Here is a 51,010-nt window from a genome sequence, read left to right on the forward strand (position 1 = left end):
TTTTTATACCTTGGGTCATCCTTTTCACAATGCATTGGTCTAACAATATAAAACCTTTTTTTTTTAAGGAATAGAAAATTGTAACACTTTTATTCTTACCTCCTGTTTCTTGAATTCTAGGATGGGTGTTAAATGTAGTATTGGATAAAGTCACAGATTTCATGTGTTGCATATTTATCATCTCTTGGATCATCTTTAAAAAACACACACACCCAAACCATAGAATTCTTTCTTCTAGGCATTCTACAAAGAAAAATCATACTCACCTAGAGAATTAATAATAAGCACAGACACCTGTTTTTATCAATTAGAAGCAGTTTTGGGTTTGCTTAAAATGCTGAACATTGAATCTCTCACTCTAAGGTTTGCATTTTGCTGTTTTTCTCCTCCTCTTTCCTTGTTTGTGTTTCTTAGCCCAGAAAGTAGGGTTTCGTTTCTAAAAAGAAAAATGTAGGCTTTCGGGCTCGTTTTTTGGAAGTCCTACCCCCTTTACTCTGAAAGCATTTCCGTAGCAGAGGCATATTGGGCCTGATAGTGATTATTCTGTGGTAAAGGAATTACACTTGGCTCATATTCAGTAGTAAGAGTTTTTTTTTTATTTACTTCATTTATAGCCTGCCCAAAGTAGCTTATGTCATTCTTCTCCATTTTATCCTCACAATAATCTTGTGTGACTGGTAAGGTTGTGTGTGTGAGACTGGTAAGGTTGCCAGATCCAGAGTAGAAAATACCTGGATATTTTGGGGGTAGAGACTGAGGACAGCAGGGTTTGAGGAGCGGAGGGACTTCAGTGGGGTATAATGCCATAGAGTTCACCTTCCAAAGCAGCCATTTTCTCCAGGTGAACTGATCTTTGTCACCTGGAGATCAATTGTAATAGCAGGAGTTCTCCAGCTACCACTTGGAGGTGGCAACCCTAGTCCAAGGTTACCCAGCACATTTTCATGGCAGACTGGGGATTTGAACCTTGGTCTTCCAGGACCTCAATCTGACACTCTAACCAATACACCACACTGGTTCTCTAAGACTACTCATGGCTGACTGGGATGTGATTGCTGAAGTAACTGGTATCTCCCAAAGGTAAAGGTAGTCCCCTGTGCAAGCACCGGGTCACTGTCTCATGGGGTGACGTCACATCACGATGTCTACTAGGCAGACTATGTTTACGGGGTGGTTTGCCATTGCCTTCCCCAGTCATCTACACTTTACCCCCAGCAAGCTGGGTACTCATTTTACTAACCTCAGAAGGATGAAAGGCTGAGTCAACCTTGAGCCAGCTACCTGAAACTGACTTCCATCGGGATCAGTACTGCAACTTACCGCTCTGCACCTTGGGGCTCCCAAAAGATCTTCCAAATTTCAGAGGCTGCTAATGCACTCATACCGTATCTTTCATTGACTCTACATACCTAAAGATCCCTTCACCTACTCCATGAGACCTCTGCCTGTAGACACAACCCTTGACAGAGTTAGATGAGGCCTCTGTGTTCACAGGCAGTATATCTCTGAATACTAGATGCTAGCAACAAACAATTGAAAACACCATTGTCTTTATGACTGGTTTATTGTGTCGCAGAAGCATTTGGCTGTCCGCTGAGGGCAACAGTGCGCTTTCTGTTGGAGAGAAGTGACTTGCCCAGTTCCACAAACTGAATACAAGGCAGAAATGCAGCTGAAGCCCAAACACCAAACCATTTCTTTTTTACCACATTTACTTAATACATTTGTATACCACACTGTTAAAGAGTTCTCACAATTGTTGTCAGGGAATACAACACAATACAAGACCAACAAAACCAACAGCAGCATTAAAATCAAACTAAAAATGAGACCTTAAAAAAAAGAGTTCTAAACCATACTGTGTGTGTGTAAAGTGCCGTCAGGTCACAGCAGACTCATGGCGACCCCTTTTTGGGGTTTTCATGGCAAGAGACTAACAGAGGTGGGTTTGCCAGTGCTTTCCTCTGCACAGCCACCCTGGTCTTCCTTGGTGGTCTCCCATCCAAATACTAACCAGGGCTGACCCTGCTTAGCTTCTGAGATCTGACGAGATCAGGCTAGCCTGAGCCATCCAGGTCAGGGCTAGCATCAGCAATTAAAGCCAACTGGATAATCAGAAAAGGCCCAAACAGCACAGGGACACCCATTAGGCAAAAGCAGCACATAAACAGTTTGCAAGAACCTAGGCAAGCAAGGAGCTCGGCCTTGAAAACCAGTAAATATGGCACCAAGGAGATGGCTGGTTGCAGGTGGGGCAATCCATAGGTGAAATGCCACAACAGAGAAGGCCGTGTCCTTAGTGGTCACCAATCCTCATTTCTGACTAGTGGAGCTCTTTCACCAGTTGCAGGATATGTTCCTTCAAATAAGTGTCATTTTGAAGTTTCCAAACTGTCTTCAGAGGAGCCCAATGTAGAGTGCGTTGTTGTAGTTTAAGGTGTAGTGGAAGTAAGCAGAACATGTATAACAGAGGCCAAATCATACTCTCAAGGCATGGCCACAGCAGATGTACCAGCCAAAGCAGGCTAAAGAAGGCACTAGACTCCTTGAAACATTGATAACATTGATTGCCAAGCTGCAAATTTGCTCCTTTAAGAAATTTTGAGCCACATCCAAAGGAGGCGGAATTTCAATTTTATGGTTAGCAACATTATCAGCCAACAGCCCTTCAGTCTTATTCAGGTTCAGATTCTATTTATTGGCCTTCATCAAGTTCATTGGTGCCTCCAGAAACTTTAAATCTGCTGAACAGGGCTTCATGGTCATTAACATACTAATGTCACTTAAATTATATAGATGACCCATTCTAATAGTTTCATACAGGTGTTAAAAAGGAAAGTGGGATTCTCTAGCAAGTAAAGACAAAAACTAACACATTCAATATATACAAACATGTACAACTGCGATGTACAATCTTTCATCGACCAATATGAGATCCAAAAAGGACCAGATGCGTTTTGGCCTGGAAAGGCCTTCCTCAGTGGTCAGTATAAAATTATAACTTATCACACATCCTAATAATACAATCATATCATAATGGGCAGTAAGAAATATCTAAAAGCCCTTCTAGTACAGTGAAACTCCCTGTAAATTTCTTTACTTCTTATATGTTAAAACCTGGCTTCACTGTCTCACCTTCTGTTGTATGCCGGGCTCTTAAGGATGTGGATACATCAATCAGGATGTGGATATATCAGTTATTTGACCTAATACACTGCTTGATGTATCCACATCTTTAAGTGGGATTCTCTAGCAAGTACCATGAAGTCCCTCAGCGCCATTTTCGGGAGTCATTTAGCTGGCCCACAAAAACCACCAGGGTTCGGTGTCCCTGATACCCTGTTCAAGTGTCTCTGGTCCAGAGTACTGGTACTGAAATCTGCCAAGAGTTTCAGGAGAATCAATACTTCCTTTGTCTCTTTTCCTCTGGTGAAGGTCATCCATCAGGCAACCAAAACTGAGCCCAGCCTTCTCCCTCTAAATGACCTTCGGAAATTACTTAATTACGGTAAGTAAATATCTGATTGGAATGAAAACAATGTTCCATATATAAATAATTGCCTCAGATAAAATCAACAGAAGTTATAATAATACCCTGTATAGTATTCTTCTACTCAAGAAGCCGCAGAAGAGTAGTCTTACCACTCTTATAAAATGTCTTATTTTTTTTCCTGTTTGTTTTTCTGAAGCTGCGTCTTATTTTCGGTCCCTTACTCAAAAAGGAAGACACAGAAACCAACACTGGATTAAACTAAGGCCCAGTTAATTATTTAAAAGGCCAAATAGGTAAACTATTTGTCCTATTAAAGTGGGCCTCCTAAGAGGCTACCGAGTGGGTTTGCCAGCATTTGGGCACTCTCGCCCTGGATCCAAGCCCAGAGCAGTACATAGAGGCTCTTTGTCCTTGTCCGCACATCAAACCGCACCAAGAGATACTGCTGATCAAGGCCATTCCCTTCTGCCAGCCGGTGCAAACATTTAAGGGGTTAATCAGCAGCAGTTCCCTCTCTAGAACTTGTAACAGACAACCCAAATTGGTGACGTCTCCCTACCCTAAGATACCTTGGGGTGCCTGCCAATCTAGTCAATCATTACAATGACCCCACGCTAAACCTGCCACCGTAGTTAGGGTTTTACTAATCTAATCTGACCTGGCCTATTTGATTCAAATCTTCTCCTCACCATCGGTAGGAAACAGGTGAAAAAGGCTAATTAAAGACAGGAAAAATCCCTGCTCAGCCCAGAAGCAACCAGGGAATCCCATGCTGCAGGGAGGGCGGGTGGGTCAGCTCCTCCAATGAAAGAGCAGGGAGGTGAGAGAACAGCTTTGAACAGCCAGCCCCAAGTGCTCCCTGATTGGCTGGGTAACATGCTGCCTTGCCCACCCAGAAGTCTGACGCCGTCCCTTGAGGTAGGCACCAAAATGACTCCTAGTGAATGTAGGATCCGATCCTACCATCCTAATTAGAGCCCTGCTATTGTGTCAGCGGTTTGGCTATTTAGCACCTATAGCATCTCTTGAAAAGAGGTAACATTTAGGGTTCCGGGAACAAATTCTAAAATAATACGTACCAAGTGCTATTTTCTACTGGACAACAACAGTTTCGGACACAAATGCCACAATCCCACAAAGATTTACCGGCCTGCTTAAATCTGCTGGCCTCGGTAAGTTTATTTGCTTCATAGTCTCAGAAGGATTGCAGACCACAGCATTTCCAAGGCCCAAGTTCCCTTGTTTGTTTGCTCCCTAATCTTTCCATTTCCCCAAAGTGCAGCTTCCATTGTATTATCTAAACCACTGGTTCCCAACCAGGGGTCCATGGACCCCCAGGGGTCCGCGAGAACTAAATTAAGGTCCACGAAACAAAGTTATAAACCCATAATAAATTAATATTTTCAATTAAAAGTTCTCTATTATAAAAATATATATATTCAAATATTATTCTAAGCTTAATGTTTAACTAACAGTTATGATTAAAGTTTATTTTCAAATTCTCGGAATTTTTATTTTGAACCTTGGGGTCCCTGCACCGAACAAAAAAGTCCTATTGGTCCCTGGTCAAAAAAAGGTTGGGAACCACTGATCTAAACCATTTCTAGGCAAGAAAGAATAAACACTGTGCCTGAAAGGTCCCTATGACCTTTGTGAGCTAGTTGTTCAGTGGGACAGAACCTCTTACAGGCAAAGCTGACCTTTTGGCCTTGGCAGCGGTAAATGAGAAGGGAGAGGCAGTAGGACTAAAACCAAAGCCTCCTTTGCACAGAGCAGCAGTTTAACTACATACCAGAGAATGGCTACATAAGGGGCCACCTGTCCACCTGAGGCTTAGTTGGTGGCACAGCTATTTCTTTCCTCTCTCGCCTCTCCTGTAGCTGGTTTTAAAGGAGATGGGTGTGCCACAGCATGATTGTTTTGGTGTACTCTGGCCAAGAGGCTACTGTTAGGACAGATTACGGAGAAACAGAATGGTTTCCACTTGGCAAAGGTGTTAGACAAGGATATATTTTATCTCCCTGTCTCTTCACTCTATATGCGGAACATATCATAAGGAAAACTGGATTAGATTTAGACGAAGATGGAGTGAAAATTGGGGGGAGGAACATCAACAATTTGAGATATGCCGATGATACCACATTATTGGTAGGAAGTAACAAAGACTTGAAACAACTACTTATGAAAGTTAAAGGAGAAAATGCCAAAGCAGGACTAGAGCTGAACATCAAGAAGGCAAAAGTAATGACTACTGGGGAATTACTCAACTTTAAGGTTGACAATGAGGTGCTTGAAATTGTTCAAGACTTTCTATTCCTCGGCTTCATCATCAACCAAAAGGGAGACTGCAGCCAAGAAATCAGAAGGAGATTGAGACTGGGAAGGGCAGCCATGAAGGAGCTAGAAAAGATTCTGAAGTGTAAGGATGTGTCGCTGGCAACCAAGATCAAATTAATTCATGCCATCGTATTCTCCATTACTATGTATGTTTGTGAAAGTTGCACAATGAAGAAAGCTGACAGGAAGAAAGTAGATACCTTTGAAATGGGGTTTTGGAGGAGAGTATTATGGATACTGTGGACCACTAAAAAGACAAATAAGTGGGTTCTCTATCAAATGGGGAGAAGTGTCCTATCCACTCACAGAAGAGCCATAACATCTGTCTTTAAAGAGATGGCGCCTCTAATAATAGATTTTAAACTGTTAATTTAACTTATTTAGAGTATTAATATACCCCACATTTCCTCCAACATAATCAGGACTCAGATAAGCAGAAGCAATCTGAAGAGTATATATTCATATTTATGCAAAACAGCTCGGTGTTGCTGAGTTCATCTTCCACAGACCACAATAAGCAATGTTCATAACCCTATTGTGGTTAGACAGCAATATTTGTCATCCCATTCTGCTCTCTCTCTTCTCATTAGGGCAAATGGAAGAAGCGCATCTCCCTGGCAATGGTATTTTGTAGTACACTGAGAAGCAAATGGTGGCAGCGACACTCTCAAAGAGAACCAGAACCAGCACCTATGAGGAACATGTGATCAGATGCCCAGCCATGGGGTGTGGCACTTCTGTTACAGGTAGCCGGATAAAAAAATCAGAGAGAGGTAAGGCCTGATCACATGTTGGTCATTCTGAGAACAAATATAATGTCGTGGGTAGAGTGTCTTATGGTTACCAACCTCCAGGTGAGGCCTGGAGTTCTCCCAGACTTACAACTGATCTCCAGAGCTCAGTTCCCCTGAAGGAAATGGCAGCTTGGGAGGGTGGCATCTATGGCATCTTATACTTGCTGAGCTCCTCCTCTTTCCAAACTCTGCCCTCCCCTAGCACCACCTCCAATACAAACAGTATTGCTTCTTTTCCCCCCTCCCCCCGTGTCATGTTTGGCTCCCACTCTGTCCCTGCCCTCTTTAACTCCTCTTGCAACCAGAGAGAGAGAGAGAGAAGTTCTCCAAAGTGGTGTCGCTTCCCCTCCCTTAAAAGATACCTCAGAAGAGGAACACAGATTCAGACAACATGACAAACCTCTCTGTTCATGAGAGGCACAAGGACAGCTTGTTGCTGTGCTCATACACCCATCCTACCCCATCTTCTAGCATGCAGAGTGCCATTTAGGGATTTGCAAATTGCAATTTATCAAGATAGCTGAATGTCGGTGCCTGAGCATACTGGAGTTTCTCTCTTCCCCACTAACTGGGATGGGGAGGAAACAAACCCCAGTTTTCCCAGGGTCTCATATTCAGACACCATGGCAAACTGGTTTGGTTGAAGGGTTCCAAAACCAGAATCCTTCAAGGGCGCTCTGCGTGCACGGGGAGAAGAAGGGTGAGATGGAAGGGAAGTGAGCAAATACAAGCCACGTTCTTGGTAGTCATGAATAGATGTTTGTTGATGACATCTGAATACAGCCTAAGACTCCACTGGTTTCAGCAGAAATGATATGGGAGTACTCTGGAGTGAGAGTACTTTTCTAAAGTGTGTGCCAACTGCCTTAAGATCTATCTAACCATCACATACTTGGAAGGGAGACAAATATTTTTTTAAAGGAAAGACCAATGAGCAGGGCATTGAAACTGAAATACTAACAGCTAATTTGACTTCCTTTGTCTACAATCATAAAAACTGTTTATATATATAGGTTCTGTCAAGTCGCAACTGATTTATGGTGATCCCATCAAGGAAATTTCAAGGCCAGTGAGAAGAAGAGAAGGTTTCCCATTGCTTTCCTCTCCAGACTCTTCTTTGGTGGTCTCCCGTACAAGTACTGGCCTTGCTTAGCTTTGAATATCTGAGGAGATCAGGCTATACCATGCCGCCTTTCCTTCCTTAAGAACACTTTACTGGGACTTTATGAATAAAATGGAACATATTGACTTGCTTAGGATTGCTCGCTTTGATTTGAACTGTTTCAAACAAGTAAAAGTCCTACATGACTTAATTGTAGCTGGGATAAATCTTTCCGTTTCGATGTACTGTATCTGCTTTATGGGTCTAACCACTGTTCCAGTTCCCTTCTATACTTCATTACAAGCAAAGAGCCACAAAGTATACGGGCGTATTGGTTTGCACTCTGTGGGAGCTGTTAGAGATCATTCATGGCTTTCTCATTCGTTTTCCCTTTCGTGCCTGCTCATTTAGACTGTAGGCTTTGTTTTTTTACTCAGTTATTATTCTGGGTTTTATAGTGCACAGTCCTTTTTTGTTTTGGATTTCTAAGAAATGATCCTCAGTTCTAGAAATAATACTTGTAGCACACTATTTATTAGTTATACTTGTTACCAAGCTAACCAAAGGCATTCCAGGTGTTTAGGTAAAGAATATCCGGCACCCCCAATCTCTTGAAGTTAGTTGAGTACCCAAAAAGCACTGAGGAGAGCAGGAGAGGGAGGTCAAAGCTGAATTTTCCTGTACCTCCTCAGTGTATTTACTATTAGTCCTGCTCTCAGCTGTGATTCTCTGCTATAAAACTTAATTATGTCACTGCCTTTGGGACAGAGGGGATGTGCCTTTCAAGCCTTCATTTAGGTGTGGCTTGAACACATTTAGATCTGAATCAGGCTGTGTATTCAGAATGAGAAACTATAATTTAAAACTGTCCCATCATAGGGGCTTTGTTGCTGATTCCCTGCGTAATCCAGTTGCCTGCAGTTCTCATTCTGGGCTGCCAGTATAATTTGTTCTTGTTCCACCCCCATTCAGGCTGGGAGTTCCTCATTTTGCATAGCAATCTTTCAGAATTCACCAGGAGTAAGATTTATGTATTGTGTGTATAAATACAAATAGGGTCTTGTAGAAAAGCGAAAGAGTGATGCATGTCATGGATTACTGCTGAAAACCTTGCTCTTCTGTATGCAAAAGTAGATGAGCCACAGAGTATGTTGGATACTTGGGGCTGGATCCAGAGAATCAATGTGGTGCAGTGGCTAGAATCTAAGAACAAGATTCAGGAAACTTGGATTTAAATCCCCCCTTAGCTATGAAGCTCACTAGTTGACCTTGAGCCAGACACACACTCTCGGCCAGATTTACTTCACAGGATTCCCTCCTCCCAAGGATAAAATGCAGGTGGGGAGAGAACCACGTACACTAAACCTAAGCTTTTTACAAGAACGGTAGGTTTTAAAGCAGATGCTGGATGGCCACCTGACAGTAATGCTGATTCTGTGAACTTAGGCAGATCATGAGAGGGAGGGCAGGAAGGCTTGCGTCAGTGCTTGGCTCTCGTGGCCCTTTCTTACATGCCCAGGGAAATGCCGATCGCCACTTTGGGGTCAGAAAGGAATTTCCTCCAGGCCAGATTGGCCAGGAATCCTGGAGGGGGGTTTCGCCATCTTCTGGGCATGGAGTAGGGGTCACTGGGGGTGAGGGGGAAGTAGTTGTGAATTTCCTGTATTGTGCAGGGAATTGGACTAGTTGACCTTGGAGGTCCCTTCCAACTCTATGTTTTTATGAATCTATTGTTATCCATCTTGATGAGGTAGGATATAAATATGTTTTTAAAAGAAAGAAAGTATTTTTTATATACTGGGCAATTTTCTTCTATCACTTCTGAATCTTCCATTGGCTTCTGCCAGCTTAGTCACACAGATCCTGGCATTGTTGGCTTTTCTCAGAAACAGTGTTGGTTGAGGTCATTGACCCATGTCTCTTGTGTCTTAATTAATTGTCTTAATGCCAAAGCTGCATTTCTGCTGTACCTGAGCGAGCACTGGAATAATGAAATCAAATGCAATGCTAGTGATGTTCCAAGGGAACCACACTCTTCGGTGGAGATAACCATCCTAAAGGCATGTCATTACTTGTTTAATAACTTAAGAGCTGTGTACTTCTTGACATCCTGTACAACAGCCATTCTCTAGAGGTTTTCTCCAGAGTTTTCTGAAATACTAATATGTGCTCTGACTTAGTGGTGGTGGAGGAGGAAAATACAGCCAAGTCACAGGCGACTTATGGCGACCCCTTTTTGGGGTTTTCAAGGCAAGAGACTAACAGAGGTGGTTTGCCAGTGCCTTCCTCTGTATAGCAAGCCTGATATTCCTTGGTGGTCTCCCATCCAAATACTAACCAGGGCTGACCCTGCTTAGCTTCTGAGATCTGGCAAGATCAGGCTAGACTGCGCCATCCACCCCTCTATAAATCAGTAATAGCCACTGGATACAGAGGGTAGTTTGTTTATTGGTAGCCCACATTGTAAAGTATTGCAAAGCTAAAAATATTTTTCTTTATAAAATCTTCCTCGTCACCAATCACTCTGTATGTTTGCAACCAAGTGTCATATTGATACCGAAAGATCATATTTTTCTTTGTCTTTTGTATGTCAAGATTTTCAACATCCCTTGCTGTTTGTGATCAGGGTATTCTCATTTTTGGGGAGCAACGTTTTGTGACCCAGATAGTTGGAATATAGCAACAGTGGTAGTTCAGAAATAAATGCCAAGGTACATAGAGCGATGCTGTAGTCTATCAGAATGCTAAAGCTGTGCTCATTTATATCAAATGGGAGGGGATTTTGACTATGTGAACTTTTTTTAAAAAAAGTTCAACCTATTGGCCTGGGAGTTTCTAATGGATCATAGGTTTAGAGATTTTGGGAGGAAAGTGTGGACTACTGTGTGTGGGCTTTGGGGTAAAAACATCCTTATATCCTAGTCTTTTATCTTCTCCTAAATCAGTCTGCCCCTAGTCTGTCACATCCATGTAGTGTTAATGAAGGGGTGCATTTTCCAGGAGTGGATGAGTTGCTGGAAATTCTTATCTGTGACTGATTAGCTGTGACTAATTCATGACCCCATTAGAAAACCAACCCTGTAGTGTTCTCTGTACGGTCCCAGTGTTTTGTCCATCAAAATAATAGGAGAACCAGTATGGTGTAGTGGTTAAGAGTGGTAGACTCTGATCTGGAGAACCGGGTTTGATTCCCCACTCCTCCACATGAGCAGCGGAGGCTAATCTGGTGAACTGGATTTGTTTCCCCACTCCTACACACGAAGCCAGCTGGGTGACCTTGGGCAAGTCACAGCTCTCTTAGAGCTCTCTCAACCCCACCTACCTCACAGGGTGTCTGTTGTGGGGAGGTGAAGGGAAGGTGATTTGAGTCTCCCTTAAGTGGTAGAGAAAGTCGGCATATAAAAACCAACTCCTCCTCCTCCTCCTTCTTCTTCTTCTTCCTCTTCACCTACACGTGATCTCCATTTCAACTCATGTCTGATTAAGGGAGCTTTGACTCTTGAAAACTTATACTCTGGAACTCTTGTTGGTCTTTAAGATGTTACCAGAGTCAACCTCCTGCCGGTGGCGAAGAGGGACCTCGCAACACTAAACATAGGCAAATACACAGAATCAGATCTAAAACCTAGCACTGGATCCTGAGAACTGTACAACTGACTGTATGCAATTAACCTTCTCTTTCTGGCCACTTCATGTTTTGGCAGCCATTAAAGCAGCTATTCTAATTCAGCGGTGGTATCGGTCTTATGTGGCCCGGCTGGAGATGAGGCGGCGATATGCTTTGAGCATTTTTCAGTCCATTGAATATGCAGAAGAACAAGCTCAGATGCAGGTTTGTACTCTGTGGAATTTTTTCAGCACAAACAGCTAGGGAGGTAGAACATGCTGAGTTTTCAGATGTCTTATGTAGTTTGTAATTGTATTTTTATATTCATGGTCAGTGTTTAAAATGTGCACTTGGCAATATACTAAATGCCAAGTAGTTGGCAGCTAGTAGCTGGTTGGAAGTATCAGAAGAATCTACAAAAATCTTTGGTTTTTTTTTAAATCAGGCTTTGTTACTAGGCTATTTTGTATGTTCTAAAAACTCAATGTGCTTTATCTGGTGATGATGAAATAGGCTATTAAGAAGTTTTATGTTTGTTAAAAAATTAAAAATTTGCAGAGGCGAAGTCTTACCTTGATCCATTGCTCTTAATCAAGTCTAGAATAAATGTAATGTTAGGGACTCTATAGAGACGGTCACTAGTCAAAGTGCTGGCTAGTTATGGAGTAATTAGAGAGCACCGTTCTCTGGCACCCTGAGCCCACTGCTGACCTTCCAGCTCCTCCGCTCTTTAAGATCTGATAGCTGTTTACTGGACATGTGGCTGGGGACAAACGGTCATGTTCTCAGTTGTAATTAAAAAAAAAAAAATCACCACATGCTACCAGTAACATAAGAAGCACAATGTCTATGCCTTGTGTTTCACTAGAGACTTGGATGTGTAATGAATGGTCTCCCAGAAGGCCGTCTGTGGCTGGAGGAGGGTAGGAAGAAGAGAATCTGACATGTGCTGTCAAAAAGTATTGTGTAATGCTCCACTTTCCTCCAATCCAGCTTTATATAGGTTAGCAAGGGTGAAAAGAAGAGTGGTAATGTCTTCTGATCTTGGTTGATTCAAGCCAGGATATTACAGAAGGTTGTGAATTTAGGTCCTGATACCATCTCAGTTTGTTAGGGTTGTGCTGCATATGATTCCCTATTTTAACAAGGAAGGGTGCTGGGTGACCTTGAGCCAATCACACCCTCTGCCTAACCTACCGCACAGGATTGTTGTTTAGGTAAAATGAAGGAGAGGAGAATGATGTAAGCTGATTTTGGGTCCCCATTAGGGAGAAATGTGGGGGGGGTTATAAATGAAGCAAATGACAATAAAATTAAACTGTTTCATTACTGGAGCCTTTCATCTATGGCATGCAGGTACTGTATGTTATCTCTCTGGTCCAAGACAACAGCCTCTGCTGTGAGGGGGGGCGGGGAAGATGGATTTTAGCTTTGGTAGAAAAGGAGATGGCTCCTTTTCTACCAAAATGTCTGGGGCCTGGTACAACTGTTCCAAATTAGACAGGCAATAGCAATGTAAAGAGGAAATAACTGTGGACCTTTCAGCACATGTAACGTAAGAGCAGGAATAAGGATGCTGTCCCTGCACATTTGCCTGAGTGTGATCAAACTACCCTTGTACATACAAACTATACGGACATGGGTTTCTTCTTCATGATACAAAATGTACAAAGCTGTACATTTTGATCATGGGGATGGAACCGGCAGAAGCCGCCGGAAGAAGCCGCCGCTTCTGCTGCTGTCTGGCCGGCCAGTGGCTTCTTGCCATGGGGACTCAGCCCGGATGCCTAAACGCTCCGGGAAGCTCCCGTGGTTGCTGTACCACTTATGTTAAAATCGCAACAAAACAGGAATCAAAAGGCACGAGGAAGTCCCAGAAGTGGCAGCAACCACGTGTACATCAAAAGTGCATAGCTTGTGGTCAGATCCAGTGCACATAATGATCAGTAGGGGGTGGGGCCTACACACTTGTTCCTGCTCCCCTGCCCACATGTTGCCAATGGTTAGCATTTTAAGGTGATTATTGAGCATTCAGTGTTTCACACAGATTAGTTTAGTAATCCTCATAACCCTGCTAGGTAGACTAATATTATCACCCCTAGACTGACATTGGAGGACAGAGACTGAGAGATAGCAGAATGCCTAACCATGCCCATTGACTTCAATGGTCTCAAGAAGGGTGTAACTATGTTTAGGATGGCATTGTAAATCCACTCTGCAAGTTCACAGATGTGGTGAAGCTTGGACCAAGGACTTTCTGGCTCACATTCTTAGATCTTAATTTATTTTTCTGTGGCTAGATGTCTGCATTCACCCTACCATTGTTACTTTTAATGAAAGAATATAGGAAATGATCAGGAAAGTTGATTTTCATCTTGAATATTTTAATGCAGTGATGTCCCCTTTCCAGTAAGGAGAAAAGAGTTATATGCAACTCTTTCTAGAGGAGAATCATCAAGGCCTGACTCAACATCAGGGGCAGACTGGCCATTTAGCTTAAAGGGAAATTTCCCAGTGGGCCACTGACCTCAAGGGCTACTGATGGCCAGGGATAAGCACAGCCATTCCCTAGCAGCTCTGCCAGAGGCCACTTGGCTCAGATTATTGGCAAGAGTAATCAGTGTCAGCTCATCCATTGTCTCCTGTACTGCTGTCAGTTTGCAGGGAGAAGCAATGAATGAGCTAGTGGCCGTTGCTGAGGCTGCTGAGCTGAGTAGCTGCTGCCGCACTGGCTTGTCGGGCCACCAGGGCTGCTCAGCATGGCTTGTTCCAGGACCATTTTTCTTCCCAGTGTGCTCCTGACTTCAGTGTACACAAGGAGTTCTGTGCAGAGAAGGCACACATGCAGGCAGAAGATGCCCCCTGTTCAATTCTATGAGTGGAGAACTGCTTCATCCCTGTGGTGGACTAACTTCATGCATGTGTGCAAAACTTCCCTTCTGATTAAAAAGAAAGGAAAATCCCAGCATTTCTAGAACTTGGGATTTTGCATAATGGATCTAAGATAACTTTACAAATGTGGAACAGAGAGATGAAGAAAATCAATAGCATTTTAACATTTAAACTAATCAATATGTTTTCTTGTTTTCAGCTTTCCAGCTTTTTCACATTTATGCTGGACCATTTTACTCATCCCAATGCGCCTGATCCAGCTGAAGAAAAATGCAAAAGTAAGAACATATTTAATTGAATGGTAGCATTAAACCGATTACTTTAATATGTTAGCCCAGCAATAAGGGGCTGATTGGGCCGAAACAACAGCCCTGCCCCTCAGGCCATTGGCCTACTGGGAATTTTCCCAGTTGCCTTAATAGCCAGTCTTCTCCTGCCAGCAATTCCATGTGAGTGTCCTGTATATGCTCTTATTCAGCTAGGGTTGTATGAATGCAGAAATACCTTTTAATATGAAATCTGAATGCAGGCATCATGGTTTAATCAAAATCTGGTGCTTCAGCAAGCCTCTGCTTCTCCCTGTAGTTTGCTTTTCATTCATTTGTTTTAAAGCCTAGTTTTAAAGCCAGTGTGGTGTAGTGGTTAAGAGTGGTGGTTTGGAGCACCAGTGGACTCTGATCTGGTGAACCGGGTTTGATTCCTCACTCCTCCGCATTAGCAGTGGAGGCTAATCTGGTGAACTGGGTTGGTTTCCCCACTCCTACACATGAAACCAGCTGGGTGACCTTGGACTAGTCACAGCTCTCTTAGAGCTCTCTCAACCCCACTTACCTCACAGGGTGTCTGTTGTGGGGAGGGGAAGGTGATTGTAAGCCGGTTTGATTCTTCTTTAAATGGTAGAGAAAGTCGGCATATAAAAACCAACTCCTCTTCTTCTTCCTCTTCTTTTTCTCTCTACCCTGACTATGCTATTAGTGAATCAACTGTTAATTGTCAGTTTTTGTTTAGCATTGGGTGGCCTGTGTACTACTTCTCTCTGTGTGGGCACTGTGTAGGCAAAGCCACTGCTTGTTGAGTTTTATTTTATTTTTCATTATCATAATTTCATAATAGCACAGTAATGATAAAACATTAATGGGAGTGCTTTGACTGTCCACACGTAACTAACTAGTGTTGCAATTGTGTTTTTAAGTGTTTTTTTAAATTACCACAAATCAGATTTGAAAAAAGATTGGAGGACACAGGGAAAATATTGGAATGCAGTGGTTTTCCAGTGACATCATCTGGATTCATCATTAAAACTAAGTGAATAAGTCATGGCAATTCCAGACTAAATGGCTATTGTGGAATTGATCAAACTAATAATTACAAATTATAAGTAGTTGAGGGTTTTTTTCATTGATAAGTATGCTTTTTCGGAACTGTATAAAGTACTTAATGAATTTTGCATAGATCTGAGTAGTTCAAAGCTTTCTGAAAGAATTAAAAGCATTCAAAATGCTTTTTAAGTGTATCGTTTTATATAGTATCAAATTTCACTACAGACTCACTTAGATGTTCTCACAGATAAACAGAAATTGACTACTTGAATCTACTGGGTTGGATCTACATGGTGGGGTTGCCAGTGGGGTTGCACCAGGCTGGCAACCAGTGCGGGGAGAGACTCATCAGTGGGGGGCTTCTTCTCACGGGTGACACACTGATTTCATTGGATCACTGGCAAAGCTCTAGCATTCATCCAAAACTCCATGGTTTAGCCATAGAGTTTTGGATGAATGCTAGAGCTTTGCTGGCGATGCAATGACATCTCTTTCTGTTTTGCTGCAAGTGACGTCATCGCTTTACTAGGGATGGCAATTGTTTCAATTTCTCCTCCATTTTTCTCCCAGCACCCAGCTGAGTGGTGGCAGGAAGTGCCATGGAGGGAGGAGCAGGAGGTCTCCTACTCAAATGGGAGACCTGACATTCCTGCCACATGCACTTGGGTTCTTGTCTAAGGGGAAGTATGAAAAAAACTTTATGCTAGCCCCTTGTATCAAGTGAAACATAATGTATCCCAAACTGCTTTTTGTTTCTGCAAGACATCGGGCAAGCAATTTCTGTGCCCTAAAAGATATAGGGAGGAAAGTGCTGGGTATTGTACAAAATCTTGTGCTAACAGAATGGTGCTAAGTCAGTTTACATTTCTGCTTGCTTTGGCAAACCCATCTATTACCTATAGCTCTTTTATGATTATGGGTTATTTTTTACTTATTTGTTTTTTGGCTAAATATTATCAAATTAGACTTATTTCTTTTTTGCCATGTTAACTGAGAAGTCATGTAATTTCATACAAAGATCTTCATGTAATCAAGGTAAGCTTAGAGAAATGAGGAAGGAAGGTGACCAGCATTACAAGTAAATACTTACTGGAGGGTAGGGCTGTCAAAAAAAAAAAATTCGGTACAGTTCGGATTCGGCCGAATTTGGCCCTTGTGGCTTCGGTACGTGCCGAAGTCCGAACTCCCCCACTTCGGATCCGTTCAATTCGGCGGGAATTCAAAGTTCGGAAAAAAAATTCGGCCGAATAAAGCCATTAAAAACACAACCGCGCCTTTCCGCGGCTCTGGGGGGGGCATTTTTGGGCTTAGAGGTCCCAAACTTTCAGCAGAGCTTCAAAGGACGTATATTGAAAGACTCCCCAAGTTTTGTAAAGATTGGGTCAGGGGGGGCTGAGATATGGGCCCTGAAATGGGTCCCCCCCCACCCTTAATGTGTATCTCTCCGCAGAGCTTGCCGCCCACGCACAAAGCTCCCGGCCCGACAAACAGCTGATGAGAGCAAGGGCGGGGCAGGTGCTAAGAACTTTGCAAAGCAACACAACGGCAGAGCAACCCCTTTGCAAACATGCAAAGGGCGGGGCAGGTGTGAAGAATTTTGCAAAACAATACAACTGCAAAGCAACACAAGCACGCAATGCAACACCTTTGCAACAGTGCATAGCAACACCTGATGCCTGGGAGTTTGCATACCATGGAAAGGGACAGAGGCAGCTAGCTATGCATAATGAGCAGGAGGGGGTGGAATTTCTCCTTTTGCATTGGACTTGGGACCAGGCAGATGCATTCTTTAAGTCACCATTTGAAAACCAGTTTTGAGCAAGCATCAAAATAACCTAACTGATCTTATGAATGAGGAAAAACCTGAAGAATAAAAATGAATATCCCCTGAAAGTTTGGGGTCAGTACCCCAAAAAATGCGCCCCCTGCAGCCACGGAAAGGAGCGAATGTGCACAAGCACCCCCTCACACACACATGAGGATTTCCCTCTCTCTCTCTCTTTCCCCGGCCGGCCGCACATCAGCTGATTCCTCCAGTACTCAATCCTGACTGATTGGCCAGAAGAAGACCCAGCTTGGCCACCGATTGGCCGGGGGAGGAGAATGCTGCTTACTGAAGGTTATGCTGCTTACTGACGGCCCTGAATTGGCCGAATTTATTCGTGAACTCCCGAACTCGCTGAATTCGGCCCCCCCGGTTGCCCGCCAGTTTTCAGTTCGGTTCGTCCCGAACTAAAAACCGCCGAATCAAGGGAAATTCGGCTGATTTTCAGTTCGGGCCGAACCGAATTGACAGCCCTACTGGAGGGGATGTGGGAAGAAAAAACCCAAACCTGCAAGCTGTAAAAGGGCACAGAATAGCTAAGCAACCATAACCCTCCATTTCTCTGTACAGCATACAATTTGTTGATTTCAATGGGGTTTGTTTCCTCATCCTACTTTTTGCAATAGCCACAATAAAAGCAATGAAGAGCTACTGGGAATTCTGTGCTGGTTTTAATATACTGTAATCTAGGGCTGTTGAAAAAAAAAATTCGGTATAGTTCAGATTTGGCCGAATTCGGCCTGTCTGGATTCGGGATATGCCGAAGTCCGAACTCCCCCGTTTCGGGTCCATGCAATTCGACGTGAATTCAAAGTTCGGGAAAATTTTTTGGCCGAATAAAGCCATTAAAAACACAACCGCGCCTTTCCGCGGCTCCGGGGGGGCATTTTTGGGGGTAGAGGTCCCAAACTTTCAGCAGAGCTTCAAAGGACCCTTCTTGCAAGACCCCCCAAGTTTTGTAAAGATTGGGTCAGGGGGGGCTGAGATATGTGCATCTCTGAGCAGAGCTTGCCGTCCACGCACAAAGCTCCCAGCCCCGACAAACAGCTGAGCTGCGGGGAGCAAGGGCCGGGCAGGTGCGAAGAAGTTTGCAAAGCAACACAACTGCAAAGCAACACAACTGCAAAGCAATACGTTTGCAACCATGCAAAGCAACACCTGACACCTGGGAGTTTGCAAACCATGGAAAGGGACAGAGGCAGCTAGCTATGCATAATGAGCAGGAGGGGGTGGAATTTTCCCTTTTGCATCGGACTGGAGTCAGGACCAGGCAAATGCATTCTTTAAGTCACCATTTGAAAACCAGTTTTGAGCAAGCATCAAAATAGATCTAACCAATCTTATGAATGAGGGAAAACCTGAGGACACACAACTGAAGCCCCCCCTCAAACCAGGGAGAGAGAGACTCGAGGGGGCACACACACCCCAGGCAGAACGGGAGAAAGCCCCCTTTGGCTTCCCCCACCCACCCACAGAAACTGTTCCCTCCCCACACACACACAGACTCTGCTTCCCCCCCCCACACACACACAGGAGAAAAAATATAGATTAAAGCCCCCAAAGGGGTCTTACTGTGGCTGTCTTCTGTTCCATCAGGAGGGGCTGGGAGGACTGGGTAATCCAATAAGATTCTATTTAAGCATGGGAGGTTTTGCCTTGGATTTGCTGCTCTGGAGATGCATATAGGATCGGGTGATCCATTCATCCCAATAGGGAAAAGGGGAAAGCCTATATCTCGGGACCCCCTGACCCAATGTTTACAAAAGTTGGGGGGGTCTCTTAAGAAGGCTCGTCTGAAGCTATGCTGAAAGTTTGGGGGCTGCACCCCCAAAAAAGCGCCCCCTGCAGCCACGGAAATGGAAAAGTGTATACCCAGAAGTGACATTAATCAGCTGGCCTGCCTCTGCCTGGCCTGCCTCTGCCTGCTGGCCTGCTGAGTGGTGGCAGGGAACCCTCTTAATTGCCGGGCAATTGCCTGCCATTAATTGGTATCTGGCAACCCTAACTGGTATCTGGCAACCCTAACCCTAAAGTGTGTATTTATGTTTCTTTTCTGCTTTTTTTATAGGCACGAACTCTCACTTTGTCTCCAGTACAACTGATAATAGTATACCTGATTCAGATCTGATGATGGAAGAATATGAAAGGACAATAGAAATACCGGACTCCTACTATGGGCCTCATCTCTCTTTCCCACTCACTGTTGCTGACACTAGTGCCCTTCTTCAGGCTTTCAAGTATCGACAGGCAAGTTGAGCTAATGATAGTTTATATATTTATATATCAATATATATAATTCTCAACATGGTCAAATGAACAAACAAGAAAGATCTTTCTACAAACTTGAGCAGAGCCCACGGTTTGCAGAGAAGCTGATTTTCCTTCTCTCAGATACTGACTTACTTGTTTCATATAGAGTGTCGTTATTTGCCTTGCCTGCCAAGAATATACGAGTGAAAGCTGTATCTGAAGGATGAAATTTTTAACATGATGTACTTTTAGATTTGGTTATTTTAATAATGTTATTTAGGGTTTATGTTTTATCTTCTTTCTGATTAATTGTGATGGCATTTGGCTATATGCAACAAATTCTATTGTACTGTGTCATAGGAAAATCTAAAAACAAATACAACAGGGAGGGGGTGTTAAACACCCCCCAAATAGTAGAAGCAGCACCTGTAGCTTTAAGAGATGGATGCCCTCAGTTGCTGTTGCTAAGCAACCATACAGTATTACTTGCCTTCAAGGCTTGGTTTTTGTTAATAAAAGGTGGGGGAGGGGGCAGGGCCCTTTGCAGAGCTGTTTTGGCCTTCGAGGGAGGGCTTATCAGGGCTGTGCCCATTAGCAACCACAACTGACTTGCATGACTGAGCCAGGCCTGGCTGCTTGCTACTGTTCAAAAGCAGCCACCTCACAAAAAGCCAGTGGTAGTGTTTCAAACTAGGTTAGAGTTTCAGAGTAGGATTTGGAGACCCAGGTTCAAATTACCACGCTGTTATGGTAGCTGTCTGGGTGACATTGGACCAGTTACACATTTTCAGCTTTATTTACCTCACAGGGTAGTTGTGAGGATAAAATGGAAGAGAGGAGAATGATGTAATCTGCTTTGGGGGTCCATTAGGGAGAATGATGAGGAATAACATATTAAATATAGTTAAAGATGGGGGGACAGATAAAAGGTAGGGATATCTAGGTTCAAATCTCCACTCTGCCATGGAATCTTGCTGAGTGACCTTTGGCTAGTCACACACACTCAGCCTAAACTACCTCACAGGGTTGTTGTGAAGATAAAATAGAAGATAAAGGTTTAAGCTTTTTTTTTTTTTTGGGAGTCCCATGGTTAGGGTTGCCAACCTCAAGGTGATGGCTGGATTGTCCTGGGATTACAACTGATTTCCAAGTGACAGAGATCAGTTCACCTGGGGAAAATGGGCACTTTGGAAGGTGGACTCTATGACATTATACCCCATTAGGTCCCTCCCCTCCCAAGACACTGCCCTCCTCAGGATCCACCCCCAAAATCTCCAGGTATTTCCCAACCCAGAGCTGGCAACCCTACCCATGGTTAGAAAATGTTGAGGTATAAATGAAATAAATAAATAATAAATATAAAAAAAGGTAAAGGTAGTCCCCTGTGCAAGCACTGGGTCATTCCTGACCCATGGGGTGACGTCACATCCCGACGTTTACTAGGCAGACTATGTTGACGGGGTGGTTTGCCAGTGCTTTCCCCAGTCATCTTCCCTTTACCCCCAGCAAGCTGGGTACTCATTTGACCGACCTCAGAAGGATGGAAGGCTGAGTCAACCTTGAGCCGGCTATCCTGAAACTGACTCCCTTTGGGATTGAACTCAGGTCGTGAGCAGAGCTTTTGACTGCAGTACTGCAGCTTAACACTCTGCGTCACGGGGCTCAATAATAAATATAGTCAAAGATAAAAGGTAGGTTGGTGGATAGGTGGAAAGGAGAGAAAGGTGGGGATATGGTTGTTGCCAGAAGGAAGGAAAGAGGAAATAGTGTGCGCAGGGCAATACAGGGGAAAGTGAGGTGACCCCTGCCAGTCCTTGGAGTTGCCCCACCACACAACTGGGACTGGCATCCAACACCACACAGCTCAGCCATAATTTTCCAAGAGAGAGGCTGCCAGAGGAAGGGAAGGATGGAAAGCTGAAGAAAGGGGGCAGATAAAGATTGGTTGGCTATTGGGTGGGAAAGGAGAGAAAGAGATAGAGAAAAAGAGGTAGGAACAGGGGAGTGGCTATGGAGGCTTTCATGGAAGGGAAAGAAGAAATGGGGGGGATGGGGAAAATAGGGTTGCCAGCTCTGGTTTGGGAAATACCTGGAGATTTTGGGGGTGGAGCCTGGAGAGGATGGGATTTAGGGAGGGGAGGGAAGAGATGGGACATCAGCAGCGTATAATGCCATATAGGCTACCTTCTAAAGCAGCCATTTTCTCCAGAGGAGTTGACATCTGTCATCTGGAGACCAGTTGTAATTCCACCCGAGGGATGGCAACGCTAAAAATGAAATGTGTGCGTGTATAAAATCTTAGGCGCCATTAACCCAGCATGACATATAAGAGAAAAGTGCTTGAGATGGAAAGTGGTTTTTAATTGCTATGCATATCTTCAGGGAAGTAAATTAGTGTATCTTGAAGGCGGTTTTGTTTATCTTAAATATATTTGTCAGAGAAGAAACGTGACTGCTAAATGGAGCACTTAGCTTGAAGAGTCTGTTCTGTTTGTCCCCTTCCACTTTCCTGTTTTTAGCAGTGACATAGTCACTGTTGGCATACTGGGCTCTCAACATAACTGGCGTTTAAAACTTGCAGCTCTATCCTGTCCCCTCCTTAACTCTTTTGTGGTGTGTAGCTTTACCTACAAACAATAAGTGCACAGTTGAACATGGCATTCAAAAGTGCTCTTCATTTGATCTAGTATTGACCTCGAAGGTAAAGACAAGGTTGAGCTATGCCAGGCATATGCTCTTTTTGGCTGCACCTCCAGCTGGGCTGGCATTGTTAATTAATTATTCTGCAACAGATTGGCCTTGTTTTGGTGTTTTTTCTTTCTTTATCTTATCTAGTTATTTCGATTCTGCCTTTTTGCTTAAAAAAAGAGCACGCTAGATCGCTTACAAATCTGAAGATGGGCTCTTTTCACATGGATGTTTAGCTCTGCCTTGGCTTCCTTACTGCAGCATCCACAGGGCATTTGCCATCTATTCATCCTGTTACTGTGTTTTCCCCTCCTTTGCTGTGAACTCGCCCAGTTCTGGTTTGATATGATCTTTTTGGAAAGATTGCAGTCAAAGCATCTTTGCATGCCATGGGGATGGGAAAGTGGTGTTTTTCAGGTCCCTCCCTTATCTGCCCCATTTTTTTTTACTTCAGTCACTTCAATTACTATTTCTCCCCACACATACATCTCAGATGGCCTTTTCAGGATTAATAAATGTAATATCTGTATCATTACAGTATTATAATGTTATAATTGCCAATTGCAACAATGTACTAGTTCCCAGTTTTCAGTAGGAAAAAGGTAAGTCTCTAGTCTCTTGCTTGAGAACTTATAAAGGGAAAGGTACTGACTGCACATTTCTTCTTATAATTCTGCAAGAGGTTTGCCATATTTACCAAAGAGTTTTGCCCATATACCAGAGCGTCCCCACAGTCATCTGCAACACAATGATGTCACTTCTGGAAGTGACGTCAATGCATTGACACTGGCCTCAGTTAGCAGCTAGTGAGTCCCCCTGCCGGCCAGCTGAATGGCGCCGGGGGAGAGAGCTCCGAGCAGGGAATCCCCATCCCGGGGGTGGTGGTGGTGGTAACCCTACTCTGCAACCAAAAGGGCTAGAGACTTTTAAAAAATAATAAAGCTGAGGCGTAGTACAATGGTGAAATACATCGATATAACTCTTAGCTAATACCTTTTAAAAAAAAAGCCTTTAAAAAGCACTCCAGAGGTGTGGAGGGCTGAGGCGAATAAACTGCAGGGAAATCTTCTGCATGGATGTTTTGTTGCCACTGTACATACCTCTGCATTTGCAGCAGCAAGGAGAGCTACAGGAAGAATTATCTCCATGTGGAAGCACTCCCGGTAAAAATTATATCAAATATAAAACAATGGATGCCCATTCATAGAAACAGTTTTCAAAAAGGAGCTGTCGCCTTCAAATCAGGTAATATCAAATGCAAAGGTAAATAGGATTGGATTTATTTTTAGGGTTGCCAACCTCCAGGTACTAACTAAAGATCTCCTGCTATTACAACTGATCTCCAGCCGACAGAGATCAGTTTACCTGGGGAAAATGGCTGCTTTGGCAATTGGACTCTATGGCATTGAAGTCCCTCCTCTCCCCAAACCCTGCCCTTCTCAGGCTCTGCCCCAAAAACCTCTCGCCGATGGCGAAGAGGGACCTGGCAACCCTGTTTATTTTGTGCTTAACAAATAATAAATAGGTCCCAGGCAAACTTTACCATGGAGGAAGTTCTGTATATAGCCAGCCGCAGAAAATGCTGTCTCTTTGGAAGAGCCCTTTAAACTTGCCTAACAGATCACATAACTGACACTCCTTTTACAACATTACAATACAGTATAGTTCATAGTGCTGGTAACGTATAACTTTGCTCAGCTCCTTGAAGATTGGTTGGCTTCAACACAACCAATCCATACATTTTCGCCACTGCTGACTCAGGCCTAATCAACCTTGTTTCAGAAACATAAATGTTGAGATGATGGGGATGCTGAGATAAGTTTTAATTTCAGGTGGCGGCCATGTCAGTTGATATCCTTTATTCCTATTTATTAATTTTAAACATTTGCAGACCTGCCTTTCTCCCAGAAAACTGGGTCCCAAGTCAGGTAATAATAAAACCTGTATGTCATTAAAATATTTAAAAATAACTATTAAAATCCTCTGCTGTAACAAATTTAAACAGCATCCAGTTTCCCTTCTTACCCAGCATGTTAAAAACATCTAGATGAGCTAAAAGAGATTTTTCACCCGAAGTAAAGATTTCTGAAACTGCGTCCCAATGGAAAAATAATGCTCCTCATGCAGCCAAGGACTGCCGGTGCATGAAGCGCTCATAAGTCTGCAATGGACTTCTGCCAATAATATATTATTTTTGTCTTCTTTCCCAACTTGACACAGCAACTTCATGCTCGATATGTACTTCAGCTGTTGCATGAGACCAAGAAAGTTCTTCAGCAGATGCCAAACATCACTCACCTGTCAACCTCCTATGTCAAGGAAATAACAATCTGTGGTATGTTACCAAAACCTAAAGAAGCATAAAAGCATGGCGATGTCACACCTTTATAGTGAAGCAGCATCTGGCATGTAGGATTGTGTAGCATTTGTCTATGGTCGCCATTGGGATGCCATGTCATTTTCCTCCACACTACAGTTCCTCCCCATCTTCCCTTTTATTATGGAAAATCAGACTGGTGACTCACGCCTCTGGCATGTATTTTAAGTAAGCCAAACACTTCCTCCCACTTTTTTTCTGTCAGATGTTACTGGGTGAGTCAGTGATTAAACCGAGCAAACTTTAAGAAATGAGCTACTTTTCCATCTGTAAAATGCTATTTTGTGTGGTAAATAATTTCTTTCACCTTTGGCCTTCCCCCAATTATTTCAACAAGCAGTTCCTAAAATGGTGATGGTGTAAGAAATGCCTTTTCAATGTTCTGATTTTAAAAAACCCCAAAAACCCCGAGATCCATAATAAGAAGGAGCAAATCAATTGGAACTTGATGCAATTTTCCAATCTGTGAAATAACAACTCAGTGCTATGATGCCTTTGCCTTGTTTTTTCCCCCTGTGAAGTCCAGGTGGAGATGTAGCATTAAAGTGAGGAATCTCTCTCACACAACTTTTGAAAATAACTTTCCCTTTCCTTAGAAAATTGTTTTCTTAGGTAAAACTGCAGGAGAAATAGTTGTAATACCTTGAGTATAATATGGTTGATCTGATTCCCTCTAATCCGACCTACTATATTATACTGAAGGTGTATCATAAACAATATTATCATATTCAAAGGGGCAGATAAATTGTTTTGTGTACATGTTTTTGCCCCGGCTACTCATTGTCCATCTTGTGGTGTATATTGTAACCTGACCAGTAAAGTGGTCTAAATATTCAATAAATAAGTAGAAATGTATTTCTGTTCATGACAGAGAATTGCAACATTGGACTCAATCAGCAGTGATTTGTTCCTGATTATGCTGTCATAAATTATGGATGACAGGCTGCTACTTCCCAGCTTGGTTGAAAGGGTTTGGCTGCAAAATGGAATAATTATTATTCTGGTATTTAGTACTATATTTTCAAGTAAGGGGACTACATCGAAAACAGAATTAAATGATGTAGAAAAGGGCAAGTGTTCTAATAAAAGCTGTTTATTGAATGCATTTTTATGCCGCCCTTCCTCTGGGGTGCCCAGGCAGTGTGCACTAGTGTGTCCTTGTTGATCAATGTGCCCATACCTCCTCCTAATGGTGTCCTCATTTGCACAATTGAAAGAGCATCTGAGAGGGATTTTAAGTGGTCCTTCAAACAATAATTGTCTTCTCAGCCAAAAACATGATTGATGACAGATGAAAGTGTAATTTTTACTGATGTTGACGCCAGAATGGTGATTACCTCAAAACAAGATATACCTCCGTTCCGGCAAATCCTTTTAAACTGTGCTTTGAAAGGTGCTTAAATATTCATCTGAAATGTGTGAGGCCTAACTAAAACTCTATTGAATTCAGTTAAAACATTTCATTTTTTTAAATTTTGGTTGAAGAATTTAATTTACTCTGTATTAAGAGGTTAATTTTGTCTCTCCCATTCCCAGAAATGTCCAAAATTGTTAAAATGGAGGGGGGGGGGAAAGTTTGCTCATTTAAGTTTGATTTTCTATCTCCTTAGAGCCTTTGATGTGTTAATGTATCAGTTCTTCTTATATATTAAGAACTCTTGATCTCTTCCCCCTATTGTTCTTGAATCATAGCTGCCAGGAGAAGAGCTTTGTGGAAGTTTAGAAGGTTACACTGTTCTTGCACATTCACCGCAAATTTATACAATATGTCATCTTACCAGCTGGGTAGGAGGACGCAATCCGGCCGTCTTCAGGCCTCATCAGAAAGTATGCTATTTAAAGTTGCTTTTAAAGGACAGTGCAAAGCCTTTTTGTGTAGAAGTGAAGTTTATACCCTGAGTAGGACTTTGGGCGAAAACGCATGGTTGCTTTAGCCTCCTTTCTTCCTTTTCAGCCAGGATTCAGCCAGGATCGAACGCATGCGTTTTTGCTGAACGTGCTTTCGATCCTGGCTGAATCCTGGCTGAAATAGGGAATAAAGGAGGCTATGGGCGAAAACGCATGGTCGCTTTAGCCTCCTTTATTCCCTGTTTCAGCCAGGATTCAGCCAGGATCGAACACATGCGTTTTTGCCCAACGTGCATTCGATCCTGGCTAAATCCTGGCTGAAAGAGGGAATAAAGGAGGCTAAAGCGACCATGCGTTCTCGCCCTAAAGTGACCATGCGTTTTCACCCTTAGTCTCCTAGGAATCCACTTTGTACTGTTACTCTGTGACATTTCTCTGTGGATCTCAAATATATACAAAATAAGAAAGGTGAACTTTCACAACAGGAGCAACTGGTAATAAAGAAACCATGAAGTTTCTGAGTTATTGCCATTTTGCTAGTTTCTTATTTTGCCTTACTATCTATAATTTGGTCCAAAGCTGTTACTTTATGAACAGCAGTCAGCATGGGTGGAATCTGAGATACCCAGGTTTGAATCTCCACTCTGCCATGAATGCTTGCTGGGTGACCTTGGGCCAGTCACACACACTCAACCTACCTCATAAGGTGGTTGTAAATGGAAGAGGGAAAAACATTGTTATAATCTGCTTTTGGTCCCTGTTGGGAAGAAAAGTGAGGTGTGAATATCTAAATAGATAAATGAAATTATTCTCTGTGGCAAAAAACACATGCACATGTGGATGACCTTGGGTCAGTCATTTTCTCTCAGCCTAACCTACTTGATGCAAGAATAAAATGGAAAGGAGAAAACCGCACGTGCCACAGTGAGCTCCTGTGAAGTAGACAGGAAGCAGTGATACAGAGAGATGTCTAGGTAGCCTTTTCACATTGGGAACATACATACGGTTGTCAGCCTCCAATTCTACCAGCTGATTTCCTGACTACATAGATCAGTACCCCTTAGGGTTGCCAGCCTCCAGGTACTAGCTGGAGATCTGCTATTACAACTGATCTCCAGCCGATAGAGATCAGTTTACCTGGAAAAAAATGGCTGCTTTGGCAATTAGACTCTATGGTATGGAAGCCCCCTCCCCAAAACCCACCCTCCTCAGGCTCCACCCCAAAAACCTCCTGAAGGACAGATTTTATGGCATGATATCCTCAACATTCTCCCTCTCCAATCTCCACTCTTACCAAGCACCATCCCTCAAATCTCCAGGAATTTCTTTAGCCAGAGTTGGCAACCCTGAGCACTTCCCTACCTTTAAAGCTTAGAGGTATCTCTGCTTGGTTTGCAAGCTAGGTATTTCTAAACAAGGTGTCCTTTATAACCCATCCTACTAATTACCTGCTTGGGAGCTCCTGTAAACCTGTCCCATCTCCTCTTTCCTACTTTTTCTGTCCCCATCACACCTTATTGGCAGCTGAGGTTGCTTCAGCCGTCCAATTTCTGCTCCTCCTCCTCACATATTTCATTATGATACCATACATGCATGTGTATGTATGTCTACACAGAATGTGAAAAACTGCAGCTGGGTTGGAGATGCTATCAGCTGTTCTAACCACACGCAAGAGATGTCCTGTTCTCCTCCCATACCCGACAACTCGCTTAGGGACTTAGTCATCCTACAGTTGTAACTCAAAAGCATTGCTTTGGAAAGATAGGTATCTGTTGCAAGCACTGATCTAGAACCCTCATTCGGGAATTATAGTTTACTTGAGTTGCATAGCAGTCTTTCTGTCTGTTGGGGCACCCAAAAGACTTTACAGTCTGAAAAATGGATAAAAACATAAATAGCATACATTAATTTTATGTATGTTATGTGTTATCAATTTTGCCAAAAAACACACGCAAGCTGACTGGCAGGATGTTGGGAAAGGGAAAGCAGCTGGTAAAAGAAAATTGGAGGAATTGTTTCCTGTGGGCAGTTTTTTTTCACAGCAGAGGATTATTAGCTGGGCACTTGCTTTCCTGACTTAGCCAGTGGGTGTAGTTCCATCCCCTGAAAAGAAATGATGAGGAGTTTCTGGAGCAGCTGGCTTTCCAGTATCGCCTATTCACAGGCCACCTACTCAATGCTTCTTCTTGGGCCTTACCTGATTGTGAATATTGTATTCTTTCTAGGTGATTTGCATGGGAAACTGGATGATCTTTTGCTGATATTCTACAAAGTAAGTCAACGTGGCGTTGCTAAGCTGTTAAGTGAGTCCTTGACACAACTGGTTTGTTAGCAGTTGCCTACACACTGTTACCAGGTCATAGTATCCATTTTTGGACTGTGGCCACCTTTCAGTCCCTGGAACTCAATTATAATTAAATGTCACTGGAAGGATGTGGCATGAAGGAAATAGGAGGGAGTGCATGCTGCTTGCCATGTCCAAACAAAAGCTGAAATGGCTCATTTTCTGTGGGGTAAAAAGAGCAAAGGAAAATTGCAGGTCCTGTTAATCCTCTGTCAGGAATCCAGTGCCCTGCACTGTATGGCTGAAACTGTTCAGAAGAAGTAGAATCTATATGGTGTTTGTATTTCAGATGGTGAAGTGCCTGTTCCAATGGATTTTGGAGTGAAACAAAACAACAGTCATTGTGTGTGTGTGTGTGTGTGTGTGTGTGTGTGTGTGTGTGCTCCTGCATGTCCTTGTTCATGCTGAGACTGGAGTTAGATTGTTGCATCAAAGATTGGTCAGAAGGCCCATCAAAATCAGCTCCAAACACAAGAGGCATTTAATCCCTAATAAACAAGAGCATTTTCAGGTTTTGCTTTCTTTCCTTGTCCTGTTCCTGGTTGCACCTGCAGCAGGGATAATTTCCTGCCTATATCTTCTGCTCCCCCCCCATTTAACATTGGTTGCAGTACTTTTCATAGAGGAGGGTTCTGTCTTAAAGCTTCCCACAAAGCTGCCATGTGCCGTGTGTGCATGCACACACAGGTGTGGTACTGACTCCCAACAGCTGTTCTCATATAATTTAAATGTATCTCAATTGCTAGTGACTAACATGGAAAAAATTAACATCCTGAGCAGTTCCATGTTTAGATGAAGGCAGAAACGTTTTCTTCAGTAAGTGCCAACTTCTTCCCCTTTTGGTTTAATTTACTTCCTTTTAGAGATGTGACATATATTTCTAGTACTTACTCATATGCATGGAACTGCAAAAAACCAAGAGTTGTCTCCAGTATTTATGCAAGATATTTGTTCTGTCTCTCACCGCCCCCCTTATGCTTTCTTTTTCTCTGAACACTAAAGCATTTCATTCAGCCTGAAAGATAGCTTTAAAATGAGTGCTTAGCAAATTTCTTACAAACCCATCTAATAAATCTCACCCAAGAAGGCGTCACTGTTGAGAAATATTTGGGGCTAGTGATGTGTAGAAATCATTAGTTCTCTGCTGCTCTTAAAGTGCCCTTTTATATAGTCTGGAAGCACCCAAGAAATACATAGTGGTAATAAAGCAGGCGTCACTTTGAAGATGAACAGAAGTTACTCCAGCAGAAGCTTTCTCAGTGCTTGCTTCATCAGGGACATGAAGTGCACGTCCATTAGTCCGTTGCATTTACATTGACAAATAGAAGGGGAGGAGGAGTTACAAAGAAAAGTGAGTTTAAAACAAGACCCTATGAAAAAGATACATAAGCAAAGCAGGGTTAACATCTAGGAAAGTGCAAGATGAAACATGGCAAACAGATCGAGTTAGAAAGCTCAGAGATGTTGCTGAATTAACATCTGTAAGGGGTAGGCTATGTAATAGATTAGTCCATACAGTGAGTGAAAACTCTAAAGTGCTGGTTAAGACCTAGCGGAGTAGATGGTGTTAAACTCCTTGATTAATCTTTTGTGTTGGATTCTCCCTGTGAAGTTCCTCTGTAGGAGAACAGTGACTTTTAGATCAGCAACAGAATAGTCTAGATTAAAATATTCATTCATTGGTTTCTAAATATTGCAATTTTAATGCCAGAAATATGTCCATTTGTTCTTTTGCATAGGGACTGACTTATTTGTCCAAAATAAAGAGTGAAAGGACATTATTGACACATGATGACATATTGGAGGATGAGCAAGTGAATGAGCCTGAGATGGTGTGGCTGATGCTATAAGGTCCTACATTGTGGGGATGTTCATCCTTATCCCTGTTTCAGAGACTCATGAGTCTAACGTTATGTTGGTTTGAAAATCTCTCAAAATGTCACTCTGTGCCTTTGGTTGGACCTCTGCTGTTCACAGGGACATAGCACGGGAATTCTCTAAAACCTTCTGCCACATTGCATGAAAATATATCTTCCATGTAACAGAATGTGTTTTAGCTGCTGCTGATATGAATCTCTTCATGCATAGAAGAGCCTCACTTCACCAAGTGCTCTGAAATATTACTGGGAAGGGGCTTCATTTGAACATAGGGTTGCCAGGTCCCTCTTTGCCACCGGCGGGAGGTTTTTGGGGTGGAGCCTGAGGAGGGCAGAGTTTGGGGAGGGAGGGGAGGGACTTCAATGCCATAGAGTCCAGTTGCCAAAATGGCCATTTTCTCCAGGTGAACTGATCTCTGTCAGCTGGAGATCAGTTGAAATAGCAGGAGATCTCCAGCTAGCACCTGGAAGTTGGCAACCCTATTTCAGTGACAGAATTCACTGAATGGGCAGTTATAGGCTTTATTGTTGCATCACTTCCAGGGCCCAGCAGGAGGATTGTTGTATTCAAATTCAGTCTAGTCATCCAAGTTCTGGAACATGAAGCCTCTTCACACTACAGCTTACTCAAAAAAGCTCCTATCTCATTCTGCTACCTCCAAAGTACATATAGGCAGTGGTGGACCTACATTTTTGGGGCCCTGAAGCTTGAATAGTTATGGGGGCCCCATTGCAACCAGCAACAATAGGGCAACATCCACCAAGGTCCAAGGGCCCTTGCAAGGACCTTGAGGCCCAAATAGTGGAGAAGAGGGTAGTGGGGTGGAGTCCTTGAAAATGGGCCATACAGTGATTAAATAAAACTATAGAACTATTAAGCCATGCACCAATGAAGGATCTGAGGATCCAGCTGCCAAAATATAGGCTATGAATAGATTCTGGTGAGCTCAGAGAGCCCTTTTGAACTTTTTTGAAATTTTGACCAATTACAGGGACATTTTGAGGACATATGAAATGGGTATTAGACCATATTCTAAAGTCAGTATTAAGTACTTCAACCCATTGGCTAATGATTCTATCACTAAAAAACTCCATCGATTTTGTCGAGAAGGTAACTCATTTAAAAAAAGTTGCTTTAGGGGGCCCCCCTCCGGGATTCAGGGCCCTGAAGCTTAAGCTTCATTAGTTTCACAGTAGATCCGCCTCTGCATATAGGCAGTTAGGAACCAAGGCAGACAAAGGGTGTATGTGTGGGTGTGGGTGTAGCTTTTCCCGTCTCTGTTCCCTTCTTATAATTCACATTGCCTGCTTTCAGGGCACAGTGCTGTTTAACACTATTACAGAATGTTTTTTTTTTAATGTGCTCTTAGGATAAGTCATGTGGTCCTCCTAAATTACTAATGTGGATATGTCTGGGCTGCTAATCACTTTACAGTTCACCACTGAGGATTGATATTATAGCTCGGTTTGCTATTTACTTTGATTTGTCTGCTTAGCATTATTCTGTTTATGAGCCTCCATTCCTTGGCGGCGGTGGGGGGGGAGGAAGCAACAAAAAAGGTTTTAGGTGAAAACTCTTTTAATGCTTTTAAATAACTGCTCTTAAGCTTACCTTACTTTCAAAAGACAGTTTGGCAATACTTCCATTCACTGCACTAATAATTGTTAAATTATACCATTTCCTAACACTGTTCCTCCCCAAAAAAGGGGGGGCATAATATTTTAAATTGCCCGTTGCTAAATTTGTCTGTGTTAAATTGATGCTCTGCATATAGACATCCTGTAGCAGAATTAAAAAGCAGATTGACAAAGGGGAGCTAATTAAGCACAAAGCCAGAAGGCACTTTAATAAGGCAGCCGCCCGTCAGCCCTGCTTTCTATTGTGCAAACCGTTGGAAAGCTGCCTTTGACTCTCGCTTCCTGTGTGCACCCGGCTGGTGTAGCGTTCTTTTTTTCCTTCTCCCTCTGGAGCGTGTGTCATCATCTAAAACCACTGAAATGCTCAAGGAAAGCAACTGGGACACAAATGGCCATCCTGCGTTGTAAATATGGATGGAATTTGGGTGTTCACAATGTAAATATAATTGCCAACAATCAAACTGCATTCAAAACTAGAGGTGAAAACACACACAAAAACCTTTCCAGGCTGAATGCACCTCATGTGGTCTGAGAAACTGTGGATTGGAGCTTGTGTCGGGCTGCACATCTATCCCACTGTTCCTCTGTGGAGTTCAGAAGGGCTTAACTGTAGTTGCCAGGAAGCTTTTGCAGTCGAACTCTGCTATCAGATACCTTCAAACGATCACAGTCCTCACTTAATTACAGTGGCCTTGGGGAAAATGTCTTTTCTGTCTCAGCATCCCTGTGATCTTTACTTGAAATGAGAACAACGGTGGCTTCCCTTACAGTGTGTTGCCAGGACAAACATACCAAACAATGCAGAACACTTTTTACATTAGAAACTGCTGTGGAGGTGGCTCTGCACAGCAGCTCGTAAACATGGGGCTTAAGGGCAGCTCTTGGAAATTGCAACTGATCAAGCAACTAATGTGAAGCAGCTATGCTAGGGGATCCTTTTAGATAAGCTGCTGAAGGAAGGGAGGAGACAGGGCCATAGCCAGTGCCGTCTTGGCCATTTGACTTTTGATAATGTAAGTTGCACATTCCAATTTGCTGTATTTGTTTTGTCCTTCAGAATGGCCTTCCTTCAGAAGAAAATCCCTACCTTTTCAATGGTGACTTTGTTGACCGAGGGAAGAATTCTGTAGAAATACTTGTCCTCCTGTTTGCATTTCTTGTTGTCTACCCCAACCATTTTCATTTGAACAGAGGGAACCATGAAGACCACATAATGAATCTTAGGTATCTACATTCTTATATCCTTTGTTTCACTAGTCTGACCTTCCTAGGCTGTAGAATTTAAATGGCAGGGCATCTTCTCCCCAATACTTTGCAACAATATTAACAAATAGATACCGGTATATAAAGCTACAATTTTCCCAACATGGAAGACAAATTGTTTTTAGGTTTGTTCTTTAGATGTCTGTTAAAAAAAAAAAATCTCGGCATATCAGAGACTGCAAGACATAAATTCAATAAATGTAACGCGAATATTTGCCAAGGCCTTTGCATTGGTAGGAATCCGACCATCCTCTAGTGAACTGAAGGGGTAAGATTAATGGGAAGTCAGAATCCGATGATTGTCTGGCCTTTCAATTGGAATTTGGACACCGCCCAGGGACCAAGCACAGGTGTAGCATAGGTGCACATGTTCTTGGACCTGAGGATTTGGAAGTTCATTACTGCAAGTTCATTACTGCCACTACAGAAATAGATATTTTTCATTATGTGACTCAAGGGATGAGAAAGGGATAGATTCGATGTGTGTGGTTGTTATGTTACAAGATTGTACCAGACCCAGGAGTTCCAGGAACCACCTTCCTTACTTAGAAACAGCCCTGGTGACTGCACAGAAAGTTAGCAATGCAATCCTAAGAAGAGTTACACCTTATGAAGCCCACTTACGTCAATGGACTTAGAATAGGGTAACTCTGTTTAGGACTGTGCTGTAAGTGTCTGAGGACTGTGACATTATTACCTTGAAGGAGAAACCATTATGTGAATCCAGTGTTTGACATTTCAATATAACTAGTGCCAAGTTAGTTTTGTGGGTGTTTAGTGTATGTATCAGAGCAAAATACTACTTCCATTAAATGCACCAGAGTTGGGATGGGGTTAATGGAGTCATACCAGCAACACTAGGAGCCGTCTGGATATGTGTGATTTTGGTGAGAGAACAAGAGAGTAGGATTTTTTCCCCTCTGCATGGAGCTATATTTCTTTATTGTTGGGGCTGCTGTTATCTTTATATCAGTGACAGATTGCCCTTGCAATATATGAAAGAGTGAGATCCAGAACTTGGCAGTGATGGATAGTGGGGAGTTCCAAGTATCAAGCTACTTCATAGCTGACCTTGGGAAAAATCTAGCTACTTGCTTATGGTTTCATAGCCCTTTTATTTACTTGTTTCAGATATGGTTTCACAAAAGAAGTTATGAAGAAGTACCGGGTAAGGATCCCCCACCCATCTTTTCCTTTTTTTTTTTTTTTTGAGAATGGTAACTTACTTGAATAATTTCTGTATCTGACAAAGGGGGGGGGGGTTGGACTCTGGAAAGCTCATACCCCCAAAAAGCTTTTTGGTCTCTAAGGTGCTAGTGGACTAGACTCTAGCTGTTGAATAATTTCAAGTCTCAGTTCTTAAGAGCTGAGACTCATTCCAGAGGTTATTTCTCCCTGTTTGCATTCTGAAAGAGAATGCAGGGAAGTGGCCATTATCTAATCACTGGCATATATCATTGTAATGTGAGTGGTCAGACATGAACCTGAAATGCATCTGGCAGAGCATGAGTGGATTGTCCATTAAGGATGCCAGGAAAAGACCCAGGTGGCCAATAGCCTGCCCAACCCCCTGCCCAGGACACCCTGACCCCAAGCGAGGGGCAACCCTCACCTTCTGCAAGGCAGGGGAGAGCTGCCACAAGCCAGCAGCTCTTGCTCTGAGTGTGGCAGGGATAGGATTGCCAGGCTGTGAAATCCCTGGAGATTGGGGATAGAGCCTGGAGAGTGTGGGTTTGAAGAGGGGAGGGACCTCAGAAGGATATAATGCCAAAGCAGCCATTTTCTCCAAGGGAAATGATCTCTTTAATCTGGAGATCAGTTGTAATTCCCGGAGGTTTCCAGACCCCACCTGGAGGTTGGCAACCATAGGTGGGGAGGGAAGTGTATAGGCTTGTATAGCCTTGACATACAGCTTGGCCAAGCCCCAGGCAGGGAAGGAGGCACACAGGGGAGCCCTGTGTGATGCAGGGCTGACTGGGAAGGCTCTTTCTCCCCCTCTTCTTTGGGGAGACAGGGCTGGGGCCTTTTCCAGGGCTGTTTCCCCCCCTCCTTCCACTCCACTTTAAAAACAAGTCTGTCTGCAGCCATTTCTCATTTACTTTTTCAAACGCTTCAGTGTTTGAATTATGTGGGATCATATAAGGGACCGCTCCATGAAATCCACAAGCTGGACTCCCTGGTTTCTTTCAGTGATAGCCCCTCCCACTGATTCTCATAAGCCACAACCCCAACTCTGTTGCCATATTGTGAGCTCCAGGCTGAGAGCGCAGCTGGAGTCAAGGTCGAGTAGCTCAGAGGTCTGTTATGACGGCCTGCGCCCCGTTGGCGCGATAACTGTAATCTATCATGGGAACCAGGCTCAGCCTGATATCCAACGGTGCCTTTCTGATGTATATGTTTCAACCTGCCCGCTTCCCCCCACTTGAGTCCTCGTACCTTTTCCTGTAAGTTGCTGCTACACACCTTATGCTTCCCAAATAAACTGCTTCTTAGACGACTCTGTCTGGATGTTCTGTTGTTTGGGATTTGACAGGTGGACTCAGACCTTACACATATGGTGCTATACAAATTATTCCTATTGAATACTTTCTATGAAACAAAGTAGGAAGGCATTTGTCTGCAGCAATATGACTCTTCCTATTTGTTGATACTATGTTTCTAACAGTGCAAACGTAAGAGGACTTTCCTGGGGCCAGGATGGTGTAGTGGTTAAGAGTGGCAGGACTCTAATCTGGAGACCTGCGTTTAATTCCCTGCTCCTCCCCACGAAGCCTGCTTGGTGACCTTGACCATAACTGGATTTGCTGTAATTCAGTGTGATTGCACAGAACTGCGTTGCTTATCATTCACATTTCTTTAGCTGGTTTTACTGTGATCTAACTAGAAACACTTTTCTGTGAAACTTCCTTTCTGTGTTCAAAAATGTTATAAATGTCACTTTCAAGATTCCCTGAATTTTTTTCTGTTGTATTTATGAGTTTAGGTTTATCAAGCACAACTCTACTAAAGCTTGGCTATCAAGGAGCAAAAACTATAGCTAAACAGAGGCTATGGGACACTGCCCTTCAAGCTGACAGATCAAGGGCTCACTCGGTTCCAGTAGTGGAGAACCGTATTAATTTTTTGGCTCCCGCAAACTATCTCTATGCCTTAGATTACCCTAAATATCGGAGAGCCTTTACTTTGGCCTGCTTTAATGCCCTCTCGTCTGCTCTTCTTGAAGGGAGATTGCCCGTCTCCCTTATGAACTCCGCCTCTGTCCATGTCAATCTGGAATGGTGGAAACAGTTGAACATGTTCTTTTACACTGCCCACTTTATCAAGACATACGTAAAATGTTCATCGATCCAATTTTGTCTATCTTCCCAGATAGAGATAGAGTTAGCCACACTACTTTGTTATTAGATGATTGTGTTAAAAATATTACCTAATAGGTTGCGAGGTTCTGTGCCAGGGCATGTATACTAAGGCAGAAGAAGCTGTCATAATGACTTTTATGTTAAACAGACCATCTTACTCATAGCTGTAACTAAATTTTTGTTTTACTTGATCAAATACTAGACATTTTTAAATTATTATATTTCTTTTTGTGTAAGCTGGTCTTTGACCGTAATAAATAAATGATGATGATGATGATGATGATTAGTAGCTTCTTAAAGCAGTAAACTGATGAAGTCCATATCAAGCTGGTCATATGTAGCAAAGTGATCATCTACAGGTGTTTTCAGGAATGCCATCTAACAACATTTTTCATTTAATACAAATTGTGCGCTTTCATTTTATAACATTTTCATTTTTCATTTAATAGTCCCATGGCAAAAAAATTGTGCGTCTTCTGCAGGATGTTTTCAGCTGGCTTCCTCTTGCAACTATAGTTGACAGTAAAGTTCTTATCTTACATGGTGGGATCTCAGACACCACTGATTTAAATTTCCTGAACTTGTTTCAGAGAAACAAGGTAAGAGACCACATCCATAAGGCACTCTTGATACATTTTTATTCTGTGGTGTCAATTCATTTCACCATGGCATGTACATAAGTCCTTTTGAAATCTATAAGCCCATGCTTAATATTTGAAATAAAAATTGTTGTGGCATTTTGCAGATTTAAATCAACAAGCACAACTTGCAAAGGATAACATGTTAAACACTTAATTGAGGATTCCTAAATTTTGTGAGATTTAAGCATACATAATTTGCTTTGGACTGCATCCTAAACATTTAAGATTATACAGGAGCTTCTGATCAGTTTTTGTGCAAATTTCCATTGTGCCCAAAACTTCCTATGAAATACTACTTCTAGAGACCTGGTAGTACTGTTCCTATAGTCCCACATTCAGAGAGAAATGCATGGCAGTCTATGCAGCTGAGTTCCATTGTATGGATGTGTCAGTCTACAACAATAAATGTGTAGATAAATGTAAAGTTCTGCATTTAGGTAGGAAAAATCAAATGCATAATTATAGGATGGGGGAGACTTGTCTTAGCAGTAGTGTGTGCAAAAAGGATCTTGGGGTCTTAGTAGACCAAACACTGAACATGAGTCAGCAGTGTGATGCAGTAGCTAAAAATGCAAATGCCATTTTGGGCTGCATTAATCGAAGTATAGCGTCCAGATCATGTAAAGTGATGGTATTGCTTTACTCTGCTCTGGTTAGACCTGACCTAGAGTATTGTTTTCAGTTTTGGGCACCACAATTTAAGAAAGATGTCGATAAGCTGGAACGTGTCCATAGGAGGGCAACAAAGATGGTGAGAGGTCTGGAGACCAAGTCCTATGAGGAAAGGTTGAAGGATCTGGGTATGTTTAGCCTGAAGACTGAGAGGGGATATGATAACCATGTTCAAGTACTTGAAGGGCTGTCATATAGAGGATGGTGCCGAGTTGTTTTCTGTTGCCCCAGAAGGTCAGACCAGAACCAACGGGTTAAAATCAAATCAGAAGAATTTCCATCTAGACATTAGGAAGTTAGAGCGGTTCCTCAGTGGAACAGGCTTCCTCAGGAGGTGGTAAGCTCTCCTTCCCTGGAGGTTTTTAAGCAGAGAATAGATGGCCATCTGTCAGCAATGCTGATTCTATGAACTTTGGCAGTTCATGGGAGGGGTGGGCATCTTCTGGGCACTGTGTGTGTGTGTGGGGGGAGGTAGTTGTTAGTTTCCTGCATTGTGCAGGGTGTTGGACTAGATGACCCTGGTGGTCCCTTCCAACTCTATGATTCTGATTATGGTGATCATGAATATTGTTTTTGTAGCTGAAAACTCTGCTGAGACCTCTGAAGTCAAAAACGGAGAAAAATCGTGAACCCGAGGGACCTAGTGTAATAGAAGACTGTTCCACCCTCAGAGAAGTCAAGAAATGCCTTTCTAGGCAGGACATCACAAAATCTTCATCCGCATCTAGTGAGAGAAAACCGAACTCTAAGGATGTAACTGATGCCAAACAGCACGTTGACCTTTCTGACAGAACCAGTTCTGTGGAGGTCTCGGATCTTGAGCCCAATGTTAGCACGTCACGCACATCTCCAGAGCCAACCACTGAGGAGTGGAAGCAAGTATGCTGAAACCAATTTTTTTTGGGGGGGAGGGAGGGGTTCTTAGGGCTAGGGTGTTAACATCTGAGGTATAATTTTGTAAAAAGAAAATTTCAAAGTTAAAGAATTGGTATAGTAATTCAAATATATTAATTAATTATTCTGGAAACCTTCAAGGAAGCTGGTTAGTTTAAGCCACTGTGCCTTCTCCTTTCCTCCTTTCCTGTTCTTTTCACCACTTCTTGTTCAGTCCATTGCCTACGCTGTGTTTTATTCTTTAGCTACTCTGCCTTTAGTCTCCCTGCCCATAGTTCTGTTTTTCCTAGAACCTCTTTCCAGACCTCAGTCTGTTCACTAAAAACTAAATCCCTAGGGCCTGTGCAAAGTTTTTTTTTTTTTTTTAAATATCAGTCAAACATACCACTTACACATCTGTCAGAGAAGCTGGACTGAAAACATTCTGACAGCGTTGCTCACCGAGCGAGCAATCTGTACCATCATACCTGCTCTGCTGATCAATATCAGATGCTTCACTGCCACAATACAATACAGATACTTTTGACCTCAGGTTAAGGCTGGCTTTTTTAGGTGGTGACCAGTATTTCTTTCAAATTCTAGTTGCATGTTTGTGTTGTATGAATAGTGGATAGTCACTAGCATTCATTTGCTATTGAAAGGTGATAGATATTCTGTGGAGTGATCCTAAACCCCAAAATGGCTGCACACCAAACAAATATCGAGGAGGAGGTTGCTACTTTGGACCAGATGTTACTGCCAGGTTGCTCAAACGATATAATTTGAAGATGCTCATCAGGTCACATGAATGCAAACAGGAAGGCTATGAGATCAGCCATTATGGAAAGGTAAACCACAAGTTTACAATATACATTTCACAATGGCGTTTGCAATGTGAAAAAATATATATTCTGGAGTGGCGTGGGAGCATGCAGCAGATGCCTTATGGGCTGTCCCTACCCATATGTAATAGCTCTTATGCAAGGTCTCAAGTTAACCCCTGGCATTCTGGTTAAAGGCTGTTGGGTAGCAACTTGTTATGGCTGAGATCGTGAATAATTGCTGCCAGTCTGACTAGACAATACTAGTAAATGGAGCTATGATCTGATTCAGCATATGGCAGCTGGCTTGGTATATGATGGTCAGCATGTTGGAGTAAGACTGTGGAGACCCATGTTCAAATCCCTACTCAGCCATGAAGGTCTCTCAGCCTAACCCACTTCACAAGGCTACTATTGTAAGGATAAAATGGGGACGTGGAGAATCATGTATGAGGTAACCAGTTCCTTAGAGGAGGAAGTGCAGGATAGAAATGTCAGTGATTGCCTCATTTGGGAAGACGGGTTTTTTATTGCTCCATTCTCATTTATCCTGTCTTCCTCAATGAAAAACTGACCTGGGGTTGGGGGGAGACAGTCCCATGCATGCAGCTGCAGGGGAGAAGAGCGACAAGAGAAGGGGAAGGGTGATTACAGCAAGCATTGTGTTTGGAGCTAGTTTTGTCAGTACCAAAATAGCCTGGCCACAGTTTTAGCTGTCAGTCTCCATTCCTTCCTTTTCCCCCACCCCTCTCTGCCTTTCTCTTCTTCACAATGAGTAACAGCACATGCAGCAAATGTTCAGATGGCTCCCTCTTTTGCTTGCATATCCTGTCTTCACCTCTCTGTTCTTCTTAGTTCCTCACAAGCTATTTGAAGATATAAGAAAGGTCCTTGGAGGCATAACGTGGTTTGCCATCGTGTTCAGGACAGCAACCTTTGTTAGGGTTGTGCATTTAGCTTGGATAGTTTTACAGCTCAAGCGGCTGGATCCATTATGAAATGTTAATTACTTAAGTTGAATTTTTGTTTCCTGTTAAACATCAGGTTATCACTATTTTTTCTGCCTCTAACTACTATGAAGAAGGAAGTAATCGTGGGGCTTACATCAAATTGAATCCAGATCTGATTCCCCGTTTTGTTCAATATCAAGTCAACCAAGGTACACGCAAAAAGACTATTCGTCAGAGGTAAGGTAAAGAAGGCAAGTACATTAGTTAAGAGATGCTTTGTTATAAGGCTGTTTGTCCTGGGTGAAATTTTTATTATAAAATGGAAGGGGCAGGCTGATGGAACTGGGAGGCGGTTGTATGGTATGATCAACCTGACAGGAAGTAAGTGTGGCTGGGCAGGAATGACTTGGCGGCACCATGGGCAAAATGGCCATCTCCCACTTACAAAGAGGATTTGCTTATATAAAAGGCCTGCACTGCTGAGGGACAGGCCTCAGTAGGTGCTGTGGGGCCCATGGAGAAGGCAGCTGTAGCTCTCCTAGGAGACAGTCTCAAGGTGGAAGGCAACCTGGAGACGTTTCTGGGGATGCTCTAGTACAGGAGCCTGACAGAGGCAGTCAGCCAGGGGATGCTGCCTCTTCTGGTCAGCATGGCTGTATGTCACTCATATGTAAAAAATGGTGACACTGTGAACAAATCTCCATTCGAGCAATGCTATATTTTATTTATTTAAGCATTTATATGCTTCTTTTCTCCTCAACAGGGAACCAAAGTGGCTCACAATACAAAAATAAAAATGTAAACAAACATTACAAGGGAAAAGGTCTCTGTATAGCACAGTTTCACACAGAAAAAGCCCCCCCCCCCCAAAAAGCACTATGGTTCCAGGATGATATCCACTGTGTTAGAGGATATATAGGGTTTGCAGTTGCTGGGAAACCATCATTTGTTAAGGAGATTGCTTGCTATAGTCATATCCCTTATACATGGAGGTAGGGACTGGAAATCTCTCTCCCATGGCTTTGGAAGACACCCTTCAGCTAGTAGAAGGGACAGGGATGTGGTGCCATTGCACTTTCAACTGGGAGAGGATCTGACAGAGAGACAGAGAATTTTAGCTGGAATTAGCTAAAACTGGGGTACAACCTTGGGGGCTGAAACAGTGGCTTGATTCAGATATAATGCGAAACCATAATTTGTTTTAACTAGTTGTGAAACTAGATAGCGGATCCTATTTTGCACCTACAAATGCTTCCTTCCTCATCTGCGCTCTTTTATCTGTCTACAATGCAGGTTAGCATTTCTTGCTTTGCTGTTAGAAATGTACTCTATACCTTTTGTTTCAGTTGTTGAGTAGACAGTTGAGTAGGTAGCCTTTGACCCCAAGTCACCTGTGTCGTCTGCCCTTCAATCTGGTCCTTGTACAAGGATATCATGACTCTTATGCACTCTCTCATCCAAAGGAAACAAAATCCTCTAGCTCTGCCCCTGGACTTCTTACTACTTAAAGAAATGAAAGTGGCTAAAATGCTGCCTCTTTCTTTACTACCAGACTGATTAGTTAGCAACAATAATATAGCTTTCTCTCCTTGTTAAGGATAAGAATGAATAGCTTGTTGTTTTTTTCAGTAGGAACTCATGGTTCTGTGTACTTGTGGGGAACCAAGACTGGTTTTGTTTTCCTTTCGCTCCCCCCCCCCCGTGTGTAAGCACTGTATATATGCTGAAGATGGAATGAGTAAAAACTATATCAAGACAGGCCATAATGCTGGTGGGTAAAGAAGATCTCATCCTTTCACTTACCCAGCATCTCACTTAAACTGGGCTACTCAGCTTTTTCACATGCTGTTTTACATGCCAGAGATCCACAGCCCAGGTAGGCATTGAATTGGTGTGTTTATGTCACACCTGCAGCAGGGCAGTTTATATGAGATGCTGCAGGGCAGTTTAAATCAGATGCTTGTAAGATCACACAGGTAAGTTTTACATGCCTGTCAGCATCATGTTTAAAGTAGACTTCAGTTGGAATACAACAGGGTGATTCTGGTCTAAGAAAGTTAACATTCTATTAACTCTATTCTAAAATTGTCATTTGAAAATACAGTTTTATTCTTTGTTAGGATTTCAAACTACCTGTTGTTCCATGAATCTTTTTTATTCAATGGGGCAATGCCTTTTTATTTATTTACTTATTTTTGTGACTAGTAGAATGTGAACAGTTCAGAGCAGGACAGTTTATGGAGAAATGTTCGTTGCACAATGAAATGAAATGATAAATAGATTTTTGCCTGTTAACTGCCAATTCTAATCACTTCCTTTGTAGGGTGAGTACAGTTGAGCTGTCTGCCTTAAAGAGTTTACGAGAGAAACTTTACGCACACAAATCAGAACTCATTGCAGCTTATAGACAGCACGATCCAAACGATACAGGTAATAAAACTGGAGTGCAGCTTCTCTATATCATTGTAAGTGAATAGGTAAGTCTCATCCTTTGGTGAATGAGACCAGAGAAAAGGATTACATGTAAATGAGCCATTTCTGCAATGGAAGAATTTTAGCCGTATGGTTCCAAAGATTCTGTACTAAGACCAGTTCTACTTAACATTGACAAATGATCCACTGTGAGTAATGAGGTTGCAGATTACACTAAATCTTTCAGGATGGCAAACCCAAGCAGAGTCACAAAGTGCCAAATGGATCTCTCCAAAATGGATGAGTGGGAAACAGATGGTGCCATCCTATGCAGAGTTCACCCTTGTAAGTCCATCGTTTAGGATGGCACTGAGAACAACAAATCTACCTTAGACTAAATAAGCATCAAGTGATTTACATGGTGGCAAAAATCCTTACTTATATACTGATGTGATGTGAATGGGTGTATTGGTTCAGCGTGCATCACTGGTGGAAACAGACACCGTCTATGCTAGGGGTTATGATGAAAGAGAGAGAAAATAAAATGGCCATTGGTATAATGCTTTTATATAAACCTTTTGTATGTCCAATATTGCATAGAACAATTAGAAGTACAAAAAAAGGACAAACAAAATTATTCAAGAGGAAAGGATCAAATGCTTGAAGCTTTGTAGTTTGGGAAAAAAGATGACTAAAAGGATTTGATGATAAAAATGCATAACATTATGCATGGTTTAATGGAAGTCAGAGGGAATTTTTTTCTCCCCCTCTCTTATAGCACTAGAAATTCAGGTCACCCAATGAAACTGATGGGCATTAGATTCAGGGCAGACAAAAGAAAGTACTAGTTCACACAATGTCTAATTAACTTATAGAATTTGCTGCCAATACATTCATGGAGGATATGTCTCTCTGGTCCTGTTAGCTATAATGACTAGATGTTCAGAAGCCTCATGTCCCTGAATACAGTTGCTGGAAGGCAAACAGCAGGGGATTGCCTTCATGCACTGCTTGCGAACTTCTGTGAGGCAACGGGTGGCTGTTGTGAACACAGAGCCAGGCTTCTGCTTCTGCTTCTGGAGATTAGAAGCATTCTTTGATATTGTACTGCACCAACTGCGAGTATGCCTTGGAAAGATAGCTACTGTCATCCTATTTCTTTAATGTATGTCCATCTTTTTCCCCATTGAGGACCCAACATCATTCTCCCTTCCTCTGCTTTTATCTTCACAACAACCTTGTGAGGTAGGTTAGGCTGAGAAAATATGAGGGCCCAAGAACATTCAGTGAGCTTCTATGGCAGAGAGGAGATTCAAACCCGGGTTTCCCATAGCCTAGTCTAACAGCGCATTCCTGACTTCTAGCAGGCGCAGCCTCGCTGTTCTCTATGGGGCGAAAAGCACCATTTAAACTTTTAAAAGCCTGCAAAAGGCTTTTTTAAGGTTTTCGGCGGCCGGGAAACCGGTTTGGAGGCAGTGTGGCGGCGCCTCCTCTGTGCCGTCCCCGGCCACCAGAGGCTCTGTAACACTGCAACCACTAGGCTGCACTGGATGTCCAACTTCATGCTAGTCCTTGTTGACCCCCATGCAGGCCAGTAAGGGAGTATTAATGCAGCTGAGGGCATCAGAAGCAGTTACAGGGTACCTGAATTAGGGCTGGGCTGGGAAATTCCTGGAGATTTAGGGCTGGAGCCAGGGGAAGTTAGAGTGTGGGGAGGGGAGGGAGCTCAGCAGGAATGTCATGCCACAGAGTCCACCCACTGAAGCTGCCATTTTCTTCAGGGGGACTGATCTCTGTAGCCCGGTTACCTGTTAGATTAGACTTGTCCGAATTTTCCCTAAGTAAGCAACAGGGCACCTGACTGATACCTCAGACAGAGGGCACCACGGGTTCTTCTTGTTTGACTACTAGACCTATGGGTCCCCTCAAGGGCCTTACATGTGCTCAGAGGCTCTTGTCACGAGCCCAAGACAAACTTAACTCTATGCTTACAATCACCTTCCCTTCCGATCCCCTGTGAGGTAGGTGAGGCTGAGGGAGAATGACTTGCCCAAGGTCACCCAGCTGGCTTGGTGTGGAGGAGTGGGGAAACAAATCTAGTTCACCAGATTAGCCTCCGCTGCTCATGTGGAGGAGTGGGAAATCAAACCCGGTTCTCCAGATCAGACTCCACCACTCCAAGCCACCACTCTTAACCACTACACCCGCTGTTTAACTGTTATCAGCTTTTGGGGATCCCTAAAAGAGTGGAAGTTCATGCTGAGTTCCACCACACAGTCATGTGTATTGCACGAAGCTTAACATGTTTCAGGGAGCAGCCATAAACAAAAAAAGGATTTGAATGGGAAGCTGGCCGCTCTGCATGCATCACAGGCCTTAAGAATATGCGGCCAAGTTTGCAGTTTCTAGGCTATGAGTGCACACCTTGGCTTCTTGGAATATTTACCTTTAATATGAACACTAACATTGCAGCCCTGAATTATGTTCCAGTTTGGATTATTATAAACTGAGAAGAACTCTTTCCACTAGGGTTGCCAGGTTCCCCTTGGCCACTAGTGGGGGTTGGGGGGTTGGGTTGCCAGATCCAGGTTGGGAAACTCTTGGAGATTTGGGCATGGAGCCTGGGGAGGACAGGGACGTCAGTGGGTTACAATGGCATACAGCCCACCCTTCAAAGCATCCATTTCCTCCAGAGGAACTAATCTCTATAGTCTGGAGATGAGCTGTAATTCCAGGGGATCCCCAGGCCCCACCTGGAGGCTGGCATCCCTACTTTCCACCCACTGACTCTGTAGCAGCCACTGTTTTTCCATTGGCGACAGCAATTAGAAGGTTTTTCTGTAATTCTGAACTCTCCTTCTCTTTCCTAGGCAGATGTGGCAACCATGACATAAAGGAAGGGAGAGTGGGAAGGAGGTTTCTGCCTTATTCTCCCCAATGCCCTCCTTTCACTTCCTGGTACCTGAATTCTGTCATGGTGTATCCATAAAAGGCACCTAGGGGAAAAGGGATTACATTTCCCAGGCTCCCTTGCCACTGAAATACAGGTGCCAAGGAGAGGGGGAATGGACAAGCTGATCTTCCCTTTGTTGCTGCCATAGCCTTGGCCACCAGAGAAAGGAAATCTGGGGGCTCATGGGGAGGCCCTGGGAAATAAAATTTATTTTAAAGCTCCTAGGAGAGGAAGGAAAAAACAAGTCCTGTGATGTTACTCATAACTTGCCCGATTCTTTCTAAGTTGAGCTTCAAAGTGTTACCCATCACTAATTTCATAAATAGCTGGATTGGGGAGGTTTGTTAATTTAGTTTTAATTTCATTTTATGTTTTCAGCATGATTATATTTTGGCAGGAACAAATTTCCAGCTAGTATTTTATGTAGATCTGATGCAGAACATTAAGATAATGGTAGGAAAAATTCCATCTAGTGGTCTCCCATTGATATTCTTAAAATGTGCCATTGCTTTGGATACAAATCAAATTTTCTGCCTAGAGACGTAGGACAAAGATAATCATGTTGCAATGCCTAAGCTTGCATTTCCTGTGGATAAGACATTATAACTATTGGCTATGCCTTGTATTTTGCAGAATCCTTTTAAAAAGCAAAGCCATTCTGGCAGTCAGTTATTTCACTGGGCAGAACATTATAACTCCAGGGCTGTTCTTGCAGTGATCGTTCTATTCTAGTAGCTCAATAAAAACACATCCCATTGTCTGCTAGGTAGTTATCCTCTAAGCATCTTTAACTTTTTAGACATTAAATGCTCTTCATTTTTGACAGGGAAGATTTCTCCCAGTCAATGGGTATTAGCCACCGAGTCTGTGCTACGCCTTGACCTCCCCTGGAGAACTCTGCGTTCTCGGCTGGTTCATCTGGCCCAAGATGGAAGTGTGGAATATCTTTCATCTTTTGATGCTTTAGAAATTGAATTACCCATCAAAGAGGTAAGATATCTTAAAGTTCAGTAGATCCTGGGCGACCTTCAAAATTCCCAGCTTAATTCTAATGTTACTGAATTATGTTTAAAGTGTTTTATGTACTGAAGCACATAAAAATACAAGTAAATAGTCCCGTCCCCCTGCACACATTGGTATAAGCAGTGACAACAAATTAGCACACCTGGGATTTTCCCATTGGGTGCTTTGCCCACTGAATGTGTGTGTCTAACCTTTGGTATCCTGTACTAAAAGGGGACCTACTTTACTAGATCTTTCTTCCTTGTTAACTGATATTTAAGCCATCTCTCAGAAAGACTTAAATAAAAGCCAGGGCAAGTATATTAGGGGCTGTCTTTCCTGGGTGGATATATTCCCAACTAGAATCCGAACAGTCTAGGCTAATAAACATAATATAAACAGAAATGTGAAAATTACAAGAATTTTCTACAAGGAGAAGAATTGTTTTCCCATAGCCATCAATAAAAATTCAGAGCAGTTGAAATCTTTGGAAATCATCCAGTACAATAGTTGTACAGTTAGAATCTATGGCAAATAATAATACTAATAAATTAAAAATGAAATGAAATGGGGCAGTTTACATAACCTGTTAAAGTTAGAAACCCAGATGACCACACACAAGTTTAATTAAAGATTTCAACCTTTCCTTGTTTTCTTACACTGTCACCTATTAATGTGACATTTGCAATGTTGATTTGAGAAAAGTGTACTTCACCACTTTGCTGAACTGAAAAAAAAAAGATGATGTGTTTAGAAGACGTTTATTTTGATAGCTAAATGAGAACTACTGAATACTAAGTTTTTATTTAGCTTCATATTTATACCCTATTTTTCTCCCCAAAGTGGCTTACAGCTTTTTAGGAAAAGCTCATGGACATTTATGTTCAGTCTTTTTTTTTTGGCCATGTAAGAATATGAAGCTGTTCTATCACATTAAAAAAGCTATTCCAGTTACGCAATTAGAGTCCTTGAAAACTTCTTTAGAGTTTTGGGGATTAGGATCTAGCGAGGGTTAGCTTTGGGAATGTGATCGGGTGAGCTGAATAATCCTTCACCAGAGGCAGAGAAGCTTTACAAAAATTATTCATTAGGGACGGATCTTTTTCCCATTGGACTTGAACTTGAGCTCAAATTCTTGTTCAAGCATGGATTCATTGGATGCCGTTGGACAAATGTCTGCCTCTCATCCTCAGTTCTCTATTTGTAAAATAGGTTTCTGCTCTGCTTCATAGGGCTGCTCTGAAGGTAAACTTGATCTAGATTGTAGATCTTTTTGGTTGGGGAAAGGAATATGTTTCCTACTTGGTTGTTTGTTGTATAAAGTTAAAGCACCTCTTTCATAATTACATAGTTGGTAAAATTGCTTGTTTCATACTTGCATTGGATGTATTCTGATTTTTAAAATAACATTCTTCAGGTTCAGCCATCTTTGGTGGAAACCTTGTGTAGATACAGAGCTGATCTGGAGATCATCTTTAATATGATTGACAAAGATCACTCAGGTATGTGAAAGCCCCCTTCCCAAAAGTAGTGCACCTGACCCATAGGGAAAGTGCGGGAAACTTAGCAGGAAGGAGTAAAGAGTAGAGAGAAGTTTAGGAAGTTGCAGCAGCTTCCTGGTTTTAATATTACAGTGTATTTGAGTTGAGCAAGTAGTGACAGGACAGTTAAAAGCAAGAGAATTTTGTTGATCCTCCCCAGGTTGGCCAAGCACACTGATTCCTTCCTCTCAGATGGAAGGCCGAGATGCCATTTAGATGATGAGAAGGGGAAATCTTCCCTGTATTATTAATTATTTTATTCCCCCCGCCAGCCCTTTTTCAGCCTTTGCCAGGCTCAGGATGGCTGACAACATGAATAAATACAATTTAAAAATACAAATAACCATATAAATCAATTAAAATATGATCACAAAGATTAAAACTAACAATAGTGCCCTGGTCATGCCTCTCTCAGTTGATACCTTCAATTCCGGTTCTAGAGAGAAACCGTGCACCTGCAGAGTGGTGAGCCGACAAAGATGTCAATGGGGGGGGGGCATAAACAGGGACAAGGAAAAGGACACGGGAACAGGATGGAAAAGAGCATCTTCCCTGAGGCCTCAGTGCATTGGCGTGTGTTGACTGACAATGTTAGCAAGCCATGATGTCAGCACCTAGGGGACTCTCCAGATAAGCACAGTGAATGGCCATTGCATGAAATTGTCTTCCTTTTCACTCAACATAACTGGTGAACCAGGGGCCATGTCAGTGCCCCAGGATGGGCAGGGAGATGAGATCTCCACATTGCAGGTCACATGAAATGGGCTGCTGACATCATCAATCCAATGGCATCATTTACTGTAGTTTTTTGTTGTTGTTGTTGTTTGTATCTAGAGGTAGTCACCCAAGGCCATCTCTGGAGTTTTTTTCTGACCCTAGGAAGTGGATAGTAAGCAGTTTTCCACTAGTTGGATGACTCAGATTTTTACCTGTCCCGAATTCCAAAGGTTTATAGTTTCTCTACATTTTCCAAGTTATCTCACAGCTTGAATTGGCTTCTGTTACCAAGGTTCCCTGTGTATTTCTGTGATGCCTCCTCCAGGGAAACCATTATCTGTCTTTTCTAGGTCTTATCTCTATTGATGAGTTCCGCCAGACATGGAAACTTTTCAACCTCCACCTGAAAATTGAAGTAGATGATGAATCTATTGACAGCTTAGCCCGAAGCATTGATTTTAATAAAGATGGCAACATTGACTTCAATGAATTTCTAGAAGCCTTTCATGTGGTTCATAAATTTGAGAGTAGGAACAGCGAGTAAAGAAGCAGAATTCACTTCTGGAAAGCTGACAAAGAGCTTCTCTGATGTCTCATCTTGCTAGGAAACTTCATTACAAAAAGGCTGCTTTCTTAATATTGAAATGGTGGAATGAACCACTGGAAAAGAGAATTCCTGGTAAAGGAACTACCTGATAATCTGTCAGTAGCGGCAGCAGAATACTAAGAAAGAAAAACAAAAAGTGTACAGATGGACCAATATAGTGTAAAAAAAAAAGGTACATTGTCAACAGTGACCATAGCGGTGCCATATTTGTCAGATCTCAGAAGCTAAGCAGGGTCACCCCTGGCTAGTATTTGGATGGGAGACCACCAAGGAGAGGCAAGCCATGGCAAACCACCTCTGATCTCTTGCCTTGAAAACCCTACCGGGTCACCATAAATCGGCTGTGACTGGATGGCACTTTCCACCACCACCACCATTTCCTCTCAATGCTGTTTGCTATATGCTAATTTTCTTACCCAGGTATACATTGGTGCAGGAGGGAAAGCGTGAGTGCCATCACGTGAGAAGAATAGCATCCATCTTCCTGGGGTTGAATGTCCTGCAGGGCTCCACATGGCAAAACAGATACCTCTACAATCTGCATCTATCCTAGTGTATTTCCATATATGTAGGATTTTTTTTCCTGCACTGATGTTTACCATTATAGGGAAAAGCCATATGTGAAAAAGTCCTATGTCTTGCTTCTTTGGAACTATGATTTCTGTGAAGCAACAGTCATAAGGGACATTGAGATTAATGTAATTTGGGGTGGTTCTGCTAAGAGATGAGAAGGCGGGAAAGGGCCATAGGTGCCTATACACGATATGTCATGCATAGTTTATTGATATGATTGTTAATTATATTTATT

At 42.7% G+C, this 51,010-nt stretch overlaps 1 protein-coding gene across 1 annotated transcript; it reads left to right on the forward strand.

The window, feature by feature from the left end:
* The first annotated feature begins 19,481 nt into the window (after positions 1 to 19,481).
* On the forward strand, positions 19,482 to 50,247 carry PPEF1 (protein phosphatase with EF-hand domain 1). The gene is made up of 13 exons (XM_056861936.1): positions 19,482 to 19,616; positions 24,528 to 24,642; positions 28,758 to 28,804; positions 33,449 to 33,615; positions 34,786 to 34,822; positions 37,463 to 37,612; positions 38,906 to 39,205; positions 39,862 to 40,047; positions 41,065 to 41,207; positions 43,294 to 43,400; positions 47,162 to 47,325; positions 48,755 to 48,839; positions 49,946 to 50,247. The coding sequence occupies exons 1-13, from the start codon at positions 19,497 to 19,499 to the stop codon at positions 50,137 to 50,139; spliced, it is 1,815 nt and encodes a 604-aa protein (XP_056717914.1). The 5' UTR covers positions 19,482 to 19,496; the 3' UTR covers positions 50,140 to 50,247.
* Positions 50,248 to 51,010: the final 763 nt, after the last annotated feature.

The sequence above is a fragment of the Euleptes europaea genome, chromosome 16, assembly GCF_029931775.1.
Source record: "Euleptes europaea isolate rEulEur1 chromosome 16, rEulEur1.hap1, whole genome shotgun sequence".
Classification (NCBI taxonomy): Eukaryota; Metazoa; Chordata; class Lepidosauria; order Squamata; family Sphaerodactylidae; genus Euleptes; species Euleptes europaea.

Bases quoted from the DNA above. Each gene is read 5' to 3' on its own strand.
- PPEF1 (XM_056861936.1), top strand. From the start codon at position 19,497: ATGATGGAAGAATATGAAAGGACAATAGAAATACCGGACTCCTACTAT. The intron at 19,617-24,527 runs GCAAGTTGAGCT...AACTTGACACAG, and splicing joins AGGCTTTCAAGTATCGACAG to CAACTTCATGCTCGATATGT. The intron at 24,643-28,757 runs GTATGTTACCAA...TATTCTTTCTAG, and splicing joins CAAGGAAATAACAATCTGTG to GTGATTTGCATGGGAAACTG.